The following is a 72,089-nucleotide window of genomic DNA, read 5'->3' as shown; positions in this document are numbered from 1 at the left end:
GTCATTTAAATCGCTACTAGTCCTGAACCACTGAATGGATTTAGATCAAATTAACTAGAACATTAATTGGTTATTGGTATCCAATGTTGAATAAATGGAGGTTGAGGTTTTCCTTGGGCCGGAGGGGCAAGGTCCAAAAAGGGAAATGGAGGTAAATTCAGCAACCATTGTCTTTTTTCCTGATAACAGTCAGACTCAACATTGAATTGGCAAAATTAGAAGCTAAGTGGAACCTACATATGGAATTTGACAAATATCCTTTCAGCACTAAGAAACACTGATAATTGTTAGGTTCCACTTGGAAATAAGAGGATGGAATAAAATACAGATATGGGACTAATTGGGTGTCTCAGTGTCAATGAATATCTCATTTATCCATATTTGTAAGGAAGGTGTTATGTCACGCTCTATTTTACTGTGTTTGCTCCAAAATCTTAGCAACACCAAACAGTGTTGGAGAATTCCCCGTTTTCATATTGTAGTGAGCTCTGGCCCCACACAAGTCATGGTATCAGAGTCAGAGGAAACTCAGGCTAGTTTTCATATTGTAGTGAGCTCTGGCTCTACACAAGACATGGTGTCAGAGTCAGGGAAAACTTGGGCTAGGTTTCATATATTATCAAGCTCTGGCCATGAAATTCGGCCTAGTTTTCATATTGTAGTGAGATCTGGCCCTTAACACCAGACACGGAGTCAGATTCGAGTCAGGGACAACTCGGGCTAGTTTTCATATAGTATCGAGCTCTGGCCCTGAAATTATGACTAGTTTTCATATTTAGTGAGCTATGGCCCTACACCAGACATGGTCTCAGAGTCAGCGAAAACTCGGGCTAGTTTTCATATAGTATTGAGCTCTGGCCCTGAAATTCGGGCTAGTTTTCATACACACTGTAGTAGTGATCTCCTACACCAGACATGGTGTCAGAGTTAGAGGAAACTCGGGCTAGCTGGAAGCCTATACCATTATTTTCACAATCAAAATTTAACTTTGTTGAGCGTAACCAATACATTTAGTAGGGTCATAGAATACAAATGCTGTCGGTCACATTTAATCTACACATGTGTACATGAATTATAAATGTAAATAGGTCCTTTGTATAAGATTTTTTGATATGGCAGGGTCCACAGGGGCTTGGCACGATTTTCCAAATGATGGTTCACATACATTGAATCTATAGTGCCACGCCCCTGTGGCAGGGTCTGTGTAATGTGAAAACTACAAGCGTACGTGTCAAATATGCGTGTTATTTATGTGTTCTTCCGTTACAACTGTATAGTTAATAGATATCAAGTGCGACATGAAACAATTTAGTGTTCACATTCCCACGATGAAATTCGTTTATATAACATACCGAACTGCGTTCGGATCTCGTCAATGCTGTGCTATATATCAGAAACTGAAAACGAAAGTAGAAATGCTACAGCTACGATGTACGCGGACTTCACTGTCTTCAGATCCGATTCAAAGTATATGTACATGCACGATAACTTTTTCTAGATTTACAATACTTTAAGAATGTCTATATTTTATAATGATGACAATGACCCACTTTCAAACAAAGCCACAAGTCAAAACACAATTGAATACTCACAACTCTTAGCCACCGCAGGTTTTCACAGAAACGAGTCGCGCATCGTCACAAGGAATACTATATTCTAATTGTAGACAAAGCCGGAATATCCGATCCGGATTTTGATGACTAGAAGCACGGACAAAGAATATTGTGTTTACTGATAAAACATGTTTTATTTCCAAAATATATTTAAGAAGGACCTATCAGTGATATCCTTACATTATATGACAGTGTACCACTAAATGGGATAGGGATAGGTACTCCATAGTATTTATATACTGTTCAGAAGGTGAACACTTTACTGTATATTGTCTACTGTATAGCCATATATATACATTGTAGGAACGTAACCCACTAACATGTGTCATTTAAAAATATCTGTAAAACGTGCAGCTTACAAACCAGTAAATGACAAAAAAAAAAAAAACACGAATTATTTCCTAACTGAATACTGTGTTTGTGAAAAAGACGGCTCTATATATAGTTATGACGTCAGGACCGTATACGTAGCTGGACCCATTATTAAGTGGATTCACGAGCGCCTACCGCGCGGGTCCGAAAGTTTTGGAAAGTTTTGAAAATATTAAAATGGAGTTCAAACAAAGTCGATGGTCCGGCTTTTCCCCCAGTAAACTTTAATTGTCATGTCTGTTCCAGATGTGTCAGTGTCACTATGTATGGTTCTAATATGTATACAAGATGCATTTGACTTCATATTGATACATTTTAATTTTTTAATGAAAAATTAAGTGGATTCACCTGCGCAGAGACCTATATACTATATATATAGGTCTCTGACCTGCGTACCTGCGTACAGGCAGCTACCTGCTGGACGTAGTGGTTATATATCTTACGAGCAATGTTCTGTGTTTGCTCTATATTTACTAGAATCAACTATTTTCTGATATTTCCTTAAACTAATGTTAAGATACTCGGTAGAATGGCATGTGACAGTGCAATATACACGTGAAATTCCAGTCACTTGCAATTGATAAGTCATGTTTTGATGCTGACGTTTTGATTTCTTGAAAAATAAAAAAAATAAAAGCATGCATAATTAAGGGAAATTGGAAGTCTGTGAACATTTTTGAGAGAAATGACAATTTTGGAGTCTTTCTATTATATCTTAATTATTTATTTGCCATTAAGTGATGGATTTGTCTGACATTTTGAAATCTTTTACTCAACTTTAGACCAACTGCAGTCTTGAAAGTGAAGGATATATATGATTGGATACTTTGTTCCATTTAGTGATTTTTTATATAGATTATTATAGTGACCAGCTTATGTAATTAATTATCTACTGTACCTGGGTTGTCATATATTCATATACTTTTGTCTTAATCTCTTAGATCATCACCTCGATGATTATTGGTCCGAGGACTTCTGACGGTAACAGAACGCCTTAACGCCTCGCTTTAGTATCAACCTTGATTTTAAAATAGCCTAATTTAGGTCCCGAAAATGTTCCCTTGATCTATTACAACAGTACAGATTCAAATGAGTTTCTTTTCTGTAATCATCTCAGTGTTTCTGGGAACAAACAAACAAACAAACAAACAAACAAACAAACAAACAAAACAAACAAAAAAAACAAAAAAAAACAACAACAACCAAACAAACAAAAAAGGCCACAAAACAACCCAAAATAAAGAAAGAAAAATCATATAGTTTTTCCATGTTGTAGGGTTGAACATTTTTAGCGTGTTTTGTGTCGGCAAAACCGGCCTTTTCAGCCGTAATCAAACGGATTTTCAGATCTAGTTCGTTTTTAAATACATAATCATTTTATGACATCTTCGACTCGTCTCTGTAGTTCATACCTGACTGTTAACATGGATTTCTTTGTAAAGCTATATCCGAGTCAATCTTTCTTAATTCTGCATAAAAGCTTCGCATCATACTTATAACATATTCACCTGAGCACTGTTCATGTTGTCGACTGTCCCAAATGTCTCCTCACGAATGTAATATTTTTTCCAGATGTTAATATTTGATAGTATAACTTTGTGATTACATGCAAACCCGCCTCAGCGTTTCACTGTATTCAGCGACTTCCTGTCTTTCCTGACCTATTCACAGTCGACTGATAATTGTCACGACCTTCCGTAACAGTATTCAACTTTCTGTCATACCTGACCTATTCACAGTCGACTGATAATTGTCACGACCTTCCGTAACAGTATTCAACTTTCTGTCATACCTGACCTATTCACAGTCGACTGATAATTGTCACGACCTTCCGTAACAGTATTCAACTTTCTGTCATACCTGACCTATTCACAGTCGACTGATAATTGTCACGACCTTCCGTAACAGTATTCAACTTTCTGTCATACCTGACCTATTCACAGTCGACTGATAATTGTCACGACCTTCCGTAACAGTATTCAACTTTCTGTCATACCTGACCTATTCACAGTCGACTGATAATTGTCACGACCTTCCGTAACAGTATTCAGCGACTTCCTGTCTTTCCTGACCTATTCACAGCCATGAATGAAAGAAAGATGTTGACTTCTCGGCGTCTACCCTCCAGATCAAAGGAAATCATTCATGCTCTTTTAGAGATACTACAATGTTATTAATGTAGGGGTCGTTCTTTACTCTGCCTTTCTTCTCTCTTGATGATGTAGATATTTAAGCCTGGACAAGCTGGAAAGAAACACAGGTTCTAGAAATTCTTTGACATTGTTCGATCTCTATTGACACCGGTATTTACACTCCAAACCACGAGGATGCACTGCTGTTGTTCTGAGTAAAAGCGAGAGCGGACATATCCAGGAAACAGTATTCAACTATCTTTTAACATGTCAATTTCCGGTATATCGAAAACATTTTATTTCATAGTATAAGCATTAGACGCTAAGTATTGTTCAATTGATCGTTGGACGTGAAATCTTAAACGAGAAAACATTCTGGAGTACCACACAATGATCTTCGAAGCACTTTGTGGCAAGTGAGCGACTGTTATACTTAAGGGAAACTATATCTTTATTCTTGAGTTCTGATCACAAGCTCCGGAGAATCTTCTACTGTGGCCAGAAGAAGCAAAACTATTTGAAGTTCATGAGCATAGCCCGGCCTAATGGTTACATTGTGAATACGCGTCTTTTACGATGTCGTTTTTGATCGATGGTTGTTTTGCCAGATTTTGAATCACGTGGTTAGACAATAAAGATGCCGTCTTATCTAAAACCTGAGCAGACTTGACGACCTACAAGCCAATCTTTAAAGATACATAACCAAGTTCAGTTGGGTAGTGGAGCAATGTCGCACATGATTCAAGCAAAGGCTATTTTTTCTAGACACACCTTGCTAACTGTTTCCTTCATGTCATCGAGGATCTCGTTTGAATAGTACTGTAACAGCCTGCCGGAATGCAAGCCGATAACCCATATATGTTTGAACACTAGAACGAGACGCATTGGATAGACAGCTTACAAAATGAAAGCGTCTTAATGTTAACAACTTAACTCAGCGAGTGAAAGATGAGCTTGACCTTATCAGAATGGCCAAGTCACTATTTGTCAAACTAGATGCAATTGCGGACAAATATTACTCACAAGGGGCTACATCAGTGAGAACCTCATTGATGATGGTGCCTGGGAGATCTGGATCTATCGGCACTCACGGGACATTGTATTATGTCAGATCCACTCGAGGCATATAAGCGGTGTAAAATACAAAGTTTGGATCAAGCATGACAGCTCCGACACCATTAATCCCATAAAGGATTATTATTGTCCTGCTGGACAGAGAACCATGGGAGCATGTGCCCACATAGCTAGTATCCTATACTATTTGGGGTACGCCATGCATTTGGACACAAGTAAGCCTTTGCATCCAAAAGAAAAAAAGGTTTAAGACAAACCTAAAGTGATGTAGATTTGGACCTGGACAATAACATTTACGATGTGGAACAACACTAATATGGGTAATCAGATTCTAGGACGAGGAAGCCATATTTTAGATTAGATGGTTTAATGGGTAAACCAATATAAATTTATCATATAGCGTTCTTGTTAGAAAATTTTGTTCTTTGATTAATTCGCAACCAATCTGACACACAGTAAAAAGCGATGATGATGATCACCAAAGCGCCAAAATGACGTCATAGTAACGCAAGTGTTTTCAATCAGAGTCCCCGCTGAAAATTAATTCCGCCGTGTTTTTTTTTTAAATATTTAATATTTGTAGTTATCAAGGAACATGAAGGCCATTTTGAAAGAGGAAATCACTTTAACTGGTTATAAGTGTAGATGTCAGTACTGCCCTGTGTACTAATGAAACTAAGTTGGAATATTTTATTTCAGTTTCTATTACAATATTTCAATGCAAAGCTGATTTCCCCGTCCGTGTGACAAAAAACTTCGGTGCAGTTACTTTATATCTGGAAGCATTTCCCAAATAAAAGCATGTATATGTTCCCCTCAGTCAAGTATTGAGAGGTGTTGTTGGACATTTGTGAGTACGCCAAAAAGAGTCGTAAGTAGCATCTCATGTCCTCGTCCTATTCGATGCACTATACGCCTAGGTGATTGTGTATTATTTTAGATTGCATTCATAGTGACAATAAATGCAATATAACATATATTTCATTGTTTTATTTACAATTATACATGTAAAACTCTGTCTTTCTTGAATAAATAAGTCCTTTATTTCAACCTTGTCTCTGTATGTTCATTGGAAAGAATAGTTTCTTTTAATCAAATTTTGTTCTTTGATTAATTCGCAACCAATCTGACACACAGTAAAATGCGATGACGATGATCACCAAAATTACGTCATAGTAACGCAACTGTTTTCAATCAGAGTCCCCGCTGCGTTTGATTCAGTCGTAGCGCATAGTGAAGCATTTCCATGACTTGATCAAAACGACGTGGCAATCACGCCATGTGATCTAGACTGCATTTATCCAATCATAGATGCAGCCCAAATTAACATGGTGGGAATAGGAGACTGTGGCGTCAATTGATATAGAAATGATATTTAGACAATTATGTCCCTTTTTTAGCTTGACAAATATTGTCAGATATAGTAGAAACTGTCATCTGGAGACACAGGTATTTATACGTAGAATTTGATAGTAATTTTCATTTATAGATATTTTATTGCGTAAGAGGCGACAACTTGTTGTGCCATGCTTAAAATATATTAGTTAAATTGTTGGATTCTAGGAAGTTATCTATTGCCATTTTCTTATATCAAATGTACAAAAACGTAATTTTGTTTTACTCGTTTAGAGGTGTTGCCAAGGGATTGGAATCACCTTTGTTGTTTGTTGAATATATCTATGTTCTTTGGTGTACTTTAAGATACCTGTACTTCTGGTGCTAAATAATAATTAAGTATTTATAATACGCTATAAATTGATAAGACAAAAACAGCTATAATCTTCTCCCAATGTACCGACATCACTTAGAAGTGGAAATTAATGGATGTATTTTTGTCTAGAAACACTTTTGCGATAGTATATGTGTCATTACTCTGGAATTTCCATTGGTCAGTGAACATATATCATATATAAGAATGAGGAGGTAGCGCTGCTACCAAATCAACCATCAAGCTAGTCATAAATAATTACAACGTCTTAACGTTTTCTTTATTTTTATTGCTACACAATTGATTGTAGAGTATTGCGCATGTCACAAAGCCCTCCGCCTTTGCAGTGAAGTCAGTTTGGAGTTTTTTTCTTGTTGTTGTAAAAGGTACTTCGAATATCGAGTTAGATAAATCACGAGAAGTCACATTTTTTAAAATGAAGTCGACATACATGTATCAAATGAAGACGCTTTGTCAGATGTTAAGCTTACAGACCAAGACTATGCTTCTTGTTCTTGTATTCCTGGGCATGCCTAAAGGTGAGTAAACCTTCACACAATTTTTGTCTATACATGTGTGTGAGTTTGTGTGGTTGAAGATTGAGTGTACACCACTCTTTTTCTGTACTATGATTGTGTTGCACTTTTGAATAACAAACCTATAGGATATGAAATGAGTTTTTATTGAATAATAAGAGTTTTTGTTAACAGGTCATGGAAGGTGTCAGTTTTGCGAACCTTAGTGAACTTGTATAAAATCTCATATAAAATATAAACAAATGAGAGATCTTTCTGATTACAAAACTCAAAAGACAAACAATTTGACAGGTTTTTAAGTTTGGAAATGGTTGACGAAATCAAAAACCGAGTCTGCAATTTTGTTGCGACATTTTCAATTCATGACGAGACGTTGATGGCCATATTATGACTCGAAATCAATTTCTAACTTGCACAACCCGTAAAAACGCTCCATGGTAAGTCATTTTACTGATATATGTCGAAATAATACATGAGCAAATTAATTCGAAAACAAGTTGGTTATATAATAAAAGATATAAGGACCTTTCAATGCTATTAAGACAGAAAGTTGAGCAAAACAAATCTATCGTATAGCTGTTTCGTCCTTCTAGGATTCGTCAATTGTTCTAATGATCTAATGTGTTGACAAATAGGAGGGGTCAGGGGAAACTCAAAAGAGACCGAAAGAAAGGCTTTACTCCAGATATGGAAGTGCAATAGTCTTCATAATTCAGTAGATTTAATATTTCTAAATATTGGCTACTTAAAGACGTCAGACACGTACATATGCATATTCTGAAACATGCCGCTACTGAAATTAATCAAACCGTCATGCAGGTTACAGTACACTATAAGACTCAAGCCCGCCAGCAGTGTCTTCAACCTACGATCTCAAAGTACAATAGAAAAGACAAACAAGAGATTGTCACTCACTGCACGTGCGTATCAACTAGAAAATTGACTGAAGCAATTAACAAGTCTAAAGCTGTTAAAAGTGCATAACGCAATTTCAAGAAGACCAGATCTGGTCACAATTTCAAATGATATATTTACAAACAAATGATTCCGTAGTCCTGGCGGGTGTCGTTAGGAATATTGGTTTTTTTTTAGGTCTGGAGATGGTAATAGTAAATGTCGCGTTGCTATTTAATCCCTATTCCCCATTCAGATAATTTGGCGGACAACAATATCTAACCATTGCGGGTATGAGAAGATTTAAGGACATTTATTTAGCAAAATCTAAAAGGAAGGGTGATTTTCCGCAGTTTATTTCTCAATTAAAAATAATCAACACATGGTAAATGTATATAGAATAACGTCAGATTTTTGTTTCATTTTTCATTTCAGCAAATTTTACTGTACAAATGACACAAAAGGATTAGACAACATGCAAGCCTATAGAAGTTTTATGTTTATTTTCTGTCTGTATAAGTAAATTCCGAAGGTCATGTAGTTTATTACACTGCGATGAGATAAAGAAATCTGCTATCCGAAGATGCATATTCTACAAATTGATGAAACATGTTCTCAAGGTTGATACAGTAAGTATGAAAGTGAATATCCATTGCATCACATTGGACCTGTCTACCGATTGAGACCCTTCCCATCGACATATCTTGAAAGGTTTTTCAACAATTAGAATTTTCTCGAAATTGGATCGTTTCACAAGACCGATTGAGAACCTAACCTGATTGTTTATGAGGTTATTGACAGACGAGGCGTGTGTCTGTGGTTGGAAATAAGCGTGACGTTTCGGTGACTAAACACTGTCACCCTAATCATATATGACCAGTGGAGCGTAGGGTTTCTTGACTGAGGTATTAAGTGTATGAGCTATAATAACGTACACTTAACGATGCTTCAGCGCCGACAGTCCAGAGACCCTCGCGTCAAACTAGTCTATCTTTATAATATACAGATATGAACTTATACGAATACGTTTGTTGCCTACCTACAAATGTAGGTTTCATCATGACGCAGCTGAAGTGCTGACAGGCCGTATCTTTTAAGTTGCTCACTATAGAGACTTAGCATGTTATTCGCCGGACGTCATGGTGTCCGACTAACTGAAATCTAACAATTTCCCAATGTTCATGAAGCCAATGTGTCAGTACCCCGGTATTTCTACGACAGGATAAAAAATGATTCATGCACCAAATACAGAAAGAATATCGATTGAGACCATTCATTCCAAACGACATATCTAGAACGGTTTGTCGATAATCATAAATTGGGTCGTTTCACTTGGCCGATCAAGTTTCTTACCTTGATTGTATACTTGGTGTATTGACAGACGAGGCATGTGCCCGTGGTTGGATTTAAGTGTGACGTATCGGTGACGACACGCTGTCATCTTCATCAGATAGATGACCAGTGGAGCGTATGGTTTGTTCACTGAGGTATTAAGTGTATGATTTCTAATGTCGAATACTTAAATATGCTACAGCACCGACAGGCCTCAGGCACTGGCCTCGTATGAAAGGCGTCAACAACTTTCCAACTATAACAACAGTACAAAATGACTGAAAATTGAAACAAATAGCATGATAATAATCATCGAATATTATGTAAATTTCAGTAGTTTGTGAATAGATTGTAAATATGATTCTCTTTACTGCACTGATGTTAGCCTGTCACGTAGCCAAATAATTACGTAACCTTAACTAAGTAATGCTATTTGACCTATAAAAATGAATTCATACAATTTACCTATTTACATTTCATACTTTACGAAAACACCAACGCGACAGGTTGGTAGAGGCGGATGCAATTACATGTAATTATTTTCCAATTTTATATTCAAAAGATACAATTAGAAGCTCAAACGTTTTTAGGGAGTTAAACGCAAAGTAATTAATTTTTCGGTATTGAATAAAAATGTTCTTGTTTTAAATCGGTCATAATATCAATACTCTTTTTCGGCGCCGTAGCATCTTTAAAACATCTCAGTGTAAATATGCCGAATTGGTTGTGAAATATCATAATCTATTGACAGGGATACACATGGTTTTGTTTAGGTTTTATTAGGTTATGGTGTAGATGCGTGTAGTTTGTAATAGCATTCTGTGCTTAATGTTATTATCAGAAACAAGACAAGAAGATATCGTCCTACGAACTTTTGGTGCGGCGAACAAGGTAAAAATTGAGGATCATATGGACATGTTGACGAGACGACAGAACACGAGCACTATGATGAGGTGTACGTCACTCTGTGTGCAGCTCGGATGTGAGTGCACGTCATTTGTTTATGACAAAAACACCAAGACATGCTATATGTTTGCCAAGACTCTCACTACTGGAAATGGAGACGATGTAGGGTACAATAAGATTACAGGTAACTATTTGGGTTTCAATTGGAGAGCAACTACACTGTATGCACGATCCGACAATATTATTTCTCACACACTTCACAGGGTTATCCCGCGGTTGCTAGGGGAACATAAATCGATCTCACACAGGGGTTAAAGACAGTTTGTACGCGCTATAAGACGCTGCTCATAAAAATGTAACGTCATCATTTTACGTTGAGTAACCATGTCGTAAATGATGACGTCATCAATTTTGACGCACATTCCAGAGAGCATTGAACATGGAGTGGTTAAACATTTTTATAAAATATTACAATTGCTTGCAAGTATGTGATAACATGTTGATATCTCAACCCTCGTGTAAGAATTCGGCTGGCCAGCACTCGGCAAGCCTCGCGAAACTCTTTTACTCGGGTTGAGGTATCCCTATCCAAGGAACAGACCAATGTTAGATTCTGTTAAGGTCAGACAGGTTTGTTTTTATAGTAGAATGCAACAATGGAAAGCACATTGTAGGATACTAATATTACACAATACCCCTTAACATCACTACAACATATAACACCTAATACCACATAACATCTACATATCACTTTACCACACAAAGCAACATAACATCACCACATCACATTACCACAAAAAACAACATAACATCTACATATCGGTTTACCACACAAAACAACTTAACATCTACATATCCGTTTACCACACAAAACAACATAATATCTACATATCAGTTTACCACACAAAACAACATAACATCTACATATCAGTTTACTACACAAGACAACATAACATCTACATATCAGTTTACCACACAAAACAACATAACATCTACATATCACATTACCACACAAAACAACTTAACATCTACATATCAGTTTACCACACAAAGCAACTTAACATCTACATATCACATCAACGCACAATACAACATCAAGTAATCGCAAAAAAAAAACAACCCCATAATAATGCCACATCATATTGCCACATAATGCCACTGTTTATAGATGTTTTAAAGATCATGAGGCACATGTTTTGTTCACTGTTATTGAAGTCTTGGAGTACCTTGTCAACTTGGATTCTCTTTTGGAGTCCGTGGTATTGTACAAGACGTTAACACATTGCAAAACAAATTGAGATTAGGGAAGATACTAGGTTGAGGATGGTGTCATTTGTGTCACTCTCCAAAACGTTTAGGGGGAGGTAAAAGATTGAAATATGTAACTTTTAGTGGATGGTAATAGTGTAAAGAATGTAACTTTTGGTTGGTGGTAATAGTGTAAAGCATGTAACTGTTAAAAGGTGGTGAAGTGTAAAGTATGTAACATTTTGAGAGTGGTAATAGTATATAGTATGTAACGTTTGGTGGGTGGTTATAGTGTAAAGTGTGTAACTTATATTAATATGGTTTAAAAATATACTTTACTCTTTAAGCAATAAGTACATAAATAAAAACAATTACATATCCTTCACTAGAGTGTGCAAGTCCACGAAAAATAAAGGACGCCACATTGAGGGATTATACAGGATGTACTGCTACTTACGACTGTAAATTTGGTTACACGTCATTATCATCTGGAGCTTCGAACGTGATCACGTGTCAGGAGGACGAGACTTGGACTACAATTGGATGTGTACTGATAGGTATGCACGCATTTATTCTTCTGAGTAGTTTTTTTTTTCATTTTTACTGCACCGGATTAAGAATATGTAAAAAGTTTGATTTCCTATACTTATTATGTAATGAACATTTTAATGAACAATATTTAATGTAGAGATACACTGCAGAAATATTTCATTGGCTCTAGTGTAAGTTAAAAAATACAAACAAAACTTTAACTTTGAACATGTTCCGCTTAATTCTGTAACCTTATTGCTACATTGCACCTTGTGTTTATCTCACTTTGAAAAATATATTTGTCTTTAATCGCTTAGTTTACTTTTTTAGAAAATATCTAGGTCACACCGACCTTCTTTTTGTACACGAAACATCATCCATTCAAAATGTAGCAATACCCAAATTGTGATAGTCATTTGTTTGTGCGATGGTACAGATAAGAAAACCTGCGTCAACCTTTGGAAGGTTAAATGTTAAAGGTCACAGTGACCTACTTCTAGTTTGCGATAACATGCCGAACACAATTAAGCATTCGCCTTCAGTTATATTTGTACTCTTGTCTTCCTGCATCCTGTCAGATATCTTATTTATTGATATTTTGGTTTGAAAATTAATTTGACTTTATTTACTATTTCTTAAAAGATTAAGTATAAACAACTATCAATTTTCGACACTTAACTTTAAGAAATGCATTTCATACTTCCAATAAAACAATGAAAGACATTTCATATCATGCATGCAATCATGCATATTTGTAAATCTTTACTTACCAATGATAAACAATTTCTTATTTTCTCCTCAAGAAGCACTAAAACCAAACAAACAACCACAAACAGAAAGCTATTACCATATCTAATAACAAAACATTAATACATTTGTTTGGTGCAGGCTGTTCATCACCACCCACACTTACAAACGGACATAGCGATGTTACTTCGCTTGATGTGGGAGGTGTTGCATCTTATGAATGTGACGGCAACTTCACCAACACTGGCGGAGAGGCAAACACTCGAACCTGTGAACTTGGAGGGACGTGGACAGACACAGTCGACTTGGTCTGTAAGTAAAGAGACTGTGGCAGCTCAACAGTCATTCAAACATTGAATTGCTGTGTTCTGCGATAATAAAATAAAAATATACGCTGGTAATAATGTCACGAGTCAGGTGTCAGAGATTGAAATATCACAGTAAAGGTATTATAACTAACACTGAAATTTCATAATAAAATTTGATAACAGACACTGAAATCTCACAGTAAACATGTTATAACAGACACTGAAATATCACAGTAAACATGTTATAACAGACACTGAAATCTCACAGTAAACATGTTATAACAGACACTGAAATATCATTGTAAACATATTATAACAGACACTGAAATCTCACAGTAAACATGTTATAACAGACACTGAAATCTCACAGTAAACATGTTATAACGGACACTGAAATCTCACAGTAAATATGTTATAACAGACACTGAAATATCATTGTAAACATGTTATAACAGACACTGAAATATCATTGTAAACATGTTATAACAGACACTGAAATCTCACAGTAAATATGTTATAACAGACACTGAAATCTCACAGTAAACATGTTATAACAGACACTGAAATCTCACAGTAAACATGTTATAACGGACACTGAAATCTCACAGTAAATATGTTATAACAGACACTGAAATATCATTGTAAACATGTTATAACAGACACTGAAATATCACAGTAAACATGTTAAAACAAACACTGAAATCTTATGTCATTTTCTGATCTTGCCTTAGAATTGAGACAATGTAGAAAGCAAGGATGTCTCATGTTTGACAAATTATGGATGTCCCACCGAGGGTTGAGATCAGTGAACGATTCTATTAATCATCTTTTATTTTTTTTTACAGGTAAACGATTTTGAACATATTCGATCATAATCTATACAGGAGATAAAATTGGAGCTGGTACTGACGCAAACGTTTTCATGGAGATAAGTGGTGACAATGAGACTATAAGAATAAACTTCCCTTCATCTATGGAATTTGAAGACAACAGTGTCGATCATTTCAATGTAAGAACTTTTATGAAATACGTCTCTAAATGAACATCATATTTAAAGCACTTCTTTGCTATTCATTGAGCTATATTTACATATGCTCCACATTTCCCCATTGACATAATGATAAGAGGCAGTTGCCACCATACGCCTATAACACCCAGTGCCTCAGACTATAACACCCAATGCTTCAGGCTATAACACCCAGTGCCTCAGGCTATAACACCCAGTGGGTCATGTGACATTAAAAAAAGGCGGGATTTTTCTGTTTTGGTTTAGTGTTTTTTCAAAGTTGACGAAAATGGTAAGACAATGTAAATATAAGTATTGAACAGTGGTTTTAATGTTGTTATTGTCGATATGGCAGCAAGATGTATAGTGGGCAAGTGTAGCATGGAAACCCTAACGGGTTCCCATGTCATTTGCCCACCATACATCTTGCTGCCATATCGACTATAACAACATTAAAACCACTGTTCATTGCTTAAATATCAGGCTATTGGCGTTGTATTGATGAATATCTTATTTTAACTTTTGAGATACACGAGATGCAAAAGCATTAAAATAATGCGAAAATATTTTGGTTGACATTTTATTCAATTGGGAAAATTCTATCGTTTTGTGATATGAAATTGACCGTTTCCATAAGTTGATATCATTGGTGCTTTCGTGGCCACCATCATAATTCCTATTTCAAAAAACGGTCATTATGAAGAACGATCCCTCGTTCACCTTTGTGAAGTAAATGATTCACTTCTGTGAGTTATAATTGAAATGAAAAATATATATATATAGATCACTATAAAAACTCGACGACTGACTTTCAAGCGCTTTCGCAGCTCTTGCTTTACATTATATTTGATATTTTATTATGAAATTTCAGTGGTTTTTTTTTTATTATAATATCTTTATTCTTACTTTCACATGGAAACAAACTATTTTTCCACTTTAGATCACTATATATATATTTATATAACGACAATATAATCTTTTTTTTTGCATATAAATATAATGTTTCATAAACGCTTTATTAGATATATGGATTGTGATGTTACAGGCTGAATATGAAGATACTGGTTTAATCAATACAATCAGGATTGGCCATGATGGTTCAGGAAAGTATTCGCCCTGGTTTTTAAAATCGGTAGGTACTAATAAGTTAACATTATCTGATGTGTAAGTTTGGGTTGAAATCGCTAGGATGCGAAATATTCTACAAAAAAAGTAAAATTACATACTTTAAAGTCAAACTTATGATATTCATATCCAAAAGGAAACGTGTGGTAATTAAATGAAAATTGTGTTACAGTATATGCTTATTACTAGTTTTCAGATATAAGTTTTTTCTTTACTTTACAGTTTACTGTTATGGTTGATGATGAAGGTCCATACGAATTCACCGTTGAGAAATGGATTCAGGTAGATAATGCTGTAGAAATACCATTTTCTGAATAGATACAACTCTTCAAATACATAGCATGACAAAACTCTCTCCCAAAGATTGCCAGCAGATGAGACACTGCATTATATGCATTACCACACAGCGCTGCAGGACGATATTTAAACAAAATGATGGTTTGTCTTCAAATGTATTAACTGAAATCTGTTATCCAGTGGATTAGAAGATGTATTTGGCTATTCCTGTACGCAACCCTTTGAGTGATTTACGTATTGAATCGTTACACATAAGAACATTTATGATTCAAATTCTATGGAAACCATTGATATGGAGATTATATATGATATAAAAGGATTGGTGTTGTTGTGTTTAGTATCTGTCAACTTGGAGTTAGGATTATCTTAGTGCTTTTAAATTGTAGCTGGTACATCATCAACTACTTTAAGCTGAAAACTATCAATTGTAATACTTTTGTACTTTATGTAAATTTGTTGTCTATCTATTAAACCAGTTGAATTAAATATTAGTTTGACAATCATTGTGTTGGTGTTTAATGATGGAACACATGTTTAAATGACTCCGCTCAAATATTCAAATACGACACTGCGAAATCGAACGTCATAGATAAAGGCAAAGAAAGGTATGTGTCCATTATAACATATTTTGATTTTTTTCTGAATTCATACACAAAGCTAATTCCACAGGTTTTCACAAAGAAGCACAAATAACGTGTCTTTTCAAATTTATTAAGTTGTAATACACGCGTCTCAACGCATCGTTTGGTTTGGCTTTGACCGGAAAATGCAAAAACAAAAACAAAAGAAGCACACATTCGTAATTCCAATTACTTTCTATACTTTTCTGCGTTTTTGCTGTACGAATTTCTAACGACTGGCCAAATCCGCAGTTGATATAATGGTCATGGTATGCAGATGTACAATAAGTGTTAAAAAAGTCAAGCTCACTGTTACATGTACTTAAGATAGTATTTGAATGTTGAAATATATATTATCAAAAGTAACATAAGGCAAGAAGGCCAAAATGTCTGTAATTTCCCATTATGATACAATGTAATAAGCATTCCTTCAGATAGGCCGTCTGTCCTTCTGACAAAAAAAATCGTTTGTATAGTTGCTGTTTACCTTGAAGCATTTTCAAATAAAAAATATGTAGGTTCAGCTCGGTCAAGTATTGCTGGTGTGTAAGGATACTTCTCAAACTTGATAGATATGTAGGTTGAGGTATGTTTGAGTTCGGTCGTTATGAGTACGCCAAAGAAGAGACATGTACTTTAGGCTTTGGTGATTTTGTCTCCCTCTGATATACATTTAACAATTAAACGCTTGTATTTAAAGTGAAAATAAATTTCACTCATTTCTCTGCATGGTCATTGGAATGAATAACATCTTTTAATAAAATTCCTTTCTGTGGTTGATTCGCAAACAATCTGACACACAGTACAAAGCCGGGACGATGAACAACATAGCGCCAAAGTGACATCATAGTAACGCAATTGTTCTCAATCAGAATCCTCGCTGCGTTTGATTCAGTCCATTTTCATGACGTTGATAAAATGGCGTAGTAATCACGTCATGTGACCTTTACTGAATCTATCCGCTAATAGATGCAGCCTAGATTAACATTGTAGCAATGATCGACGACTTCGGCGCCAAATGTAAATATTGCGCAATAAATCTTGTAAACAGTGCTATATTAGACCAGTATGTTCCTGGTTAAGCCGGATCAATATAGTAAAATAAATAAATGAATAGACATCTGAAGGCACAAATAGTTATGCGTTAAATTTGGTAGATTTCGGGTGTTTCATTACGTTAGAGACGACAGCTTGTCCAAGCTTTAAATATATTAGTTCATTTGTTGGATTCCAGGTAGCAAACCTAATGCATATGTATTGTTTTACTTCTTTAGAGGTTTTTACCGAGAAACCATTCTGGCTTGGTGATTACATTCTCATATTATTTGGCATACTTAAGATACCAGTTGTTCTAGTGTAAAAAAGTAGCTGAAATAATCCGTATAATACACTATAGATTGATAAGATAAACAACAGCTGTTTCAACTCCCTATTTATATATATTTATATATATATAAGTACCGGCATCACTTAGCTGTGGAAATCAATGCATATATTTTTGTCAGGAAACACTTCTGCAATATCATATGGGCCACTATTCCAGACTTTCTGCTCTCGGTGATCATATATATCATATATAACGCTGCTGCCAAATCAACCATCAAGCTAGCCATAAATTATTACAACATCTTAAAGTCTTCTATATGTTTATTGCCGCATAATTGCTTGCAGGGTATTGCGCATGACACAACGCCTCCGCCTTTGCAGTGAAGTCTTTTTAGAGATTTTCTTGTTCTTGTAAAAGATTCCTCGAATATCCAGATACACAAATCACAGATGGTCATCCTTCCTTTTTAAATGAAGTCGACATACAGGTATCAGATGAAGACGCTTTATCAGATGTTTAGCCTAGAGACCAGGACCCTGGTGCTTGTTCTAGTATTCTTAGGCATGCCTAAAGGTGAGTAAACCTTATCATGATTTTTGTCATTATTTGTGAGTGAGTTTGTGTTGTAGAATATTGCCTGTACACTCGTTTTCTGTGCTGTGATTGTTTGTTTAGATTTGTACTTTTAAATATCAAACATATACGATGTAAAATGAGTTTTTATTTTATCTGAAAATTCATTAAACAGGTCATAGAAGAAATTAGCTTTGCGAATCTTGGTGAACAAAAATTCAACTTTGAGACGAGTTGTACCTGTATGAAATCTCATATGCATTGAAAACAAATGTGAGATCGTTTTCATTGCATAACTCAGAAGACAAACAATTTTTAAGTCAAAACGTCGTTGACGAAATTTAAACCGGAGGCAGACATTTTCTATTCATGACGAGACGTTGGTGTGCATGTTATGACGACACAATCGATTTTTGACCGACACAACCCCTGAAAGAAATCTCCTTCGTATATCTAGTGACATATGCAAAAATATTCCATGAGCGAATCAATTTGATAATAGATCGATTAAAAGATAGAAGATATTACGATCTTACAATGCTTTTTAAGAGTTAAAGTAGAGTAAAAATAGTTAAATTGCACAATATAGCTGGTTCATCCTTCTGAATTCGTTAGTGATGATAAGGATATCATACTACTGTGTCGTCCTTCTATGACTCGTCAGTGATGCTAGTGACATCATACAGCTGTTTCGTCCTTCTAGGACCCATCAATTTTTAAATTATTTAAAGATCTAAGGTATTGACACATAGAAGGCGACGAAGGAAACTCCATATAGGACGAAAGAAATGTCAAAATCTGTATCAGAAAGTGCAATAGTCCTCATAATTCAGTAAACTTTGCACTAATGGATCCAATAGAACGTCAAGCAGATATACATATTCAAATGAATTAAAATGTGCGATGCAGTACACTATGGAACTCTAGCCCGCGAGCAGTGTCTACTACCTGCGATCTCAAAGTACAATAGAAAAGACAAACAAAAGATTGGCACTCACTACATGTACTTATAAAACAGCAAAATGTGTAAAGCGCCTTGCAAGTCTAAAGTCGTAAATTTAAGCCATCTTCCAAAATCAGGGTTTATTTTGAAACACAAAATTCCGTATTGTACCTATAGCGATATTCTCTGCGAGAGTCATTAGGGATACTGTTGTTATGTAGATCCAAGTCTGGGTAATAGTAAATGTCGCCTTATCAATTTCTACTCTACATACCAATATTTTCTTACCTTGCGGGTATGAGTACAAATGTCGATACTCATATTTAGCAACATATGGCAAGAAGGGTAGGTTCTTAGTTTCCTTCGGTATTTAAAGAACCACCGCAGAGTAAATGTATATGAAGTCACGTCAGTTTCATAATTGCACCATCTGTTCGTATAAGTAAATAATTTAACAATGGTACATCTTTATCTGAATTGTTCCATACTATATATTTATTAGCCATTAAACATTGTTCAATATATACATGTACACATTCTCTAAATATTATATGCCGAATCATAGACACCCTTGATGCTCTTCACGAGAAAAAAACGATATTGTGTTGCTGAAAAACTTATAATTAATGTTTTTTCTATGTATTTTATGTACTATTATTTGGCAAAAGGATGAATAATAAGATTTCAAAACTGAAAAAAAAAATATAATAAAATTAAAAAAAAAATACCGACAGGTATACCGATTATTTAAGGATTAACATCTATTATTTTTTTCTGTTATACAGTCATAACAGAAAAAAACTGGAGTGTACTCTAAATAAACCGCGAAGCGGTTTATGAAAAGAGTACACTCCAGTTTTTTATGTTATGACTGTATAACAGAAAAAATAATTAATGTTAATTCTCATAATTTAATTTCGTCTTATACACACCAAGATATTTCACTTTCTTTGGCGAACTCTTTTCTGTGATAAATCATTACGCAACGTCATCAGCCAATCAAAAATGACGTTACATTTCGCAACGTCAAAAAATTTGTTATGGAGGTATAACAAAATTATTTCAGCCAATGAAAATGCGTGTTTCATACAAAATTAAATTATTGTAATGGGCAAAAGGATGCATATGCTACAAATGTATAAAACATGTTCTTCTCGTTTGAGCCATAACGATAATGTGAATAGCTTTTGGTACATAACAACCAATATTTGATGAAATTGGACCTGTCTGAAGGTTGAGATCATTCCAATCGACATATCTTGAACGATTTCTCGACAACAACAGTTTTCTTAAAATGTGATTGCTTCATAAGACCGATTGGGTTATTGACAGACGAGGCGTGTGTCTGTGGTTGGATATAAGCGTGACGTTTCGGTGACTGCACATTGTCACCTTAATCAAATATGACGAGTGGAGCGTATAGTTTCTTACTGGGGTATTAAGTGTATGATCTATAATTAAGTATACTTAACGATGCTACAGCGCCGACAGTACTCGGGCAGTCGCCTCGTCCGTTAATACACACAATATACTAGCTATGTCCCTGTGCATTCTGATACGTGAACGATAAACAGCGGGGAGATTCTCACCGTCATCTTTGACATGGCAGTATCTTTAGTCACATGAATATTGTGTGAGGCAGAACCTTAGCCAAATGTATATCAAAAATGTGTTCCTTATAATTGAGGGACCCTACTTCAGTTAACTCATTGTACCCACAAAGCAAAATGTATTGACCAGATTCTGTTCCTGTGAAAGAACAGTATCCTCCTTTTCCCCCACTCGGTTTCCTCCACAATATTGAACAATTTTTCATAATAAGACAAAGGTGTCGACCGCCTTGCCTACTGGAATCATGAAAAGGGGTTTGTTTGGTAAGTAATGGGCAAACTATGTATATGCTGTGCCTTGAGAAAATGACAGATTGCTGACATCGAGAGCAAGGCGAAACGAGTGCTCTAGGACAATATTTTCTTAACTTCTTGTAAATCAAATTCAAACGGACATTCTCTTGGAATCCTAATGTAAGACTTTAAAAACACCTTTTCGCCATCGCCCCTACATCCGAATTTCTTTCTCTTATTATTCCTTGTTAGGCACCTCAGCGGCAGTTCCTATTCGAAACCAACGAATTTTGTACTTTCTTTCATCTAAGACACTGAAAAATAACGCGTTCTTCAGATCTGCGGTAAACATATCTGGACAAATCGAATTGATCAAAATGGCCAAACAGGGGTCCGGGGTTCCCGTGCCTAATTGCAATGTATTGACCAAGATGATGTACTGGACAAAATTCTCCTTTGATACAAGGAATATATACAATGCGGCCATAGCCATCTTTAAAATAAAGAAGGAAGAATAAGTTCAAATATAAAGTTTTTTCTCTCATATCTTGAGCAACATACTGAAGGCAGACCCATTGAGTACGCTATAAATACTAAATGTATCCATCACATACATATTACTATCCACAAACATACGAGTTCACCAGAAAAATCTTTTAAAAAAACCCGTTGTCGATCGGAGATGATAAGGAATTTCTTGTCCATTGTGGCAAACAGAAAGCAAAAGGTTACCTCAGGTGCACGACAAAAGGTTTATGGAGCATGCAGGCTTACAACTTGGAAAGTCATATCTATAAATATTGATCATGCAACATGCTATTAGCAAATAAAAAACAAATTGTTGCTCTTAGATCATCCAAGGTATTCAATTAGACTTACAAAATATGTAAATACGGTTGACATAAACTTAACAAAGTAATGCTATTTAATCTTCTTTTTTTTTCATTTTATTCTTTCTTGTGAAAAAGTCAGCGTGACAGGTTGGTAGAGGCGTATGAAATAAATCATATTCAACTTTAAACTCAATGGATACAATTAGAAGCTTAGAAGCTCAAACAGTTGGAGAGTGATCAAAAAACAAAAGTCTTTCATTTTGGTATTATATGAAAATGCTTTTGCATTGTATCGATCATGGTGTTCTGTGTCGGTATCTTTAAAACACCTCATATGCCGAATTGGTTGTGATATATCAAAGTCAAAGTAACTACACTACATCTTCATGGATATATAAGGACCATATTAGGTTATTATATGAATGTCTGTATTTTGCTAGATCGTTAGGTAATTACGTTAGCACTTAATGTTATTATCAGGAACAAGACAGGAAGATATCGTCGTACGGACATTTGGTGCGGCGAACAAGGTACAAATTGCAGATAATATGGACATGTTGACGAGACAACAGGGCACGAGCACTAAGATGAGGTGTACGTCACTCTGCATGCAGCTGGGATGTAAGTGCACGTCATTTGTTTATGAAGAAAGCACCAAGACATGCTATATGTTTGCCAAGACTCTCATCACCGGAAACGGAAATGACGTAGGATACAACAAGATTACAGGTAATTTGTTTAGGTCTGAAGTGGAGAACAACAATGCACGATACGACATCGCTAAATGTCAGACAGGCTTGTTTTTACTGTAGAATACCCCAATGCAATGTATATTGTAGGATATTGAGATTACACAATACCACTTAACAGCACTGGAACATATGACACAGACTGCCACATAACGTGTTAACCTCATATTATCACACAATACCGCTAAAAATTATTACAACATATTGCTCCACAATACCACATAATATCTCCTCATCATATTACATCACAACATCACATAATATTGCGGCATCACATTGCCACATGATATTAAAGCACAATGCCTCTTAACCTAACCACATCAAATCACCACAAAATACAACAGCAGCACCAACATAACCAACTCATATTACCGCACAATACCACATAATATTACCACCTCACATAACCGCACAATACAACATAATATTACCACCTCACATAACCACCCAATACCACATAACATCACATCATATCATCTCACAATACCACTTATCATTACAACAACACACGACATCACAACTTCATATTACCGCACATGACTCCATAGTTCCAACACATCACATTATCACCAGATACCACTGAACTACATCGATTCACATTAGCACAAAATACCAGATAAAGTCTCCACATGATATTACTACTCAGTTCCAGTTAGTATTCCGACATCACACAACTGCAAAACACCATATAACATAACCACACAGTACATACTCTACCTCTACATAACCACACAGTCCACACTCTACCTCTACATTATCACACAGCTCACACTCTACCACTACATTACCACACAGTACACACTCTACCTCTACATAACCACACAGTACACTCTCTACCTCTACATTACCACACAGTACACACTCTACCTCTACATAACCACACAGTACACACTCTACCTATATATTACCTCACAGTGCACTCTCTACCACTACATTATCACAAGGCACACACTCTACCTCTACATTATCACACAGTACACACTCTACCTCTACATTACCACACAGTACACACTCTACCTCTACGTTATCACACAGTACACACTCTACCTCTACATTATCACACAGTACACACTCTACTTCTACATTACCACACAGTACACATTCTACCTCTACATTACCACACAGTACACACTCTACCACTACATTACCACACAGTACACACTCTACCACTACATTACCACACAGTACACACTCTACCACTACATTATCACACAGTACACACTCTACCACTACATTACCACACAGTACACACTCTACCACTACATTACCACACAGTACACACTCTACCTCTACATTACCACACATTACACACTCTACCTCTACATAACCACACAGTACACACTCTACCTATATATTACCTCACAGTGCACTCTCTACCACTACATTATCACAAGGCACACACTCTACCTCTACATTATCACACAGTACACACTCTACCTCTACATTACCACACAGTACACACTCTACCTCTACATTACCACACAGTACACACTCTACCTCTACATTATCACAAGGCACACACTCTACCTCTACATTATCACACAGTACACACTCTACCTCTACATTACCACACAGTACACACTCTACCTCTACATTACCACACAGTACATACTCTACCTCTACATAACCACACATTACACACTCTACCTCTACATTACCACACAGTACACACTCTACCTCTACGTTACCACACAGTACACACTCTACCTCTACATTACCACACAGTACACACTCTACCTCTACATTATCACACAGTACACACTCTACCTCTACATTACCACACAGTACACACTCTACCACTACATTATCACACAGTACACACTCTACCACTACATTACCACACAGTACACACTCTACCTCTACATTATCACACAGTACACACTCTACCTCTACATTACCACACAGTTCACATTCTACCTCTACGTTATCACACAGTACACACTCTACCTCTACATTACCACACAGTACACACTCTACCTCTACATTACCACACAGTACACACTCTACCTCTACATTACCACACAGTACACACTCTACCTCTACATTGCCAAACTGTACACACTCTACCACTACATTACCACACAGTACATACTCTACCTCTACATTATCACACAGTACATACTCTACCACTACATCACCACACAATACACACTCTACCTCTACATTATCACACAGTACACACTCTACCTCTACATTATCACACAGTTCACACTCTACTTCTACATTATCACACAGTTCACACTCTACTTCTACATTTTTACACAGTACACAATCTACCACTACATTATCACACAGTACACACTCTACCACTACATTACCACACATTACATACTTTATCTCTATAAAGCCACGCATTAGCCAAGAATTGACCAGAAACATAATCTATTAACACATTTCAAACCAAATTTAGTGTTAGATACAGAAGAAAAGATACGAGATCAAGTACATAATTGAGAACACAATTAAATGCTCTTCACTTGGGTTTCTTTTAGAGTGTGCAAGTCCGCGACAAATAAAGAATGCCACATTGAGGGATTATACGGGATGCACTGCTACTTACGACTGTGATTTTGGGTTCACTTCATCCCCATATGGAGCCTTAAACGTGACCACGTGTCAGGAGGACGAGACTTGGACATCAATTGAATGTGTAACGATAGGTATACATTAATTTGTTCTTTTATTCTGAGTAGTTTTTTTTTTTAATTTCTACTGCACTGAAACGTCATTATACAAGAAGTTAACCTTCCTCTACTTGTTATGAAAGTTAACTTTTTTTCACATGTTCGTTTAATTCAAAATAGCAATTTAAGTTACCCATACCACTTATTTGTAAACAGAAAAATACTGATTTTGTCACACCATCTTTTGCAGGTTTAACGCTGCTTTATATAAAATCTTTCTAAATCAGCCATAAAATGGCAGGTCCCCGTATTTCCTCTTTTGTCCCATTATTATTTGTGTTATTTTTTACCATTTTGGAGTCAAAGAACTCAAGTTATACAGGAAATGTGGAAAAAAATATGTATATATATATGTATTTATGTTTTTTTCACAACATTGCTGATTGTTTTCATTATATTGAACATTAAAAAGTTGTACAGCAAAATAAACTTGCTAGATTAAAAAAGGCCACGAAAGGCGCATTAGCGCTATATATTGATTATGTCTGTATCCCATTGCGTTCATACCACCGTAAATGCAATAAAAACACCGTTCAATGCATATATTTACATCAAACGAATCGTTGAAATACCGTACGAAGAAAAGAAAAAGAAGTGATGTGTTGCGACGTTGGTAACCACGGCAGTCGTGATTATTAAGACAATATAGTTCCAGTGAATCTACATAAAGACACCAGTATTGTTAGCAAAATTTAAAGAAACATTCTTGTTTAAACTATTTTTCGTTTTCAATCCATTAATTTATTCACAATCCACAATTTCTGTCTCGCATTAACCATGGTTGTCAAGCACAGCGGGTATTGACAAAGATATAGTATTGACGTGGTCGATTATTCTATTGGAACTGTACACTTCAGCCATTTGCTGTTAGCCTACCTATTGGAGAAGTTATATATCCACTTATTTCTGCAATATTCATTTTAGTTTTTGACAAACACTCACTTGACATTAGATTTTTGTACATCATCGGGTAACAGGAGAAAACGCTAAAATTGCGTAGATCAGTCCTTTGAAAATGGCGCCGTCTAGGTGACGTTCCGGACATGTCACAAAGAGACGACATCGTGTTTTTGTTACCGATTCCTGCGCTATTTAATCAACTTAGTCTTTTTTCACTGCTTTACGCTAATTTTAAAGCAGTCAGACTTTACTATACTGAAGAAGGGAGAGATGTAAATATGCTTAATATACTTGTATGTGCGATGATTCAGATGAGAAACGTCTTTAGCCTGTTAGCAGATTAAATACTAGTATTAATGACTACCAATTTTCTACAAAAGCAAAACCAACAAAAACTGTCATTTTCTGTAACAACAAAAAAATATCATTCTTGTTTGGTGCAGACTGTCCATCACCGCCAACACTTACAAACGGGCGTAGCGTTTTTACTACGCTTGATGTGGGAGGTGTTGCATCTTATGAATGTGACGGCAACTTCACCAACACTGGCGGAGAGGCAAACACTCGAACCTGTGAACTAGGAGGGATGTGGACAGACACGGTCGACTTGGTCTGTAAGTAGAGAGACTGTGGCAGCTGAAACTTGCGACTCGATATTGGAAATTAAAATGTGTCTTGATGTAATTTATTTAAGCGGAATACTGCTTCATATTGTATCTATTGTCGATTTTGATGCCAAGGCTTTGCAGATATACGCCATATGTATGAAAATATTAATGTGTTGTGTTTCGAAATTTCATACATTTAATGGCCTTGTTACGCCTACAACATATATATTTTTACACTTGAAATGGCGACACTGTCATATCACAGAAAACATATCAAACCAGACACTGAAATCTCACTGTAAAACATGTTATGACAGACACTGAAATCTCACAGTAAATATGTTATAACAGACACTGAAATCTCACTGTAAATATGTTATAACAGACACTGAAATCTCACAGGAAACATGTTATAACAGACACTGAAATCTCACAGTAAACATGTTATAACAGACACTGAAATCTCACAGTAAAACATGTTATAACAGACACTGAAATCTCACAGTAAATATGTTATAACCGACACTGAAATCTCACAGTAAACATGTTATAAAAGACACTGAAATCTCACAGTAAATATGTTATAACAGACACTGAAATGTCACAGAAAACATGTTATAACAGACACTGAAATCTTACAGTAAACATGTTACAACATACACTGAAATCTCACAGTAAACATGTTATAACAGACACTGAAATGTCACAGTAAACATGTTATAACAGACACTGAAATCTTACAGTAAACATGTTATAACAGACACTGAAATCTCACAGTAAACATGTTATAACAGACACTGAAATGTCACAGTAAACATGTTATAACAGACACTGAAACCACACAGTAAACATGTTATAACAGACACTGAAATCTAACAGTAAACATGTTATAACAGACACTGAAATCTCACAGTAAATATGTTATAACAGACATTGAAATCTTACAGTAAAGATGTCATAACACACTGAAATCTCACAGTAAACATGTTATAACAGACACTGAAATATCACAGTAAACATGTTATAACAGACACTGTAACCACACAGTAAACATGCTATAACAGAAACTGAAATCTTACAGTAAACATGTTATAACACACACTGAAATTACACAGTAAACATGTTATAACAGACACTGAAATCTCACAGTAAACATGTTATAACAGACACTGAAATCTCACAGTAAACATGTTATAACAGACACTGAAATCTCACAGTAAACATGTTATAACAGACACTGAAATCACACAGTAAACATGTTATAACAGACACTGAAACCTTACAGTAAACATGTTATAACAGACACTGAAATCACACAGTAAACATGTTATAACAGACACTGAAATCTCACAGTAAACTTGTTATGACAGACACTGAAATCTCACTGTAAAACATGTTATAACACACACTGAAATCACACAGTAAACATGTTATAACAGACACTGAAATCACACAGTAAACATGTTATAACAGACACTGAAATCTCACAGTAAACATGTTATAACGGACACTGAAATCTCACAGTAAACATGTTATAACAGACACTGAAATCTCACAGTAAACATGTTATAACGGACACTGAAATCTCACAGTAAACATGTTATAACAGACACTGAAATCTTACAGTAAACATGTTATAACAGACACTGAAATCTCACAGTAAACATGTTATAACAGACACTGAAATCTCACAGTAAACATGTTATAACACCCACTGAAATCTCACAGTAAACATGTTATAACAGACACTCAAATCTTACAGTAAACATGTTATAAAGGACACTGAAATCACACAGTAAACATGTTATAACGGACACTGAAATCCAACACTAAAACATAATACAAGAAACACAGAAATCTCACAATAATAGGTGATAACAAACACAGAAATCTTACAGCATAACATGTAATAGCAAACACTGAATCTCAAAGATAACATTTAATAACAAACGAAGAAATTTCACAGTAAACTTGTTATACCAGACACTGAAATCTCAAGGTAAACAAGTAATAACATACGAAAATCTCGTAGTGAACCTGTTATAACACACAAAAATAGCACAGGTAATATGCTATAACATACAGAAATCTCACAGTTAACATGTTTTAACACCCAAAAATATCATAGTAAATATTCTATAATTGATACTGGAAAATAACAGAACATACTTGAATTACATAATTTTAATGTTACACTTTGTACTGATTTCAGTTGAAGTAGCTATACAAGACACTTTGATCGCACCGTATTCCTTTTCCGCTGTTTATTTGGGTTAAATGATAAAATCGAGTTCCAAGGATGACAGGTTTCCAGGAAACTTGGTTGATAATGACTAGATTTTGTGATATGATCTCTCCGAAAATATTAAATAGGAGGAATGAACTTTGCGATAATTATGAGCTCATTGAAAGACTTGTTGCCTTCGGTTCCATAACCATCATCTGTACTTGGCTTGGATTTCGACAATAGGTTTCTTCACTGAAGCAGCAGATAACACTCCTTTTAAGATATCCCTTTCATATCCTCAAGTTTGCAACTGTAGATCTTTATCTCTTTTTATTTGCTTTTGTTTTATTGATGACGAAGATAACCTCTTTTCTCTTACCTTTGAAAGTGATTTCCAAAATTTTACTGATGTGAGATTTTCTGCTTTACCCTAAGGTTGGTACAATCTACAGGTGCTCTTTGAACATTTTCAACAATTGTATGACGTCACGTCGACAACCAATCAAGACACGTCAAAACTGCCTTGAAATGATGTTCCGTCAATATTGTATTTGAGATACATAAGAAACAATACAGATAAGAGAAAAATCATTTTTTTGGTGAATGGGACAGATGGATCTCAACATACATGTATTGACAAAGATTTTCAAGCAGCAAAACACTCAGTAAACCTCGCGTTTGTCTCGTGTTTGGCAACTTAAATATCTTCACCTCGTCTTGAGTCTCATCTTTCTCACACAAAGTGGCTGAACGATTCTATTAATCGATTTTTATTCTTTCAGGTAAACTATTTCGAACATATTCGATCACAATCTATACAGGAGATATAACACGAGCTGGTACTGACGCAAACGTTTACATGATGATGAATAGTGACAAGATGACGGTTACAATAAACTTCCCTTCATCTATGGAGTTTGAAGCTGACAGTATCGATCTTTACAAAGTAAGACTTTTCATGAATTACTTACTCTAAATGTACATCATAATCATAGTATTTCCATGCTATTCATAGAGCCATGTTGATATATTGACGTCATGTTTGTAACTTTCGAAAAATTAGAGATGCAAGTTGATTAAAATAATGGAAAATATTATTGTCACATTTCGAGCCCATTGATAAAACTATATCTGTGTGAGATGAAGTTGAAGTTAGATATTTTCCATGAGTTCATATTCTTGGCGCTTTCGTTGTCACCAACAGAATTCTCATTTTAAATACAAGGCATTATGAAGATTTCTTAGTCAATCTCTCGTTCACCATTACGAATAATTGAAATGAAGTGAAATGCCAAATGAAAACTTATTTATGCATGTAGATATACTACTTTATAAACATTTTATTGAATATAATTGATGTTATGTTACAGTTTGAACATGAGGATATTGGTTTAATCAACACAATCAGGATTGGCCATGATGGTTCAGGATATCTTTCGGATTGGTTTCTAAAATCGGTAGGTATTCATTAGTTAGCATTAACTGGTGAGCAATTTTTAGTCTGATATAAATATCCGAATTTCACTAGGACACCAACTTTTCTATAAACAGGCAAAATAACATGCTTTAAAGTCAAAGTTGTACTATAAACATATAAAAAGTTCGAGCTGTATTGGTTTAAAACAGAGTCAGAAATGAGATATTAGATTAGAGATGATGCTTTACGTTACAGATTTTGCGTTATGATTGATGACGAAGGTCCATACGAATTCACCGTAGACAGATGGATTTATAAGGACGATTCCTTGGAATTACCATTTCCTCAATAGACATTACTCTTGAAATACAGTGTAAGACAAAATAAATATTCTCTTTCGAAGATTGACAGCATATTGGATGTTTTATTCTATGAATTCATGCACAGCGCTGCTGGACGAAAATTTGGACGAAATAATGTCTTCAAATGTAAAAACTGGAATATGTCATTCAGTGGTTAAGAAGATGCATTTGGCGATTTACTATTGAAACGTTACAAGGACGCATGTGATGCTAAATACATCCATTTCAAGTAATGTTGGAATGGTAGCGCGCGGGCTGGTTCCAAGTTCTTGTGATTGTGGTTTCAACTGTCTGTTTGTCTGTGTGCGTGACTGTTAGTCTAGAAGTTGATACCGGTGAATAGGATGACAAGATAAAGTAATATTTCATCAGGTTTTTGCTTATGTTCTTGTATGTAATTTATGTTTTGAACACTTGATTAAACATTTTTCGTGTAGACTATGAAAATACGCAAATAGTTGATGTTTCAGGATTATAAATAATGTCTGTATGTAGTGATGTTGTTGAGTTTTTTTGTCTGCGTTGTGTAGTATATGTGTAGAACAGTTATGACTCATTTCCTATGTTAACTATGGAAAGCGAAAAAGTGATGTTTAGATATTGTATATAATATGAAAGGATTGGTGTTGTTGAGCCTAGCATCTGCATTGTGATTGTTATGTGTATGTCACCAGGTTGTTTATTATTATAAACACTGTGCGGCATAATGAATGTGCGTATAGGGTTCGTATCGTGTGTAGTGACCCGTGTCTATATATATTGTATGTTATGTACGTGTACAGTGTCCTGTCGCAGTCTTGTCGCAGTGTCTAGTCTTAGGTGTGACGTGTGTCCATGTAGGGGTGATGATTGGGTATGGTTGTATATTTGTCCATATTGGGAAAGAGTTCTGATTGGTTGTTGATGTAAGTGTGCGCGCATGCATGTTACCTGTCCTTTCCCTGTCACTTTGAAGCCTTGGACTGACCTGTACGGACGTTGATAAATACAAATACAGTCAACTCATCTTTATGCTCGCGCAAGATGAGATTATCCAGCTGTGCTGGGGTTGTCGAGAGGAAGGAACAAATAAATGTGTAATGAAATGTATTAATTAAGTAAGACTTAATTGTCGTGATTGAAAAGAATCCCCGGAGTCACGTGACATGTAGAACAGTTCAATTTCAGGAAAATATCATGTTTAGTGGTAATGTATGTATTATCTTAGAGTTGTAGTTGGAAGTTGTAAAATATTTTTTATTAGTTGATTTAAACTTGTATTCATACTGTGTATATTACAATTCCTAAAAGAGAAGCTAGTGGCATCTTTACTTTGTATGAGCTCATTTCGTTGATGTGAGATAATTATAGTGAGAATGTGAGACTGAAATCATTGTAGTGATACTGTCCGATTATGTGAGATCATTATTGTGATAATGTGATATTATGCGAGATCGTTATTATTGAAATGTGAGATTTTGTGAGAAAATTATTGTGAGAATATGAGACTTTATGAGATCAGTATTGTCCTTATACGTAATATATGTTTAAATTCAACTTTGAATTGAGATTTGATAGTCCCCTTTAACATTGTTTTAATAGCTGGTATATCATCAACTTCTTGAAGTAGGATATTATCTAATTGTAATGTTTTTTTTAACTTAATGAATATTGGTTGTCCATTTAATAAAACTAGTTGTGAACCAGTTTGTATTCTATTTATCTTAATACTTAGAACAAAAGATAACATATTATCAGATAAGTAGAATATTGAGTGAGGTAATTATATTCATCTCTGACTTCACCTATTAGCTTCTCTCCAAACTACATATACCCAAATCAGATCACAGACTGAATACTCTGATAAGAAAATAACTAACTAGGGAATTTCTTTAAAGATTTTTATGAAAAAAAAAATTAAAATGGTCAGTATTTTCCTTCAGACCAAAAACAGAAAGAATAGTTCGTACAAACGCAAAACTACGTATCTACATCACCGGATTTGATATGTTTATTCTAGTTCCTTTAATACCTTTAATTCGCGAGATAATTGGCTATAGCTGATAAATGTATACAGCTATGCATTATTATAAAAGTTGTATAATTGCATGAGGTCATAATTGTAGATAAAATAAGTTTTATGATAAGTGGCTCAGTGTTGGTACTGCTGCGACGTCTCCGTCATTAGATTGAAAACGGTAAAGTATTCACGGATTACACACTATCACAAATATTATAGCAACATTGTCATATTTTGTATAAGAACAGTAGCATAAAGAATACGTAATTTAGGAAGAATTGATATACTTTGGACTCGTATTGTAAAGAGAAAACAATGTGGGTTGTAAAACAAAGAAATTTAACATTCCATCGCTCCAAGACCGAGACCAAAATCAGCAAGTTCATATTTATTTATAATTCTAATTTCTAAAGACAGGCATTCAGTCTGCTGTAAAGTAGGGTTACATTCATCAAACAATCATCTAAATCAGAGATCATTAATGAATGTCCATATACAATAGGGACAAGTAGTTAGATAGACTCTGTACTTCCACGGTAAACTAATCATACACTTGTGTACATTAAAAATTATTTGGAGATCTACTTTAACAAGAAGGCAACTGACAAAGGCCTGTGTACAGTGAACAAATGATAATGCGTTGTACCGTCACAGGGAATATATCTACAAAGGTTTGTTGGTATACGTCAGGCAGGTGGAGTGATGACCAACCTTAGTTACAGAAGCATGACATGGTCTATGAATTATAAATTATAGACTTGATAATTGATTTCATATGATGTTTTCAATCATCCTTGACTTTAAAAACGTGTATATTCTATAACGCGCTGAAATCAAGAAATCATGTTAATAAGAAGTCATTCGAGGGGAACTTCTTATATGTCGCAAAGAAAGTTTCATATGTGATGAACCTGTCAAGTAGTTTCTTCTGAAAAATTCTTTATTTAAGGGGTTATCACAACAGAGCACGAAAATACATCATACAAAAAAATACATAACTAGTCACTAAAATCCTTAGGTTTTACTTAATACAAAATTGACACATGCTTCAAACTGCATTACCATGATGAAGACGCCGAACTGATCTGGAATCACACCTTTTTCGTTTCTCGATTTATATAATCCGAGTGTTTGCGCGGCAAATTACGCAGCGGTATTCATTACGAAAAGTAACGCTTCGGAATCAGTAACAGATGACCATAGTGTAAATCCTTTACCATATTTTGCCGAACTGTGCCAGTGACATAAATTTGTGTCATTAGGATACAACCAGTACCAACACATATGCAGGATATAAATTGTATTTTACTTACTGCAGGAGAAAACCAAGCACGCAGATTTCGGTTATTCAGGAAAGCAGTAGGTTTGGGTTTGGACAACATTTGACAAGTTTTATTTTGTAGGAAATCTGTAGATGGGACTTGCCGTGAGCCGAACAAACCCTGATCTCTCCTATCGTTAATTTCTCATTTGATATCAAAAGTGCTATAACTATATCATCTTACTTTGCTTTGTACAGGTCGCCTTTATTGACAACTGTTCTTTTGTGTTCTTCCTATATTTCTAGTATCTATTTATCTACCTTGTGCAACATTTCGGTTCAAATAAGACTGGTTGTCAATGGGCAACGGAAAATAAATGACAGAAATGAAGAAAGATTAGAACAACACAAAGGAACCTAAAGGAAATAGCAACCTACAACTAGTATGTATTTGGATATAGCAGGTCTCATCCAGGGGTTCTCCAATACCCGATTATCACATTGGAGCCTCTACCTCGTATCCTGCGATTTGAATGGCATGTGATTATACGTTAATCATTAACACTGTAATCTTGTTGGAATTCTTAAATGTAAGAAAATAGTTATGATTTATGGGACTCATAACTTACTCCATACGCGGTCGATAGTGATTGATCTCCGCTCCATAAATCATCATATCGATTGAAACGCTATGCCTTACCTGTATACTGCTTTTCAACATTGCTGCCACGGATGGAAGCGCTCGAGGAGTCTTACTGTGGGAGGAAATCGCAGTACTCACATTCTTGATTGTGGAATCGAACCGCGGCCGCCTTGGTGAAAGTCGAGTATGTTATCATTGCGCCACTACACCATCCTAATCATGTATGATAAATCTGTCTATATTCAATTTCTGAAGTGCGGCGAGATCCTCATTTGTTTTCTTGCTTTTTGTTAATTTACTTGATTACAATACCTCGTCAAATGGAAGCATAATTTATCAGCCTAGGTACATCTCAGATTTCTACAATCGTGTTCTGTGGAAGCTGAAATTTTATTTGGAGCAATGGTATTCTGAAACTCACCTAGAACTGTTCGGTCACGGTTAGTAACGTTTTTTCTTTCAAATGTTCACAACCTAAAAAATAAGCATAGGACAATGTACCGTATGCGCGCCATGCGAAGAGCAATAGAGCGCCATTCGAAGAGCGACAATGCGCCCACATGAGCTACCATTCAAATCCGAGTTAATATACATGCTAAACAAGAGGAATATAAGCAGAGCCAGTGTTAAAGGGAAATATTCAAATGAAGTTTGACAGGTCTGATATATCAGTAACAAGGATTGTTTATGAATCACACAGACCACGAACGTAGGTCGATTTGACCTACCAACCATTTGATAATAGTTGGGTAAACACATACATAGTAACCAACCTACTGATAATGTTCCATAATTAACGGTTCTTCATCACGCGATTTCGGTCATACATGTTTCATAAAAGAAATTAGAAGAAGGATGGATCAATTTAGAACTTGCCTTAGGGTAATGTTCGTTGAATAAGTAATAACCTCTCCTGTTTTTTTCTTGAATATAATACTAAGATAGGAATTATGTACCAAGGTAGTCATATTCTTTGCTAAGTCATACAAATTGATTACATTTGATACATCCATTAGATATTTCTGTCAGAGAAGGTCTTCAATAGGTTTGTGTTAAAACTGAGGTTTTTGTTTTTGTTTATTTCATTCATTCTTCTGCTTTCTTCGAAATGGAATACTAAGTTTGCCATGTTTGAGTCAAACCCTTTGTATAAGCATTCTGGACACGTTCTATCTATACTGTATACGTCCTTATTCTTGGTGGGCTTTACATTTTGCGCGCGATCGAATTCAAAGAAATAGCTTAGTAATGAATTTGCACTGCGATAATACTTGTCATAGGAAGCAATCTACAGGAACTGCAATTGGCACAATAACAACTTAATGAAATGCTGTGAACTAATAAAAAATACCAAAATGTTATTACCTCTAAAATATGTACGGTTGCAGTATTGCAGTATTGCTCGTTTTTGTTATTTTAAAGTTCATATTCGCTATGTTCCTACAGGAAAGAATATAGCGAGTTTATGGTTTGATGTCTCCTACCACGTATTTTGTGTGAAAAGAATGAAATCGACGGGATAACTATCGAATCATTAAACTGCCGTCTGTGGAAAGTTCTGGTCCTGCAATTCTCACAGGATTGCTGATAAGAGTTCTGGTCCTGCTATTCTCACAGGATTGCTGATATGAGTTCTGGTCCTGCAATTCTCACAGGATTGCTGATAAGAGTTCTGATTAATTTGTCTGAAATTCTTTGGGAGTTATGGGATCAGAACTTTCTTAAGAAGGCAGTTTGATATTATTTCCGTTTTACATTGAAGTTTTTTCTTATGTCAGCCTGAAATATTTTAGTCTTATAACATTTCTAGCTGTCAATGGGACCTGTTCTTGTAACGTCGCGACTACAGATGACCGTTCCCGGTAAAAAAAAGTATAGTTTGCTGAAATAAATACAAAATTATTAATTCAATTTTAACATTTTAACCAATATATTCCAGTATGAGGATAATCACCTTTTATACAACAGAACTACATTAATTATTGCAAGGTACATTTTAATTTTTTTTTTCATTTCAGTTGCACGAATTTTTCTGACCTTAAAAACAATAAAGTGACGTCAGAATAGGCGACGTCTGATTGGTCGAGATTTCAATATTGTCCGATTTGGATGAAATTTTTTATGTAGGTACATCTTGGGATACCGGTCACTTTCACAGCCTCGGCTTTACATTTTAACAAAATGAACACCATATCCTGGTCTCTTATTGGTCGACATTTAGATATTGTCTGTTTATTGTAATATGGTTTGTAGGTGCATCGTGACGTAAACTGCAAAGCATAAAATGTGATACAGGTGGTGTTGCGGGTATGATGAGGAGGGGGCCTCGGTTTTGATGAAATGTGTAAATGATGAAGTACGGTACTATCAAAACACATGTGTTGTGATGAAACAAAACGTCTGGCTTTTTTTTTTTTTTTTTTTTTTACTTCTGATTGGGCGAAATTTGAATATTATCTGAATTCTATCAAATTTAATGAGTAGGCGCCACTAAGGTTTCATATTTAGACAAAATTGCTCCCATTTTTTTAAAAAAATGTGAAGTATATGTGTAGCATGGTACTAAAAAATGTAGTATTTATTTTGTGAAAAAAAAATGACCGCCACATTGTGACCACTGATTGGTCGAAGTTTAAATATTGCTGACTTTGATCAGGTATGTACGTGCATCAGAGTATTACACTCAATTTCGATACTTAGATGTAATGGCTCAAATTTCCTGGCCTCTGAAATTATAATTATATTATAATTTTGATTTGGATAAAATTTGGAATAGGTGTAGTACGACTCAGCAAACACCGTTGAAATATAAACCAATTTATTTGCGAATGCGGTGGGGTATATATAGCATAGCCCGTTACAACTAGTAATGATACTTGTTTTCTTCAACAATTGTAAATGGAATTTGTAATTAGTGCAGGTAAAAGTTCAACTGACAAAGACAAAAGTTGCTACCATTCGGCTTTTTTGATACCCATAAGTCTCAAAATTTCATATACACAGCTAGAGATTAAAAACTACCAACGGAATTTGACAAAGATCCATTTGATAGTTTCTGAGAAATATTGATAACAGGGGGGTATTAACGGACGGATCAAGGACGCACCAAGGATGGAAGACGATTTGACCAGCCTACCATTTGATGATGGTTGACTGAAAAACCTTATCACACACATATTAACCAACCTACTGAAAGTGTTTCATATCTAACGGTTACTCCTCGCGTGATTTCGGTTCATGCAAATTCCACATGTGCAAAAGACATGAGAAGAAGGATATATCAAAGAATTTGCTTGAAGATTACCTTCGTTGAATTAGTAATTACCTCTCCTGATGTTTCTTGAATATCAAATATAGGTGGAAATAATACCATAGTGTAGTCATTTCCTTTGACAACTCACGCAAATTATATCCATCCGGAACATTCAGTAGAAGGTTCATTCAAAATGAGTCTACAAAACATATATGACGAATACAATAAATACATGCTTAATAAAGAGATTACCTTCAAGGTCATTCTTATTGAGATTTTTGCATGATAAATTATTTCGCAAATGAGCTGTTGTACCCCATGTTCTGACATAAAGACGCGCAGGAAAGAAAAAAAATTGTGAAGACATTCTTCTGAAGAAAGATGTGCAGCCGAATCTAGTCACAGCTGCAAGATATACATGTATGACAAGGGAGGAAACTCTGAAGAACTAAGAGTTAAATTTTAAAACATTGATTATTAGTTAAAACATAATGCTATATATATCATAAAATTCCGGTAAGGAGATGAGACAGTTGAGTGTTGTAACATGGGTTTGGAATAAGTTCAAGATAGTTTGAACGTTCATTAACGTCTCTCAGAACATGTGATACAAAAATGGTAACTGCAGTATATATAGCTTTTAATAGCAACATCTCTTATTTAGTCTGCTTAACGTTTCGATAGGAAACTAAAAAGATAATAAATAAATTCAAAAAATATATATATATATAATCACTGATCAACTAGATTTGGTCTAGATCTATGACCAAATTATTATTGTGGTGTAAGCCAAGATCCCTCAGGAATCTCTGATTAAATTTTTTCATTGGCTTCACTTTTAAATTTCCGCATATAAGACTCCATAGTATCATTGATACAAAAAGATAAATAGTTAATGCGGTTTTGATTTATAACAAGATAATTCGGTATATCTTATAACAATTCCGAATATCATATTTTTTATATATTAATCATATGTATGTCTGTAACATCCTTTTCCGGTGACCAAAGAACGTTTCGGGAGATTAACGTTCGAGCTATCTTTAAAGGTTGAATATCACGCAAGTTACGAAGATAATGGATTCTGGTCTATCAATATAACAGTATTTGGTAGGCTTTGGTCCTGAGTGCAAAATTTTTTTGTTTAAAATTACATGAAGGGAAACGATCAATATTGCAGATTAGCATATAGATTCTCAAGCATCCTGGCACAAGGAGATCCGCAAGAAGGTCGCTCGGATGTAAAGTCATATTGGTATACAATTCATAATCGGACACATAAATGTCAGTGCTGGTGTATCAAATTTATATTTTTAATACAATAGGTTAAGCCTTAATGAATACAATATAAGAGAGAAAGATTTCAATAACGGTGCAAAATATGTTATTTTAAGAATGACATCGGCCTAAATTGGAAATATGCGATTAGTATTTCTCCTTTACACAATACACGTGTTCATCGCGTACATACACGCAGCCCATTACAAGGCGGCATTCCGTACGAAAGGTAACGCTTCAACATTGGTAACAGTTGACGAATGTGCAAAACTCTTACCAGATTGTGCTAAACTGTGTGTGAAACATGACTGCTTGTCATTTGGATACAACCAGGACCGAAACACATGCTGGATATACTCTGGTGTGTTAGTAACTGCAACGGAGAATGAGGCACATGGATTTAGGTTCTTCAGGAAAGAAATAGGTATGTCTCTTAATATTTGCTTCCTCTTCTACTGTCTTAAATTGTATCTATTTATATTGGTTTTTATAGCGTAGCATACAACTGCGGTTGACGGACTTATGATAATGATTTTCGATTGTTGAATGTCGCGTATTGGATTAAGTGGGAATTGACAGACAGTGCCTATTTGAAAGTGGTTAATTTAAGACCGCTTTAAGTATTATAACGCAGCTTTTGTGTTTTGTTTTTTGTTTTTGTATCTGTTTCAAACTTTTTCATCTCTTTCATCACCGAATTGACCGAAGGATGTTGGTGAGTCACCTGGCCTATATATTGGCAACTCCATGTTTGATTGTTTGAAGATATTTTATCACTTTCATATGTCCTTGTTAATCAGGTAAGATGAGTAAAAACTGTCCGACCACGTGTGTTTTCCTTGCGTTCTCCTGGCTTCCTTCTACAGTTAGACCACTCACGGGGGCCAACCAGCGCGATTAATATAATAAGATGCCATAACTTGTTTCGTCATTTTTATAAAAAAAAAAGATATAATTTAAAGGTAACTTACATATACATATACATGTACATTGTAGTTCCAGACCGATACCGTAATTAAAACGGGGGAGGTCGCTTACTCTTCCGGACCGTAAGGTATCTGTGTTTTTATTGTTTTATAAAGGTCGCAAACGTATCTTCTGTTAATGATTTGTCATGATTTGATCAATTTTTAGTTTAAATATTCTTCCTGTATCCCTCACTATTTGCACTCAATTTATCAAAATGTATATATCGATTATCACGATTTCAATTAAAAATAAGTATCACTCCTTAGTTTCATTTCGACTCAAATTTCAAATGTACTGTACGACAGACCGTGTAACCCATTAACTAGCAAAAGAAAAGAAAACATATCAATATTATAATGTTCAATTTTAATATCGCGGTTGATTATCCAATCTCGTAATCTCGTATGAAGACCTGGAATATATAACGCTGTGGGTTATTTCTAGATAAATCATGCGAGTGGGAACATTAAATAAATATATCTGTTAAAACTAGTTTGTAAGCCACTTTAATAGAGCAACTTTAACGTAAGAAAATGAAATTACATTTCCGAACAGAATAATATTCACCTCATATCTATGTAAATATAAGATATTATCTTTATGAATAAATTAATTAACCTTCTTAAATCCATCATATATATATTTCAGAAATAATGTAACCATTTCCAGAAAATATATAATAAGATTGTTTCATTGCTTGTTAATCTTGCTATGATTGTTGGGTTTTCAGAATGTATTCAATTTTTTTATTGTCATTTTTTATTTAGATTTCCAAGAGAAAGCAATCGCGCTATACAACCTAGCAACTCGTACCAGAATGTCCGTGTATGGACAAGACATCTTCGACGTCACCAAAAAGAACTCGCAAAACTATGTATTTATCAGATGTGGACCTGCTTCATCGAACGCTGTTCATGTCACGTATGTTCAGTTTTATATAATGTTAATGAATGTAGCCCTGTAATGATGTTTGAGCGAAACAGAAAGTCCTACCATACCATTCGTCACTGCGGACAGAAGTTCGATATATTCAAAACCCAGTAGACCATGATATATTGTAAAATATGATATATGTCGTTTAAATTTAGCTATAAACATCCGACATTCGGGTAGGTGAATGAATAAAACACAAAGGAGCATGTATAGTCTTTATTGTTTTTAAAACACTCAACTGAAGCTTTTTATGTAATTTGATTAATTTCTCTTTGTTATTTTCAGCGATGATATTTATGGATGCTTCAACAAGGATGATATATTTCTTGACCAGCAATGGATTTTGACAGAGAATATCGATGGAACACTGACATTTCGGAATGCATATACCCTTAAATGTCTAAGCCTGGAGGGTTCTACCATCAAAGGAAGGGATTGTTCGCCATATAGCCCATACAATTCATGGGTTATACAGTTTTTGTGATGGTTGATTGTTGGCGTGTGAATATCTTCAAATAACAAAATTACCTAACAATTTGGGGTTTGTTAATCTATGTTTGTAAGAACGATATAGGTATTAATTCATTATTTAAGAAACTAGCAGAACAATAGGTTTTCACTGGAATCAATTGTGAGGTAAATCTTCACTTGATTAAGTTTTAGGTAGTCCGGGTTTTAAAACACTGCTAAGTATTGTATATTTGCCATTCATTACAAACCCTATACATAACGTAATCAAAGAAACACAATAGATCATGTTACATGTAATACTGTAAATCTTCATATTGTAGCGTACTTTATGATATTATATTACCATTTCTGTTCTTGCGAATATGAAATAATCTAGATTTTATCGATATTAACATTGCAGTCGGTGACTTAGAAGGTGCATGATACCCCCCTGCAACGCATTCTCTTATTCCCTGTCTTTTGTCATGATTGTCTCGTAAAACATTTCCGTTTATTATGTTTGTTCATTTTGTGAAATCTTGCTTTTTCTAATAAGTTAATCAATAGCATATCTGAAGGTCTTGGGACCAAGCACAACAGATATTACACAAGCATCAATAAATATAAAAATCAATAAAAATATTTTATATGGTTTAATTCATGATTAGATAAAATGTTAATTGAATGAATTATATAGTATAGTAGTCTATTCTACCACGTTTGCTATGCAACGCCAGTTTTGATTGGTTTAAAACCGTGTATTATTTGCTAGTAATCCACTCTCGTGTCAATAATACACGCTCGTGAGTCACGGCTCTTACAATTTCCCTCCTCCAAAATCGTGCATTTGTAAACAAACATGGCGTGCCAAAACGTTTGAACGTCGGAGACTGTGTATTTTACAACGGAGAAAGCTCTTTGCCAGATTGTTAATTTCTATCAACCCATAACAGACTTTGCTTAACAATATGTTGTAAGGTCAATTTCCACAGGCAACCTTTGGAGAGCATTTCTGCATGAATTGCTGGCCGACATCCCCGAAAGTTCTCGTAACGTTGCCGTCAACTGGCTTGGGATTGACGTCAACTTTTGAATATTCATTAGCACGCGCGCCTTATCGTTTCTTGTGAATTGTAACAGCCATGTAGTGACACATTTCGCGGGGTTTCTTTGCTATTTTTCTATTATGAAGATGTAGATCTCAGAACAGTACATGGTAGAATAGAAATAATCAACTTTGACTCGTGTATTGTTGCAGGATATACAACTCGGACTCGGATATTTTGCAATTTTAATTAATAACTCGTTATTAATTTGATTGCAAAATATCCTCGTCCGAGTTGTATATCCTGCAACAATACACGCATCATCGTTAATTATTTCTTAAATATATAGTGTATATATTGCATAGTATAATTCATAATGTATATTATATAAATCGTTGTGGTATATTAGTCCGTATCCGTGTTGTTAAAATAGTAAAACGCGTCCGTAACGAATGAGAGATGTGTTTGGTTAAATTTATACTAGTGAGCGTTGTTGCATTTGCTTAGCGTGGATTTTGGTATATTTGGTATGCGAGTTACTCTCTAAGTCAAGGTGGATATGTGATGGACTTGGATGAAGGTTTGATCGCTTTGTTTCGTAATTTCATGGATTATGCACTTTGTTTTGTTCAGTTTGTAAATATCATTTGAGACGTACGGTAAAACCAGTTCCCAAAATAACTTTAGATAAGTTAAAATATCTTTTTGAAATTTGTTGAACTTTTCATTATTTTTTCCTCTAGTAAATATATGACCCATGTGTATGTCAGTGTAAGAAAGGTAAATCAAAATATCGTTTTGAAAATTGGTTTGAACTTTTCATTAAAATTTATCGAATAAATATATAACCCGTGTATAGGTCAGTGTAAGTTTAATAATCCGTAGATTTTATACCTAATTACATGGAAATATATATTTGATAAAGATTTGATGGTTCTAGTATATATTTATATATATATTACAATATAGGTGTAACAAGCGCTGTATCAACAATATAATATATTCGTTGAAATTATATAAGGCATTCATAATATATAATACATCACCTTTGGATCAATAGCGAGCTATACAGATTATCACTTTTTTATGATGATTGATTTGCATATTGATAAAGATTTTATTTAACATGAAGTAGTACCTTTTCTTAGAGACAATGCCATTGTAAAGTGGTACAGATGTAATAGGTCCATTGTTGGAAAGAATAATATATGTATTGATAATATATGTAAAACTAATGATAATCAGAAAGAAAGTTGATGTTATAATCGTAATACCTACTAGTTTTTATTGTATACGTTGTATGCTGTTGTTGTGAAAAAAATTGAAATGGATACTTTGCGTATTTTACAACAATTGCAAAACAAGTTATATTTACTTCTTTGTATCACGCTTGCTGGCCTAGATGGAAGCGCGCGAGGGTTTGGATGGCACAGTGGTAAAATACTTTCCTTTCAACTAAGCTTGAAAAGGGTAATCCGGTCTCCTCCCGCACTAATAAGACATCAGAGGGACCAAGCGGTTTTATCTATTCTGTGACAACATGTTCTACCCGCAATGATATGATAAGATAGTATTTTTGAACAAATTATACTTTTTAAGTAGGACTTTTTCGGTTAACAATAAAAAAGGCTTTATTCCTTAAACAATGAAAAACGTTTGGGGAAAAAAAATCACCGTACTTTGGATGTATTTTTTATTAAATTTTTCAACCAGATATAAAACATTATTGTTTGATTTGCTTATGCCATCTTGGATATAAAGTTTCAAATTTCTTTAAGGTGAAGTGGCCATCTTCTCCAAATGTAACTCAAACGTAGTAATGTATTATTCTCTGGTTTTACTCGTTACCTAATAGTTACGACGGAAGCCAAAAATGTCTAAAATTTTAGGTTATATTGAATGAACAATGTTCCTCTTCACTTTGCGGCACTTCATTAAAACGCTACCTTCCGTGTTACTACTTTAGGTTCCAAATTCTAGAATTTCATATCAATTGTTCGGCATATACATTGCACTGCACATGTTTCTTTATCCATGTATTCAATAATTCATTACCAATACAGGCAACTACATTAGGTTTGTTTGTTTGTTTGTTTTTGTCTAACGTCCTATTAACAGCCAGGGTCATTTAAGGACGTGCCAGGTTTTGGAGGTGGAGGAAAGCCGGAGTACCCGGAGAAAAACCACCGGCCTACGGTCAGTACTTGGCAACTGCACTAGGTAGGTTTCGAACTCGCAACCCATAGGTGGAGGGCTTGTGTTAAAGTGTCGGGACACCTTAACCACTCGGCCACCGCAGCCCCCTCTACATTAGGTTATTGACTTCAGTTAAAACACAGCTGTGAATGTGATGCGATATATTGCCATTTGCTTTGTTATTAAAATTAATTATAGACAATATAAACAAATTACAGATGGGAAAAGCGTGAAATGTGCCATACGTGAAAGCCATACTAAATAATTCAATTTACTATGGTCACATGCACAAAGGAAATTATATAAAACATGACATACGTCATGCAATATTACAATAAAAACGATAGGGCATATTTGCAATATACATTGAAATTAATCATGTCACTTTTAAAACAGCAATTTAACATTATTGTAATTTTTAATTGACTTTTTATGACATCACGTTATTACTTTGTGGTTCCTAATTAATGTCGACAGCTCATTACAGAGATGAAGCATATTATGTAGTTAAACATAAAACAAAGCTGTGAAGGACATCCTGTAATTGAACACATCAGATAATACAACCCGATGATATGTCGCCCACAGTATATAACTATATCAAACATCAACCAATAAAAATTCAATAGTTACGACATAACGTTACATAAACACAATACGTTAGGCTCTAAGCATAACTGACGATTTCAAAGAACAAATTGATGTGTGATTCAGTTTACGCTTATTTTTGGCTCTGAATATATTTTGGAAAGAGCTCTAAATCTATATCGAAAAAAAGTTCTAAATATAAATTGAATTTTTTTTTTAAATATATATGGAAAGAGCACTAAATCTATATTAAAAAAAGCTTTTAAATATATATTGAAAAAGTTTTGAATATATATGAAAAAGGGCACTGAATGTATATAAAAAAACACTCTAAATCAATATGAAAAAAACCTCGAATCTACATGTATGTTGAAAAAGAAAATCTAAATATATTTTGAAAAATCTTTAAATATATATAAAAAAGGGTTCTGAATGTATATTTATTACAAAATTACTCTATAGCAATATGAAAAAGATATCTTAATTCATATTGAAAATGTTCTAAATATATATGGAAATGAGCCCTCAATATACATCGAAAGGTTTTAATATATTATTAGTCATTTGTACATGTTATCATTTACAGATTATACTTACATCAAATTAGATTTGTCTTTAAAACACCATACACGTTTTCAACTCACAATTGTGTTATTGTTGTTATTTTCTGCATTTTACTCATGGTAATATCATTATGACATATCTTCTGAACTGAATTCAACATATTTTCTTAAAGTATTATTTACAATAAAAAATATTAATTGTTGTTGGACAACAAATGATAGCGAACTACATTTAAATGAAGTGTTTCCCTGTGCCCTGCCAAATTATTCCATCACTGCTACTCAACTGAAGATACTTGAATTTACCAACATCCGGTATGGTGGTATAATTAACTAATGTCCTGATTCTTGAATGTTTTTAAAACAATACAAGATTACAAATGTATTGTACTTGATAATGGTTGCTGATACTTGTGATTTGGATTATCTTACTTTTTAATGTTTTGATCGTATTTATCAATAAACTCATCTTGAAACGTCATATTGATTTGTGAGACTTAACGATCTTAAAATGATTAATGTTATTGTTGCCATGCGTATTTCGTCCAATCAGATAACAGATCCGATAAAGAGAACGATTAAAGAAGGGAATGTTCATGTATACTGTATATTTGTCAATATTCGAGGGGTAGTTAATTTTCTATTTTTACGGTCATTAAATGTACCGCGAACATATATGCCAATATGTTTATATACATACATGAAATGTTTACTGCAAAAGATTCAAAGGGGTAATTGCGCGAGATTTAATACACACGAATTAGAACCGGTTGTGGCAACCGCGGAATAATAGCCCCACGATATTTAACAACTATGCAGCAATCAGCGCATGCACGATTAATATGTATGTGAGCTGTTTTTACCGTCAATGCTCCGTACATAATATACAGGATGAACATGATTAATCTGTCTGTATATGTAAACGTAAACATTTTTTTTCTTTCCTAACTTGCGAAACAAGTTTACCAGCTTATATTAATCTGTCATATATATTTATAATACTGTCACTTCGATGGATTTGTCTTTTGAGCCATACACATGTAACAGATTAATGAGTCTAAAGTTTAATTCATACGAAACAGATTTATCAAAGCGGGAACGTAAAACAAAGAATGATGAGTAAAATTGACTACATCTAGAGAGTGACACCAGTGAATCACTGTTTTAAGTACGATTTTGAAAGGCTCAAGTGTTTTATTTACAACGAATAGGAACTCCTCGTTTTGCTCTTCGATACGCTCTCAACATCCCATTGTTTCTTAAGTGCATGACGTAATATTTAAAACATCCTCGCCGAAGGTAAATATGACTGGATCAATCGTCTGATCAGTGAAGAGAAACGGTGCTTTTCTGTCGAATTCCCTTGAAACAGACATCACACAGTGAGCATTAACAATGGATGCTACATCGAACGCCTCAGTAATGGCGGACAGACTTGATGAATGGAATGACACGCTGTCTCATCATATCATCCCTGCTTCCGTCATTTTGATGATATACCTGGTCATAGGGATCATCGGGAACTCCATCGTCATTTATATACATACTGTCCGGCTCCAGAACAGCTGGGAGGAACGATTCTTTATACCGGTTTTGGCCGTCATTGACTTGATATCGTGTGTCGTAAGTACTTCGTTTAGTTTCTCAATAAACATGCTTCCTGTGAAATACAGCAACGACAGCGCGTGCAAAGTGATGTTTTTCCTCAACATGACGTGCACATTGATGTCAGCACTTATGCTTGTCGTCATAGCCATAAACAGATACAGAAAAATCTGTAAGCCGTTCAGCAAGCAAATGAACATGTTCTGGAAGAAAATCGCCATTGCTTGTGTCATTGGAGTTTCTTTGGTCATGTCCTGGCCTTGTTTCTTCTTCTATGGCTCCAGAGAAGTTTACGATGACCACAGCTACACACGTGGATATCGATGTACCAGTGTCCGAGGCCCGTGGTCAACAGTTCAGCCTCTTATATTCAAGGCAGCGGTGATGCTGATTGTGGCATTCATACTCGTGTCGCTTGTGGTATTTTACGTATTGATAGGAAGGATCGTGTTCAAGCAGATGCTCTCCCACAAAAAGAATAGTTCCAATGTTGGTGCTGCAGCAGAAACTATGTCACGTGATTGTAAATCATCGCATTCTGCCAATACATCCAAGGTTACGGAATTGAATGACACCAATAATCGTTCAATGCAAGATAACCCTAATGCCTCTGATTCTGGAAATACATCGGACACTGTTATTGAATCAAAATCTCAAACAGTGAATTCAGAATCTGATGAAAAAGTGCAAAATAATCATCTCTCGGTGACAAATAAAAATTGTCACAAAATGTCGTCGACACCCACAAATGCAGGTCTGTCAAGGCCTCATGGAGTGCGTTTGTCTTTGATCTTCATGCTGATAACGCTTGTTTTTATCATCTGTTATGTACCTAAAGTCGGGATGATGATTTACGAATCACGAAACGAGAGGTTTTGGATCGAGCTTTCGCCCTTGGAATTATCGGGCTACAGGTTTATATACACGGCGTTTATCATCAACAACATCGTCAATCCTATCATCTACGGTTTCCTCGACCGCCGATTCCGTAACGAGGCATACAGTATGTGTCGGCGTGGAAAGAAATGAGTCTTCCTTGTTCAATATGACATCTTTGCAACGGATTGACCAGATGCTTGGCATTTATTTTTTTAAAAAGAAGTGGTTAGGTACGGTTTGTCCAGTACTGTTATAATCTCATAGGCAGATTTTCAGGTTACCATTTCAAGATTAAGGTTTTTAAGTGGGATGACACCGTCAAAGTTACCTGGATAGCTCCACAAATCACAAATGAACCACCCTGAACGGGACTGTTAAGCATGGTAAAACATATACTGTAAATCACTTATATTTCGCGAGTACTTAATTTCGCGAACTCACCTCATTCGACTTATTCACGAATACATAATTTCGCGAATTCTGACCTCAGAATGACGTTAACAGGTCGGCGATATTACCATGTTGGTAGCCATTTTGTTTATGAGAGTCATGTGACGGTAAAGGAAAAGTCATGTGATATCGATGTCTGTCTTTGACTCTATACTGAATTGTAGGTACCGTACCTGTATACGTCTCAAGGCTATATACAAGTGTCACGCCCGTTCATATATAGTTTTTCTGCATCATTTCACCGACATCACTACGCCGTAGATCTCCAATTAAAAAAATAGTAACCAAAGATAATTTGCCGGTCCCAGTTACGGAAACAGTGAACAAACATGTAGAATAAAGCGATGTGATGTACGACATACATGTTAGCTTATATAAACAACAGCGCGGGTAATAAAGTACGTCGTCTAGAAGGTATTTTAGTCCGAGTTCAACTACAATATTAGTGTTCAGCGGGTTTTGTGTGTGTGTGACATTTTGGTGTTTTGTGATATAAAATTACACTCTGATATAAGTATATAATCTATCATTCTATTATTACTTTAATGGCGATGCCTGTTCACCAACTAAAGCTTACGATATAATAATAATAATACAGTAGTATTTGAATTTTACCTGAATATCCGTCGTTATATAGACATGGAGATTACAATTTACTGTAATTACAAGGATAAATACATGCATATCTAATTGAGTTTCCTTCCTAATCGCATGGCCAAGTCCCTTGATTCGCCTTTTAAACCATAACTAATGTTTACCTATCACGTGTATATAAAGAAATCTTACCTGCCTTAAGTTATAAAAGGCGACTTTGTAGCACTACAAGGAAGCTACATATTGCATATAATATAAATGGTTACTAAAAGGGGAGGGGAGTGATACAAGTATGTACCATTTATGCCCAGTTGGCTACAGACAGTTGTTAATATATCTGTACCGCTGTATGAACCTACAGTTGTAACCACATCCGGAACTCTCGTGCCAGTTCCTGTGAGTTGTGCCCTGAATGAATCATAAACAATCAGCCATCTCCATAAGTGGACCAGGTCAAGTGAATCAATTGATGAAACTTCCGTCGACTGCAGAACTATAACAATAAAATTTGTTGAAATGATATTGTAGAACGGCGCATATCCGAACAGCTTGGAGAACATAATTTTATATACGATGGTTTGTTATCCCGATAGGAGTTTAAATACTGTAAACGTGATTTTTTTTTTTCGGGGTTAATTTCGCCATTTTCATATGTAGACTATACGCGTGGGTGTTATTTTCGCGATCGATCCACTTTCGTTTGTAGTTCAAGATTACGCAAATTGATATCAAAATGATAATAATACGCGTGGGGATATTTTCGCGAACAAAATGAGCCCATGTAATTAGCGTAAATTTCCCCCTCGCGTAAATTTCAACCTTTACAGTAGTTGAAACTTTGGATAAGCGAACTTCTACAATATTATGAATAAAAAAAATGCAAGCCTATTGAAAAATATGTTAAAATGTTTTTGACACAACCAGGCGTGTAATAAACGGGTAAACATATAATACAAGCCCAAAACAAAGCAAATTGCTTATCATAAATAGCTATAATGTTTGTCCTTGAAGAAACCATGATTTATTTGCAGCCTCTTGTTTCTTATATTTGAATATTTATACTTTTCTTTTTCTTTTCGCTTCCTCTTTTCAATAGTAAATCCAATCCAGCCGCCTTCATTTCTGGCCTTGTATGTTACGCAAAATCAAAACAAACCAAAACAAACCATTGCTGTTTTTTTAAGTTCAATGGGACATCTGTTACACGTATGTAACTTTAATATCAAACTGTTCCTATGTGCTGTCGACTAAATAAAATACATGTATATGATTTATTTCGATTTGCTAAAATTGAATATACATGTAAATGTACTTTCTTCAATTGTCACATTGTCGTTCTATGTTAAAAAGGAAAAAATGAAATAAATATTTATTTTAAAATTAATACAAAATGTGTATCTTTCATGTACTATAATTTGAAAAAAAGATGTTTCATCTTTCCGTCGACTCTAATGGATGGAAATCGAGAAGAGACCTTTGCGAAATTAAACTGGTCTAAAGAAATGCTAAAATATAGAATGTGTGGAAGGCATTGATCTCTAATAAATTCAACCAGTTATTCAGATATCATACAGAGCTTTGAATATACTATTGAATATTGAATAATATTCATTTTGTGCGTCCTATCTGAACCGGGTCTATACAAAGAAGTAAAGCAAGATTGTAATTATCCCTTATTTGCTCTTGTATGTCATTTACGAATTAACTTGAATATATTTTTTAATGTTAGGAAGATATAACAAAAAACAAACAAAAAACAAAAACAAAATGAAGTGTACTCTAAATAAACAGCAAAGCAGTTTATTATGAAACCCTTTGAATATCCAATTTTATTTGTGATCTCTTTTCTCATAAAAATTAACACGCTGCTGTACCAGCCAACCAAATACATCGTTACAAACGGTGATGTTATTTTTTACGTTATGGGGGCTGACAACACATTTTTAACCAATGAAAATGCTTGTTACAAGCAAGGTTAGATTATATGGCCCTGGTAATTAATGTTGAAATACTTCTGAATTGATTTTTGCTGCTAGACCTTATATATGATATAAAACATTTTACCCGTTGTAACCCTTAACAACCTGAACATACGGACATGTAAGCAAAGGTTCATGAAGAAAGAGATTTAATAAAAATTAGGGGTTGGGATTTCAATTAGTAATCATCGCATATAGATTTATATCTAAACTGTTTAAATATTCCATTGTCATAGCAAGATATACAAGATAAACCTGATATATATTACTATCATATTTAAAATGTATTTTCCATAGCTTTGTCACTTAAACTACATAAATGCAGAAAATAAATCTAGAGTTTCATTGATAAGAAACATGATTATCAAATGGCGGGAATTTAGAACTTTAAATGATTGAAGGAAATAGACACACACACTCGGATGTAGAGTCACTTCATGCTTTGTACGATTTGAAAAGTTAATGCTTAATCCTTCATAGAAAATATATCTGCGTCAATAAGTGTTTAGTACAAATTACTTGAACTTATGCCCCGTTTCTTTGTTCACTATCAACATCACATGACTTATCAAGAGCTCATCGTTTAAAAGATTCAATGTCCAAGATAAATGTTTCTAAACTTAAAAATATCAAAGGAAAGGGACAAGCATTTCCTCTCGAATTCATATCGTATCAAATACATTTCGTATATTTAAATTAAAGATGACTGTCAGTTCGAATGATTCAGTAAAAACGGACCACTTTGGTTAAATTCAGGTTGATTTTCATGTTTACTTTTACTGTATATGTGCTATTCATTTGTTTACTTTTTCTGTATATGTGCTATTCCTCTGTTAACTTTTACTGTATATGTGCTATTCATTTGTTTACTTTTACTGTATATGTGTTATTCATTTGTTTACTTTTACTGTATATGTGCTATTCATTACATGATACGCAACATAAGAGAATTTGCGACGCCAGGAAGTGATCTTCTAAAGAAAATACATCTATCTATTCAATGATCAATATGACGTCAAACGTGCTCGATGCATCTTGATATGCTTAGTGGTTCCGTTGTCACCACCCTGGTTTTACCTAGATTTACATGATTGGCGTCGTCATGTTACTGAAAATTCTTACCCTTCCGGAACACCTGGTCTTGTAATTATGGTAATCTTTAAGGATCCTATCTACTTGATTCATTTTGATCTAAAATTACGATTTCGTTATAACGTCAGCATCCTCTTCCTTTTTTATGACCACTTTGTGTTCTTATATATTACATTTTCATGGTAACTTCTGTTGGAAGTCTTATATCTACCTAACTAAGTCTTATATACGACGTAGATTTTTTTATTTGTCTTAATCATACATAACATAAAAATATTGCCATGCAAACAAAACTGTAATTCTACTATTTTCCTTAAGATTCAGTATTAGTATATATATATATTAGTATGTATATTTCAGTTTATAAAATAAATGCTACTCTATAAACAATGTACAAAATGTACTTGTTTACCGTGTCGCAACCTTTAGATATACATATACCGACTGATCCATTTGTCAAGCTATGAATGAGAGATTTATTTTGTGAAGATTTACAACGATTTGACGATGTTTGCAGGTAAACAATAAAAATCACACAAAAGATTTTATGTTGACTTTAACAATAGGTGTTATATGCATTATTTACATGGTACGCAACAAAACAAGATTTCTGGACACCAGGAAGTGATGTTCTAAACACAATTATCTCTTTACTCAATGATCAGGAAGGAGATATATATCTAACGGTCTCCCATTGAATAGACATTTTAAAGTGGGGTTTTAAGATGGATGTTTACTCAAATGCCTCAGTTATGGCGGACAGACTTGATAAGTGGAATGACGCCCCGCCCTATATATCCCATAATACCATCCCTGTTTCCGTCATTCTGATGATATACTTGGTCATAGGGATAATTGGGAACTCCATCGTCATTTATATACATACTGTCCAGCTTCAGAAAAGCTGGGAAGAAAGATTTTTCATACCAGTTTTGGCTTTTGTTGACTTGATATCGTGTGTCGTATGTACTTCCTTTAGTTTCTCAATAAACATGTTTCCTGTGAAATACAGTAACGACAGCGCGTGCAAAGTAATGTTTTTCCTCAACATGACGTGCACATTGATGTTAGCAAGCAAATAATCATGTTCTGGAAGAAAATCGCCATTGTTTGTGTCATTGGGTCTCTTTAGTCATGTCCTGGCCTTGTTTCCTGTTCTACGGCTCCAAAGAGGTTTACGATGACCACAGCTACACACGAGGATATCGATGTACAAGTATCCGAGGCCCGTGGTCAACAGTTCAACCTCTTATATTCAAGGCGGCATTGATGCTCCTGATTTTTACCATACTCGTGTCGCTTGTGGTATTTTACGTATTGGTAGGAAGGGTCGCGGTTAAGCAGATGATCTTCCACAAACAGAGGAACTCCAATTCCAGCACTTCCGACGAGAGGTCAGGTAAACGTAAGTCGCCGAATTCAAATTCCGTGAGTTTGTCAGATACCACTGACGTAACAGTCACAAACAATATCTGTAATTGACAATAAGAACCATGTGGATCCTGATATCATATCACCAAGGGAAATAAATGGCAACCCAAGAACGACGAACTCTGATTGCAATGAAAATGCACTTATTCCTGAATCGAACTACGTATCATCTTTGACATCTAAAAATGCACTCAAGATGGATCAAATCACAACAAGAAAAGCATGTCCCGCGAGGACATCAGGAATACGTCTCTCACAGATCTTCATACTGATAACGCTTGTGTTTATCATTTGTTCTGTGCCAAAGCTCGGAATGATGATTTACGAATCTCAGAACGAGACGTTTTGGATCGAGCTTTCGCCCTCTGAGCTATCGGGCTACAGGTTCATTTACACTTCCTTTATCATCAACAGCATCATCAATCCCTTCATCTACGGTTTCTTCGACCGCCGATTCCGTAAAGAAGCGTATTACTTGTATCGATGTTTCAAATAATTGGCAATTCTTTGCGGATAGCGTCAAGATTTACCTTGGAACGTAGAAATGTAATATATTCTCCCAACAGCCACACACGAACTCTCTAATAATAATCTGGCGGATTATATCATGTATTGTGAAAATACAAAATTGATCCTTACACAGGAATGTTGTTAGTGCCATGACAGTGATTTTGGTTCCTATTTGTAATCAGAAATTGCTTCTGTGCATTCACGGGAGAAGCTTGTTTTCCCGTTACCCTACAACAATACTGTTCACTTTTTTCAGAGGTTATTAAATTTGCTGGTAAAATGATAATTGAGTGATCGCACGCGATGTGTAGTGCTCAAAGTTGCGACATCATGACTTATGATAGTTTATTTGTCATTAAGATGTCTATATACTAAATTTTATATTTACATCTGCGGTGCCTTATTTCTACTGAATCTTACCACACCAAATGTATGTAATTGTCGGTGTTTACGCATGGAGATTAGACTTCATGATTAGGCTTGTTGATTAGGTTAAAAAATACCCGAGACAAATGAAAAAAAAAATACTTATCAAAACCCACTAGCGCTTAAAAAATGAATTCAAAGAAACAACATTTTTACGTGAACTAGGGTACCCATATCTAAGTAAATAGTAACACGCAATTCTAGCAGTCATAAAGATGAAAATAATACTTAGACAAGACAAAAAAAATGGTTTGGTTCTAAGCAGATATTAAATAGGAATGCTTAATCCGCGACCTATATTGACATCATCGATATAAATGCGGTTCTGATTAATTCGGAATTTTTACGTCATCCGAACTGAACAGGGCCATAATACTGGGAATATTGAGGCTTTCACTTAAATGCCGGGGTTACCAAGTGTACACATAAGCATTATGTATCTGTACCTGTAGTGAAAAAAGTTTACATTGGGCTGACTACCGGTCTGGTTTGGTGTGCGCCAGCGACCTTAAGTAATAATACTTATGTTGTTACCCCAATGTTTATACACTTCAATACAGGTACAAACACATACACAAGATATAACCAGCCTTATCGTGTATTATGTTTCTAACACAATTCATAAGATCCCTTAGACGAATTTCCTTTTGACCAAGAAATACCTTGAAAAGTAATGTCCCCGGGGTGAGTTAGCATGCGGGATAAGATCTTTGCGTCACATTTGAAATCTTTTTTATTTTCCCATTGCTTCATTATTCATCTCTTTCGACATTCGTGAAATGTTGATGTGTTAACACCTTTTATGTTCGGAGCCATGCGAAGTTAGTAACACACTGTCACGTCATTTCTCCGCGGTGAGCAAACACAATAATGATTATCATAATTTCACAAAATGCATTAAAATCCATTTTTTTCTTTTTTTATTGGTGCTGTTTTCTGTGGTCTGCAATTACACCTTGTATACTGAAAACAGGAAAAGGCATGTGCTATACAGATTTTTCTTCATTTCGTTGCATTTCCTCCTTATGAACGTCAATTGCGTTCCAGGAAAATAAGGAAAGTAAAATCCTTCGCAAGTATTTTTACGGAAATAACACCTTTGGATGGCGGCCATGTTATCGGTTACCTGTATAGGAGTCTTCCGGAGCCAATGCCTCAAGAACATGTAGTTTATCATTCTCGAATTTAAAGTCATTTCTACATCAGTGTATTTAAATTCGTGTATTCGCCAATATGCCTGAAGAGTAAATAGCGCGAAATAAAGTGTTCGCAAAATCTCAGTGATTTACAGTAATTAATTAGTTATCTATCACTTTTTTTGGTAAATTGATATACACGTCTAAACAGAGTGTTGCTATTACCCTATTTGCTTAAATATGCAATATGTTACTCTATTATATTCCGAATTTGGAATGTTATTTCATGTTATAAATTAGATTTTGAAGGTTCAATTAAACATACACATCACACATGTACATGTACCGTAGCATAACAGTCCTTTCTTTTATGTAACATCGTTTGATTTTTCTGTGGATAGTTAATGGATTTCATGTTATATGTGCTGATGTGTGGTGTAGGTCTCTAGTTATTTTTTGTATTTCGCACTATCAATGACTATATGACAGCAAGCTAACATTAAATGCAGACGGTCAGTTTTGTACAAAGTTACGGTCAATACCACATCTGGAACCCTTATGTCAGGTTTCAACATAAGCAAATCATAAATGATCGTCCATCTCGAAAAGTGGATGAGATCAACTAAATCAATTCCTACTTGTACCTTTTGTAAAGTAGAAGTTGAAACACCTTATCATATGTTTTATGATTGTGAACACGTTGAGAGGCTGTGGATATTACTTGAAAATTGGATATTTGAAAAAAATTCCATATACAAAATGTATTTAAATCTGTCAAAAAAGCAAGTATTGTTTGGAAAAATGGGTAAACAATATGGCATACATAACCTTATTATACCCATTGTTAAACAAAATATCTATAAACAGCGTGCTAAAGGGGAAAAACTTAGGTTGAAATTGTAAAGAGAATACTTGTGGACTATTACAATATGGGGAAATATACATGAACTATATATAGCAGGTAGACTTTATTCAATCATAAATGGAAGTTTTTTCGTAATCTGTTTGATCAATTAACAGAAAAGAATTGTTTCATGCATTTTATCATCACTTCTGTCACATTATTTAATACTGATTATGCTGCCTTCTATGAACGGTTTTTTTATACACCTATTAGTTATGGCTAAGCTACATACTCTGAATTCAAGTTATATATATATACAGTTTGTGTATGTAAGTGTGTGTGAAAGTTGGCTTTGTTTCTTTCTGTATCATATGAATACTTTATGTGGAAAATCTTAACAAAAATGTCACAAGTAAAAAATAAATAAATAATCAATTCAGAAAATTTCGTCAACAGCACACAGTAGAATGCGTCATACCTGAACCATTTTAGGGACCTACATATCCTGACAGATATTCGGATAGTTGCAATTTTGGGTAAACTTATATCCACTATATATGAATAAATAACACTGCTCTATATGTCTATATTTTAACTAGCTTTTTATCACTCACGATAATGAAATAATTTCCATTAGTATCACTATTTCGACCAGGAAGAGTTATATGTCATTAATTTATAAGGGTTATCAAAAAGAGGTTTATAGACGTTGCATCTTCAAAGGTCATCTGCAGTCAAGTGTTAAGAAAACCATTGTCGAAAAACAGAAAGTCAAAAATAAGCCCCTTTCTAACCCAATACATGCTTTGCGACTAGAACATGTGTAAGATATTAATTATAGGTTGTATTTGTATGTTTAAGTTAATGAAGATTAAAAACAATATCTGAAGCATCAAACTTAACACCTAGAACCATTAATGGGTGTTTTTTTTTCTTTCTTATGTCTGAATATTGAGGTAACTGGAAAAAAACAACATAGCTTAAAGATATTAGGTCGCCTTTTGATATGGGAGGATTAATGATTACGGTCTATTTTCTGTACTCTGTCATTTATAAATGCTGGTTGTAGGCATGGTAGACACTTTAAATACCCTAGGTATATGCGATATTAGAAGGATTAAGCATTACATTTGTTCCACGACAGTCCCGCCAGGCATATGCTTTATGAACCTTGTGATTTAGGTAAATTAATTTTTAAACATTTTTATGCTGCTCATATTTCGCGATTTTTAAAATATTTACCAGGTATACTGTTCCATAGGCGTTTGACTTCCTGAATCAACAGTTCACATCCAATCCATATTGAAATACAACATTTCAACAGTTTATCATATGGAAATGAAAGTTCATTGATGAGGAGTACTCACGGAATCAAATGAAATTAGAATACCACAAAACAATGTGATTTTGCAGTATAATATCTGGCGTACTTCGATGCGGTTACGTTTTCTAAAACTAACCATTCCAAAAGTATAGAAGGGATGGAAATCGGATATTAAATAAACACATCAGTTCCCAGATTAAAGTTTTCACCGGTGTCTCGATGTGCTTGGTACAATAATAAGATATCGTCAGATTCCTTATAAATACATACGTTTAATCGTTTAATCAGGTTGATTTTTATGTTTAGTCTTAACATGCTACGCAAGGTAACGAGAGTATTTTAGACACCAGGAAGTCATTCTTAGATACAATATATCTTTTTACTCAATTTCATGTTGACTTTAACAATAGGTGTTAAATGGTACGCAACAAAACAAGATTTCTGGACACCAGGAAGTGATGTTCTAAACACAATTATCTTTTTTACTCAATGATCAGGAAGGAGATATATATCTAACGGGTTCCCATTGAATAGACATTTTAAAGTGGGGTTTTAAGATGGATGTTAACTCAAGTGCCTCAGTTATGGCGGACAGACTTGATGAGTGGAATGACGCGCTATCCCATAATATCATTCCTGTTTCCGTCATTCTGATGGTATACCTGGTCATAGGGATCATTGGGAACTCCATCGTCATTTATATACATACTGTCCGGCTTCAGAAAAGCTGGAAGGAAAGATTTTTCATACCAGTTTTGGCTTTTGTTGACTTGATATCGTGTGTCGTAAGTACTTCGTTTAGTTTCTCAATAAACATGCTTCCTGTGAAATACAGCAACGACAGCGCGTGCAAAGTAATGTTTTTCCTCAACATGACGTGTACATTAATGTCAGCGATGATGCTTGTCGTCATAGCCATCAATAGATACAGAAAAATATGTAAACCGTTCAGCAAGCAAATGAACATCTTCTGGAAGAAAATCGCCATTGCTTGTATCATTGGGGTCTCTTTGGTCATATCCTGGCCTTGTTTCTTCTTCTACGGCTCCAGAGAGATTTACAATGACTACAGCCACACACGAGGATATCGATGTACAAGTATCCGAGGCCCGTGGTCAACAGTCCAACCGCTTATATTCAAGGCAGCAGTGATGCTCCTGATTTTCACCATACTCGTGTCGCTTGTTGTATTTTACATATTGATAGGAAGGGTTGTGGTTAAGCAGATGCTCTTCAACAAAAAGAGGAGCTCCGATTCCAGTACTTCCGACGCCATGTCAGGTAAACGTCAGTTGAAACGGAATTCAAATTTCGTGAGCTCGTCAGATATCACCGACATAACAGTCACAAACAGTACATCTGTAATTGACAATAAGAACCATGTGGATCCTGATATCATATCACCAAGGGAAAAAATTGGCAACCCAAGAACGACGAACTCTGATTGCAATGAAAATGCACTTATTCTTGAATCGAACTACGAACCATCTTTGACATCTAAAAATGCACTCAAGATGGATCAAATAACAACAAGAAAAGCATGTCCCGCAAGGACATCAGGAATACGTCTCTCACAGATCTTCATACTGATAACGCTTGTGTTTATCATTTGTTCTGTGCCAAAGCTCGGAATGATGATTTACGAATCTCAGAACGAGAAATTTTGGATCGAGCTTTCGCCCTCTGAGCTATCGGGCTACAGGTTCATTTACACTTCCTTTATCATCAACAGCATCATCAATCCCTTCATCTACGGTTTCTTCGACCGCCGATTCCGTAAAGAAGCGTATTACTTGTGTCGGTGTTTCAAATAATTGGCAATTCTTAGCGGATAGCGTCAAGATTTACTTTGGAACGTAGAAATGTAATGTATATTTCCCCTGTTGACAACAGGAAGTAAACTCAACATAGTTTTGATCCAAACGCCCTGTATTTATTTGGACGTTCAGTACCGTCTCTTTACCATAACTCTCTAATAACAATCTGGCGGATTATATCATGTATTGTGAAAATACAAAGTTGATCCTTACACAGGAATGTTGTTAGTGCCATGACAATTTGACGTTTGTGCTCAGAAATTGCTTATGTGCATTCACGGGAGAAGCTACCCTACAACAATACTGTTCACTTTCTTCAGAGGTCATTAAATCTGCTGGTAAAATGATAATAGGGTGTGCCTCGTCTCGACTGCATTTTACCACACCAAATGTATGTAAATGTCGGTGTTTACACATGGTGATTAGGCTTGATGATTAGGTTAAAAAATACCCGAGACAAATGTAAACAGAAGTACCAATCAAAATACACCATCGCTTGAAAAATGAATTCAAAGAAACAACATTTATAAGTGAACTATAGTGCCTATATCTAAGTTAATAGTAACACGTAATTCTAGTAGTCATAGAAATAAAAATCATACTTGGACAAAAAAATATCTTGTTCTAAGCAGACGCGAAATAGGATTACCTAGTCCGCGACCTATATTGGCATAATGGATCTAGATGCGGTTCTGATTAATTCGGAATTATTTACATCATCCGGACTGAACCGGGACATAATACTGGGAATATTGAGGCTTTTACTAAAACGCCGGGGCTACCAAGTGTACACATAAGCAGTACGTATCTACACTTGTAGTGAAGAAAGTTTACATTGGGGTGACTACCGATCTGATTTGGTGCGCGCCAGAGTCTTAAGTAATAATACTTAATACAATGTTTATACACTTCAATACAGGAACAACACATACACAATCCTTAGATATAACCAGCCTTATCCTGTATCATGTTTCTAACAAAATTGATAATATCCCTGAGACGAATTTCCTTATTAACAAGACATACATTGAAAAATAATGTCCCTGGGGTTAGTTAGCATGCGGGATAAAATCTTTGCGTCATATTTGAAATTACTTCCCATTGCTTTATTATTCATCTCTTTCGACATTCGTGAAATTTTAGTAGCACATTGATGTGTTAACACCGTTTGTGTTCAGAGCCAAGCGAGGTTAGTAACACACTGTCACGTCATGTCTCCGCGGTAAGCAAACACAATAATGATTATCATATTTTTCACAAAATGTGTTTAAAATCCTTTATTTTTTTTTACTATTTTTTTTTTTTTTTTTTTTTGCTGTTTTCTATGGTCCCAGTATACTGAAAACAGGAAAAGGCATGTGCTATACAGGTTTTCCTTCATTTCGTTGCATTTCCCCTTATGAACGTCCATTGGGTTCCAGGAAAATAAGGAAAGTAAAATCCTTCGCGAGTATTTTTACGGAAATAGCACCTGTGGATGGCGGCCACGTTATCGGTTACCTGTATAGGAGTCTTCCGGAGCCAATGCCTCAAGTACATGTAGTTTATCATTCTAGAATTTAAAGTCATTTCTAGATCAGTGTATTTAAATTCGTGTATTCGCAAATATGCCTGAAGAGTAAATAGCGCGAAATAAAGTGTTCGCAAAATCTAAATGATTTACAGTAATTGATTAGTTATCTTTCACTTTTTTTGGTAAATTGATATACACGTCTAAACAGAGTTTTGCTATTACCCTATTTGCTTCAATATACAATATGTTACTCTGTTATAAGCATTACAACTCTTTTCGAATTTGGAATGCTATTTTATGTTATAAATTAGATTTTGAAGGTTCAATTAAACATACACATCACATATGTACCGTAGCATAAGAGTCCATTTCTTTTATGATTTTTCTGTGGATAGTTGATGGATTTCATGTTATATTTGCTGTTGTGTGGTGTAGGTCTCTAGTTATTTTTTGTATTATACACTATCCATGACTATATGACAGCAAGTTAAAATTAGATGCAGACGGTCAGTTTTGTACAAAGTTACGGTCAATACCACATCTGGAACCCTTATGTCAGGTTTCAACATAAGCAAATCATAAATGATCGTCCATCTAGAAAAGTGGATGAGATCAACTAAATCAATTCCTACTTGTACCTTTTGTAAAGAAGAAGTTGAAACACCTTAACATATGTTTTATGATTGTGAAGACGTTGAGAGGCTGTAGATATTACTTGAAAATTGGATATTTGAAAAAAAACTCTATATATTCAAATCTGTCAAAAAAAACAAATATTCTTTGGAAAAATAGGTAAACAATATGGCATATATAACCTTATTATACTCACTGTTTAACAATATATCTATAAACAGCGTGTTAAAGGGGGGAGGGGGAGGGGGAGGGGGAGGGGGGAACTTGGGTTTAAAAGTGTAAAGAGAATACTTGTGGACTATTACAATATGGGAAAATATACATCAACTATAAATAGTAGGTACACTCATAAATGGCTGCTTTTTCATAATATTTTTGATCAAAAAACAGAAATGAATTATTTCATGTATTTTATCATCACTTCTGTTACATTATTTTATTTTGATTATGCTGCCTTCTATGAAAGTTTTTTTTTTTTTTTTTTTTTGTTACCTATTAGCTAAAGTTAATTTTAGTTGTCTTTGTTTCGTTCTGTTTCATGTGAATACTTCATGTGAAAAATCGTAATAAGTATGTCAAAAGTGAAAAAAAAAATCAATGTAGAATGCGTCATACCCGAACCACTTGATGGACATACATACTTTGGTTATCCTGACAGATATTCGAATTAATAAAATCTATTACATGTAAGTGATCGAGATCGGGTTATCTCAGTCGAGAGCTAAGATTCTGTAACATAATCCCAACCGAGGCGTTAGCCGAGGTTGAAATGTTACAGAATCTTAGCCCGAATTTGTTTAGTTCTACATGTATTAAATAGCCTGTTTATAATCTCGCTGAATACACATTTCTTCGACTCGCCATCGCATAGTGGTGTCCTCGACGACGTCCGAGCAAATTATATAAAGTTCTTTAATTAATAATCATTTAGATAACTTATTTAACTATACATCGGCATTTAGTTTCTTTCCTAATAATTATTGCATATTCACCAAAAATATGGTAATTAGCTGCCTCGTAAGTTGTTAATCGTTGTATATCTTTTACAATCGTTCCACACGTTTAAATAATTAGATGACGAGTTCCGCATTTTATATCGACCACGATAATCGCCAATCGTGCGCACATTTTCCTGCACGATCCGTATCGCACATATCGCACATCGTGCGCACATCGCACATCTATGGCAAGCCGTTTTAACATTTAATCCCATTTCCTCTTAAGGTAAAATATGCTTCAAATTTATTTCACTTAAGTGAAATAGTTTTTACCTTAAGTTTAAAAGACTTTTTTTGCATTATGTTATATTTCACTTAAGTGAAAAAGAATTAAGTGAAATAAATTTTATTCATCTTAAGGGAAAATCTTTTTCACTTAAGTGAAATAAATAATGCAAATGCTGCTGTGGAGTAAATCGGACACCCACTCTCATGAATCAGATATGGACTAGTCCATCTATTGACCAAGCATTGGGTGTTTAATTTCTGACCAATTCGAGACCTTTTCTCTACTTCATTTGCTGTTAGTAAAATCAATACTATTTCCCATATGATTTACTTTCACTTATGTTTTATTTCCATTAAATATGTTTTATTTATTTCCATTATGATAAGTGATAAGAACGTGTCAAAGTTAAAGTTTACTCACGCTGTTTCCTAGTTGACAGGTCCAAGGGGAGGGTTCATTCCATTATACCATGGGGTAGACACGAGGACAGAGTGACTTTATGAACATATGGTCAGTTTTATTTACCTTAAGATGAAAAGAATTTCATTTAAGGGACAAGTATTTTGCATTATGTCTGCACATAATTTTTTTTCACTTAAGTGAAATTCTTTTTGTCTTAAGGGATATTAACATTTATTTGCATTATGTTTTATTCACTTAAGTGAAAAAGAATTTCACTGAAATGAAATTCTTTTCACGTTAAGGTGAATAAATTATTTGCATTGTGTTTTTTTCACTTAATTGAAATTCTTTTTTCACTTAAGTGAAATTCTTTTTTCACTTAAGTGAAATTCTTTTTTCACTTAAGTGAAAAAACATCCCCTTAAGAGGAAATGGGATTAAATGTTAAAACGGCTTGCCATACACATCGTGCGTGCGCACATCGTACATCGTGGAACGTTGTGCGATCACATAACTGTAGTTTTTGATATGGGAGGATTAATGAATACAGTCTATTTTCTGTACTCGATCCGGTAATTTTAAATACCTTAGGTACATGTGATATTTGAAGGATTAAGCATTACATTTGTTCCACGACAGTCCCGCCAGGCATATGTTTCGTGAACTTCGTAATTTAGGTAAATTAATTTTTAAATATTTATATGCGGCTCATATTTCGCGATTTTTAAAGTATTAACCATGTATACTGTTCCGTAGGCGTTTGACTTCCTGAATCAACAGTTCACATCCCATCCATATTGAAATACAACATTTCAACAGTTTTACATATGGAAATGTAAGTTTATTGATGAGAAGTACTCACGGAATTAAATGAAATTAGAATACCACAAAACAATGTGATGTTGCAGTATAAAATCTGGCCTACCTCGATGCGGTAACGTTTTCTAAAAGTAACCATTCCTAGGGTATAGAAGGGATGGAAATTGGATATTAAATAAACACATCAGTTACCAGATGAAAGTTTACACCGATGTCTCGCTGTGCAATAATAGGATAGCGTCAGATTCCTTTTAAATCTGGTCGTTTATTAAGGTTGATTATTTTGTTTAGTCTTAACATGCTACGCAAGGTAACGAGAGCATTCTCGACACCAGGAAGTGATGTTCTAAACACAATTATATTTTTTACTCAATGATCAGGAAGGAGATTTATATAAAACGGGCTCCCATTGAATAGACATTTTAAAGTGAAGTGAAGTTTCAAGATGGATGTTAACTCAAATAACTCAGTTATGGCGGACAGACTTGATGAGTGGAATGACGCGCTATCCCATAATATCATCCCTGTTTCCGTCATTCTGATGGTATACTTGGTCATAGGGATCATTGGGAACTCCATCGTCATTTATATACATACTGTCCAGCTTCAGAAAAGCTGGGAAGAAAGATTTTTCATACCAGTTTTGGCTTTTGTTGACTTGATATCGTGTGTCGTAAGTACTTCGTTTAGTTTCTCAATAAACATGCTTCCTGTGAAATACAGCAACGACAGCGCGTGCAAAGTAATGTTTTTCCTCAACATGATGTGCACGTTGATGTCAGCGATGATGCTTGTCGTCATAGCCATCAATAGATACAGAAAAATCTGTAAGCCGTTCAGCAAGCAAATGAACATGTTCTGGAAGAAAATCGCCATTGCTTGTGTCATTGGAATTTCTTTGGTTATATCCTGGCCTTGTTTCTTCTTCTACGGCTCCAGAGAGATTTACGATGACCACAGCCACACACGAGGATATCGATGTACAAGTATCCGAGGCCCGTGGTCAACAGTTCAACCTCTTATATTCAAGGCAGCTGTGATGCTCCTGATTTTTACCATACTCGTGTCGCTTGTGGTATTTTACGTATTGATAGGAAGGGTTGTGGTTAAGCAGATGCTCTTCCACAAACAGAGGAATTCTAATTTTAGAACTTCCGACATGTCAAATGAAAGTAAATCGCCAAATTCAAATTCCGTGGATTTGTCAGATATTACTCATGTATCGGACACAAATGATGCGTCCGTAACTGACAATAAGAACAGTTTGGAACTTGATGGTTCACCATCAACAGAAAATATTGAAATACCAAGCACGGCGAACTCTGACTGTAGTCAAAATATGACCAATATTGAACTGAACAGCGCACGATTCTCGACGACTAAAAATGCCTTCCAGATGGATCCAATCACAACGAGAAAGGGAAATCACACGAGAACACGAGGGACGCGCCTCTCGCTGATCTTTATGCTGATAACACTCGTGTTTCTTATCTGTTATGTACCGAAAGTCGGAATGATGCTTTACGAATCTCAGAACGAGAAGTTTTGGATCGAGCTTTCGCCCTCTGAGTTATCAGGCTTCAGGTTCATATACACGGCCTTTATCATCAACAACATCATCAATCCTATCATCTACGGTTTCTTCGACCGCCGATTCCGTAACGAAGCATATAACGTGTGTCGATGTGTAAAGAAAAAGCCAATTCTTAGCGGATAGCGTCAAGATCAGACCTTGGAAAATGGAAATTCGATATCTAGTTTTCCGTCGACAACAAAAAAGCATGATCGACCTATTTTTTATCCTAACGTCCTGTTTTTATTGGAACGTTGTTACCAAAGCAATCAGTACCATCTCCTTAACTGAACTCTCAAATAACGCTTTGGAGGATTGTATCATGTATTGTGTAAGTAAACTATATCCTTATCACAGGAATAATTGGTGTCAGGAAAGTGATGTGGTACACATTTGTGCTCAGAAATCGCTTCTGTGAATTTACGGAAGAAGCGTGGCCCTCTCGAGGCACTACACCGATTCTGTTGATGATCTTCAGAGGTTGCTGAATTGCTGGTACATGTATATTGATTAATAAAATTTAATTAAAACTTAATTTGCCTTCAAACAAAGCAAAGTGCAATTAGGTTAATTGTGATATGACGACCTATACTAGTTTGTCATTGAAATATGCATATACATGTATAAATATACATAGCAGGCTGATCTTGATTAAACATATATGCATGATATCTTAATTATACAAAGGAAGAAGGAAGACAATTTTATGACTCGTGCCCTGAACGGCTAGGCAATCAGATGCTGTAGGTCGTGAGTTCAAAGCTCGGTCAGGGCACGAGTCATGCAATTGTTTTGTTATATTAGAATTTGAATATTAAAACAATTTATCATATGCACTTTATGTTGTTGATATAATGGTAAGAGATATGAATTTCCTGTCGTTGTACATATTCAACACATATAACCTTGTATGTATAAAGTTAATGACTATTATCGTGACGAACATACTACCGTGACGTAAAATGGCTCGGGACATTGAAAAGTCAGTATTTATTTATTTGGGACCAGAAGCTTTTGTTCTTATATGAATGGATACTTACCATGGCGCAGAACATAAATCGCTGAAAAAGAAAAAATGCTCGCAATATTCTGCGCCATTTTACGTCATAGTTATATGTTCGCCAAGATAACAGGCATGAACCCTGCATACATAATGATATATTTATGCTTGAGATTATTTGTTTCTAGATGAAGATAACCAAACTCACGGTGTATAATTATTGTTGTTTACGCATGATAATTACGCTTGCGCAAAAATATTTTTCTAAAAGTCACACACGCTCAAAAAAAGAAATAAAAAGATATACATTTAAAAAATGAGGTGGAGTTCCCATATCTGAGAAACAAAAAGTAACACACAATTTCTGTAATGAAAATAATAATCATATTTTGATCTTGTTCCAAGCAGACACTAAATAGGACTTTTTTGTCTGCGACCTACATCTGTATTCCTTTGGAATTATCTACTTCAGTCGGGTTGAGCCAGAACATAAGAATGAAGATATTAAGGTTTTCACTAAAATGCCGAGGTTACAAAGTGTACACATAAGCATTGTTTTTATTTTTTATCTTTTTACTTGATGTTTTTGTTTTTTGCTTGTTGGTGTTTTTTTTTTTCATTTGTATTTGCTGCGCGCACAGGCGTCTGCTTCTGGTTAGTATTAATGAAAAAATAGTATACCCTACTCGTACTATATCAACGTTGGGGCTAACATTTTTTCTTTTAATACTTACCAGAAGCAGACGTCTGTGGTGCGCGCTAGAGTACAAAGCAATAATGCGTATGTAGTTACCCAAATGTAAATACACATCGATACAGGTAAACAGCCACAATCCTTCAGTAGTATCGGACTAATCTAGTATCATGTTTATTACAAACTTAAAGATATCTCAGAGACGAATTTCCTTATTGACAATGCAGGCATTGAAAAGAGCTCATTCCCCGAACACCAACTCTGGTAAAGACAAAGGAAGGTGGGTTTTTTTCTGTAGGAAGTTCCTTGAAGTTTCGTAACAGTCTGTTTCAATATGGAATACCAACTCTGGTAATTACAAAGGAATGTCTTTCTGTAGGAAGCTCTCTGAAGTTTAGTTATAGTCTGTTTCAATATGGAATACCAACTCTGGTAATTACAAAGGAATGTCTTTCTGTAGGAAGCTCTCTGAAATTTAGTTATAGTCTGTTTCAATATGGATACCAACTCTGGTAAAGACAAAGGGAGGTGTTTTTTTCTGTAGGAAGTTCTCTGAAGTTTAGTTATAGTCTGTTTCAATATGGATACCAACTCTGGTAAAGACAAAGGGAGGTGTTTTTTCGGTAGGAAGTTCTTTGAAGTTTAGTTATAGTCTGTTTCAATATGGATACCAACTCTGGTAAAGACAAAGGAAGGTGTTTATGTAGGAAGTTAGGAAAATGATGCAAACTACTACCATTAAATTGTTTGTATTACTTTAGTTTAATAAAAAAGAACATCTAATTAATTTACTGATTTATTGATTTTTTTTTTATAAATATGTATACATGTATATAGATATCACTATTAGTTGCAAGACAGTGCTAATGTTAAGAAAACGTAACTTTGAGAATTCAGTGAGGAGTCTAACAACGATTCAGTAGCTCGGATGCTGAATCGGCATAGGTCATGATGTCGAAGGTTCCATTCTGGTAGCGGTCTTTCAGGGTTGCCAGGCGTCAACACCTCCACCTAACCAGAGTTGGTGTTCGGGGAAGACCCCCGGCACCCCGTTAAAAAGTAACGTCTTTGAGGTGTGCTGGCGTGCGGGTTAGGATCTTTGCATAATATCGAATCCTGGATAAACGAGATTTTAGTGCAATGTACATATGCAACTTTTTTGAAGTTCACTAAAATCCAATTACGGTTTCCGTCATATTTGAAATCATTTTTTATTTAATTTATTCATTTTTATTAAATTTCTATTTTTAACACAGCTTTAATATACATCTCAACATTGAATGTTAGCACAGTGTTGTGTTAGCGCCTTGTGTGTACAGAGAGGCACATGCGCAGTCTGTAACTCGTTGTCACTCAATACCTCTGCGGTGAGCTAATACGTTTATAACAACCATGATTTCGCAAAATTGCATTCATAAATATCGTTAAGATTGTACTTTTTGAATTGATATTGTTTTTCAAGGTCTACAAATACTCGGAATAGGAAAAGATATGTACTTTAGTACTTTTCCTTCATTTCTTTGTATTTGTTCATATCATTCCAGGAAATAACTTGTTTTATACTGTATTTCACTTATATTTCACGCGGGATTTATTTTCTATCTCGAATCCAAATCCTACGCAGGTAATTGAACGTAAATAACTCGTTTAGGATAGCGGCCAATCTATAGGTTACCGATATAGGAGTCCTTGGAGTCAATGGCTTTGATAGCTCATCATTTGCGAATTTAAAGGTTTTTTTTTTAGCAGTTTCCGTAATATAATGCATTCGCGAATATGTCTGACGAGGTAAGGGCACAAAATGAAGAACTCGCGAAATCTTAGTGATTTACAGTAATTGATTAGGTACCCATAGCATAATTTAGTGAATTTATAAACAGGTATCAACAGAGTGTTGTTTTTACTCATATGTTTAGATAAGCAATATATCACTATCATAAAAAGCAGTATATTTTTGCTAATATGGAATTTAAATGTACATTATATATATATGAGTTTGGTTTGAATATTCAGTTTTGTGCGTCATACATGTAGTTTAGCAGTCCATGTTTTTTTTTGTTTTTTTTTTTTGTTTTTTTTTTAACGCGGTTTGATTTTTCTGATGAGATTTGATGAATATTCTTGTTATTTTTGGTGATGTGTTATCCTGGCAGTGAGTTATATTGTGCTCGAGTTATCTCCCTTAATTTTGTATTTTGCACTATCAATAACTATTTGATAAATTTTAAGTATATAATCTGTATGTACGTGGAATTATGTTACTGAATGGTACCATACATTTAATTCATAGATGTAAAATATTGTACATATAGAATTCAGCCTTTTAAATTTGAAATACGTTACATCATCCATGTCACAGGAAGGTAAAATAAACCATTCTGTATCCATATCACAATACAATAGCACATTGCGCGTCACATGCGTGAAGCATACAGCCTTACGTCTCGTTGTCGCAGTAAGGTATCATACATCTTTAAGTATCATTTCACAGTAAGGTAACATACAGCCTTACGTCTCCATGTCACATTTAGGTATCGTACAGCCTTAAGTCTCCGTACCAAAGTAAGGTAACATACAGCCTTACGTCTCCATGCCGCAGTAAAGTAGTATACAGTCTTAAGTCTCCGTATCACAGTAAGGTAACATACAGCCTTAAGTGTCCATGTCACATTAAGGTATCGTGCAGCCTTAAGTCTCCGTATTAAAGCAAGTTAACATACAGCCTTAAGTGTCCATGTCATAGTTAGGTACGTACCATACAGCTTTAAGTATCCATGCCACATTAAGGTATCATACAGCCTTTAGTGTCCGTTTCACAGTAAGGTAACAGACAGCCTTTAATGTCTGTGTCACAGTAAGGTAACATACAGCCTTAAGTATCCGTGTTACAGTAAGGTAACATGCAGTCTTACGTCTACACGCCACAGTAAAGTAGCATATGTACAATCTTATGTATCCATGTCACAGTAAGGTAACATGCACCCTTAAATATCCGTGTTACAGTAATATAGCATGCAATCTTAAGTTATAGTAAAGTGGAATACATCCTTCAGTCTAAGTGTCACATTAAGATATCAAAAACGCACTGTCTGAAGTCTCCATGTCACAGTAATATAGTACAGTGAATCATGCAGCCATAAGACTCCATACCACAGTAAGGTGGCATACAACCTTAAGTCTCCGTGTCACAGTAAGGTAGCATACATCCTTAAGTCTCCGTGTCACAGTAAGGTAGCATACAGTCATAAGTCTGCCTTTCACAGTAAGGTGATATACTTCGTTAAGTCTCCGTGTCACAATAAGGTAGCATACATCCTTAAGTCTCCGTGTCACAATAAGGTAGCATACATCCTTAAGTCTCCATGTCACAATAAGGTAGCATACATCCTTAAGTCTCCATGTCACAATAAGGTAACATACAGTCATAAGTCTGTCTTTTGCAGTAAGGTGATATACTTCCTTAAGTCTCCGTGTCACGATAAGGTAGCATGCAACATTAAGTCCATATTTCTCGTTAATTTTGTGTCGTCGTTTCGGTCACATCAAGTATATATATTTTTATGGTACATTGCCACAAATATTGTTTAAACACACCTAACGATATTCCGGATTTATACAAAGGAGAAAATGACTTGTTGATTACGAAATTCTGCTATAAAGTTATATACATGTATAATATATATAATGTTCCCTTCAAATATTTATGACTCCATTTACGCATATATGCTTTAACAAACCTGTTTTCAATTAAAAACTACATGTTATTAGAGTGATAACATCTAATATGTAAATGACATAAGATTTACCTGTACAACAAGTAGTGAAAGTAATTTCATTTCACTTCCTGTTACCACAGGAACACAGGGATCCCGACAATGATGATTTGGAACTCATCGATCCTTTCCTAGTGTTGGTCATCATTAACTGTGTTCCGAATGTTATGGATTTACTTACCCCTGTGAGTGCTAAGTGTATACCGCATTACCATAAGGAAGACATTCAATACCTATTTCATTTTCGTTATGCAGACGACATATGCTTATCCT

At 35.0% G+C, this 72,089-nt stretch overlaps 4 protein-coding genes across 4 annotated transcripts in view; 3 read left to right on the top strand and 1 right to left on the bottom strand.

Moving 5' to 3' along the window:
- Positions 1 to 1,650, bottom strand: part of LOC117330774 (E3 ubiquitin-protein ligase TRIM56-like) — a 7,962-nt gene extending 6,312 nt beyond the window's left edge. Inside the window, exon 1 of the mRNA XM_033889256.1 lies at positions 1,593 to 1,650. The gene's annotated coding sequence lies outside the window, so the exon portion shown is untranslated. The remainder of the gene's footprint in view (positions 1 to 1,592) is intronic.
- Positions 1,651 to 47,097: 45,447 nt separating this feature from the next.
- LOC117330773 (C5a anaphylatoxin chemotactic receptor 1-like) lies at positions 47,098 to 54,763 on the top strand. Its single transcript, XM_033889255.1, has one exon. It carries the CDS (start codon positions 47,491 to 47,493, stop codon positions 48,727 to 48,729), a length of 1,239 nt encoding a protein of 412 aa, XP_033745146.1. The 5' UTR covers positions 47,098 to 47,490; the 3' UTR covers positions 48,730 to 54,763.
- Positions 54,764 to 58,774: 4,011 nt separating this feature from the next.
- Positions 58,775 to 62,545, top strand: LOC117330772 (bombesin receptor subtype-3-like). The gene has a single exon (XM_033889254.1). The coding sequence runs from the start codon at positions 58,923 to 58,925 to the stop codon at positions 60,177 to 60,179; it is 1,257 nt and encodes a 418-aa protein (XP_033745145.1). The 5' UTR covers positions 58,775 to 58,922; the 3' UTR covers positions 60,180 to 62,545.
- A 2,192-nt stretch (positions 62,546 to 64,737) lies between these two features.
- On the top strand, positions 64,738 to 67,181 carry LOC117330771 (bombesin receptor subtype-3-like). The gene has a single exon (XM_033889253.1). The coding sequence runs from the start codon at positions 65,222 to 65,224 to the stop codon at positions 66,491 to 66,493; it is 1,272 nt and encodes a 423-aa protein (XP_033745144.1). The 5' UTR covers positions 64,738 to 65,221; the 3' UTR covers positions 66,494 to 67,181.
- Positions 67,182 to 72,089: the final 4,908 nt, after the last annotated feature.

Source organism: Pecten maximus, chromosome 7, assembly GCF_902652985.1.
Source record: "Pecten maximus chromosome 7, xPecMax1.1, whole genome shotgun sequence".
In the NCBI taxonomy this organism is placed as follows: domain Eukaryota; kingdom Metazoa; phylum Mollusca; class Bivalvia; order Pectinida; family Pectinidae; genus Pecten; species Pecten maximus.
Note: the sequence above shows the minus strand (reverse complement) of the source record. Positions and strands in the feature narration are given on the sequence as shown.

What these genes read in the sequence shown, in the direction of transcription:
- LOC117330773 (XM_033889255.1), top strand. Translation starts at nt 47,491, where the DNA reads ATGGATGCTACATCGAACGCCTCAGTAATGGCGGACAGACTTGATGAA.
- LOC117330772 (XM_033889254.1), top strand. Translation starts at nt 58,923, where the DNA reads ATGGATGTTAACTCAAGTGCCTCAGTTATGGCGGACAGACTTGATGAG.
- LOC117330771 (XM_033889253.1), top strand. Translation starts at nt 65,222, where the DNA reads ATGGATGTTAACTCAAATAACTCAGTTATGGCGGACAGACTTGATGAG.